This window comes from Scyliorhinus canicula, chromosome 8, assembly GCF_902713615.1.
Source record: "Scyliorhinus canicula chromosome 8, sScyCan1.1, whole genome shotgun sequence".
In the NCBI taxonomy this organism is placed as follows: domain Eukaryota; kingdom Metazoa; phylum Chordata; class Chondrichthyes; order Carcharhiniformes; family Scyliorhinidae; genus Scyliorhinus; species Scyliorhinus canicula.
In genome coordinates, this window is record NC_052153.1 from 184,724,266 (window position 1) to 184,796,354 (window position 72,089).

The window sequence follows — 72,089 nt, forward strand, 5'->3', positions numbered from 1 at the left end:
CTGTCTACACCTCCCACTGCCTTGGGAAAGCGGGCAGCATAATCAAAGACCCCTCCCACCCGGGTTATTCACTCTTCCAACTTCTTCCGTCGAGCGGGAGATACAAAAGTCTGAGAACACGCACGGACAGGCTCAAAAACAGCTTCTTCCCCGCTGTTACCAGACTCCTAAATGACCCACTTCAGCACTCTTTCCCCTTGGCTTCTGTGGCTATTAGCACCCCATTTCCCTGGGTTTCTGTGGCTATGACTCATCTTTCATGCTCACTGCGCAGTATAAATATTTCCCGCTTTCTCTGTCTTTTAGCTTTGACAAAGGGTCACCTGGACTCGAAACGTTAGCTCTTTTCTCTCCCTACATATGCTGCCGGACCTGCTGAGATTTTCCAGCGTTTTCTCTTAGCTTCCTGAATGACCCTCTTACGGACTGAACAGATCTCTCCACGCATCTTCTCTACTGAGTAGTACTATACTCCATATGCTTCACCCGATGTCTGTGTCTACGAATTAACATTGTGTATTTATGCATTCACTATGTTTTTCATGTACGGAATTTGTCAGGACTGTATGCAGAACAATACTTTTCACTGTCCTTCAGTACACACGGCAAATCTAAATCAATCAAAATCAAATAAGGTAACGACAGCAGCTTCCCTTCACTGAAGGGCATGAGCAACCCAGATGAGTTTTCAAACGGTAATCAAAGGTCATTCAGGGGTCTTGAAAAAACTTTATATTCCAGTTTTATTAACTCAATTCAAACTACACCAATTGTCACGGTGGGATTTGAACCCATGTCGCCGGACCATTAGCCTGGATCCCTGGATTACTAGCCCAGCAGCATTGCCACTGTACCATCATCTCCTGCTAGGGAGGATGCAATGTTAGGAATGTGGCAGCCAATTTGCATACTCCATTCCAGATACTTGTGCACAGAATCGTGGCAGCACGGTAGCATTGTGGATAGCACAATTGCTTCACAGCTCCAGGGTCCCCAGGTTCGATTCCGGCTTGGGTCACTGTCTGTGCAGAGTCTGCACATCCTCCCCGTGTGTGTGTGGGTTTCCTCCGGATGCTCCGGTTTCCTCCCACACTCCAAAGATGTGCAGGTTAGGTGGATTGGCCGTGATAAATTGTCCTTAGTGTCCAAAATTGCCCTTAGTGTTGGGTGGGGTTACTGGGTTATGGGGATAGGGTGGAGGTGTTGACCTCGGGTAGGGTGCTCTTTCCAAGAGCCAGTGCAGACTCGATGGGCCGAATGACCTCCTTCTGCACTGTAAATTCTATGATAATCCAGGTTGATACTTCAGCGCAGTGCTGTTGGAGGGGCAATCTTCCAGATGAGATATTAACCCAACCTTCTGTCTTCTGTCTCGGGAGGATGTAAACGATCCTACTGTGATATATTGGCAAGGCAAAGAGAGACTGGTGCTGCCCTTGGATTCAAGTGCACAACTGAAACTGGGTTATTCTGGTTTGGTTCTATACAGACACATACAAATGGCCACATGAGGGTGTTGTTGCACTTAATGAAAAAGTTACACAAAGTGCAAATTCCAGACAATTTCCACACATTTAGTTTCAAATCCAACTTAGCCACTGGTTTCCTATTTCCTAAGAGGATAACTCCTTTCTTGAACCAAACTTTCAGAAATTGGGGAAGGCCCTTGTCCCACCTTGGCCTGGCTCTGAGGATAGGGTTTTCTCCAACAAAGACTGACTTTGCCCTTAACCTTCAGTAGAATTTCCCACTTTGGTATAAATTGAGATGGAACAGTGGAGTTCCAGGGGCGACCATGAGTGAGTGGACGCAGGAAAGTTTGCTGTCGTCTGAGAACTTCGATTATGGCCTTTTAACCCCAACAAATGGACACCAAAAGTACCCATTATCTCCCAGACTAACCCACATTTGACCGCACTGCCGAGCAGGATGGGAAAGAATGAGCGCCCCGCCCAACGGCCAGTAACGACGAGGGGAGGGAAACCTCGGCCTCGGAGCGGGGAACCGCACGTTGTGGGCACAGAGCCGGTGAGGGCAGACCCCACAGAGCTCCCAGTGCAGACCCAGGCGCTGATGGACAAATTGATACATTCCATGAGCTCTGAGCTCCAAAGATAGAGTGGGGGGGGGGTGGATGAGAAACGACCCCCCAGCAGCCGTTGAGGCGGCAATGGAAGCCGCAACGGCCATGGACAATATGGAGCGGAGGCAAGAGGCTCAAGAGGTACCTGGAGGGCGGCACGGTGGCGCAGTGGTTCGCAGAGGACCCGGGTTTGATCCCGGCCCTGGGTCACCGTCTGTGTGAGGTTTACACGTTCTCCCCATGTCTGCTTGGGTCTCACCCCCACAACCCAATAATATGTGCAGGGTAGGTGGATTGGCCACGTTAAATCACCCCTTTATTGGAAAACTAAATCATTTTTTAAAAATGGAGGTACCTGAATGGTTTGGGTCTGGAGAAGGGTTCACCTTATGGGTGAAAACCCTGCACTGTGCTTCGATGGCGAGGGTACAGATGAACGCCACCAGCTCCGGATACGTTTAGCTGCACAGGGGAATGAGGCAAGGGTGCCCGTTATCTCCGATTCGCACTGGCAATCGAGGAGTATAAAGAAACTCAGTGCCCATTCCGAAGTTGATGTGGCAGCCCCTGATTGAACTTGATCAATCAGGGTGATCGAGCCCTGATCAATTGATTGGCAATGGCCCAGAGACCTCCCAAAAGGACACGAAATCCAAGCAGGATAAAAGGTGCTGCTCCATCTTAGAATCTCTCTCCACAGGAGCAACGAAACAACGGTGACCTTGACCGGCCAACATGAGGAGGACCATCACCCGACCAACAGAAGGAAGACCAGGAACAGACTGGACATTGAGGACCACAGGATTCAGCACACAGGTAAATATCTGTCTGGTACTTGCTCGTCACTCAGAAGTTAAGATCTCGTATGGACTTGTAGTACTCAGTCGAATAACTTATGTTGATGGTGTGATTGTTTAACGATAACATTGTATGAGTGCGAATAAATACTGTTTGATTTAAACAAGTCGACTTGCAGTCATTTGTCCACTGCATACGGGTTAAAGACATATTGTGGTAGCAACACTCTCAACTCTTGCCACACAAGTCCCTGAGACGACTATTGATGCCTGCACGCTTTAGCACAAGTTCCTGGGTTAGTGCGGGGGGTATAATGAAGCCTGCAATCACTGTCAGCAGCCAGCTTAATCTTGAATGCCTGTGAATCATATTCAATGCAGCAAAATGCATAAATGCAGTAAAATCGCCACCGTTGTGCCAGAACAATTTAATAGAATAAAACATTTGATTCCAACCTAATAAAGGCAATTCAACCGGTCCAGTCATATAGATAAACAGCACAGAATGTCAATGCACACACAGGAACACACTGGCGTGGCATTGTAAAGTCGAAAGCGACATTGTAAAATTGAAACGGGGCGTCAATTTACCAGCGTTGCAACACGATCATCGTACCTTGAACATCATGAAGTTGAGGACTGCCTGTATCTCCTGTAGCAATACAGATTGCGCATAACCTGGATTCCAATTAAAGTTGCCAGAATCCTATAAAACAATTATTGGCAAATTGCCTCATGATTTTGTTATTGAGAAATCGCAATATCCTAATTGTATATTCTTGGTCACATATCTGAGATTCAAGCATTTTATTATCTTTTCACAGGGAATGGTACACGAAAAATGTCAAGGTCCATTGTGGAGATGCCGGCGTTGGACTGGGGTGGGCACAGTAAGAAGTCTTCCAACGCCAGGTTAAAGTCCAACAGGTTTGTTTGGAATCACTAGCTTTTGGAGCACAGCTCCTTCCTCAGCAATCAATCCCGGTCGAATAGCCCCCAGCAGATCCAGGCCTGAGGTGAGCAAACCCCGAAGTGATGAATCTCTTTGCAAACCATAGGTCCAAAAATCACCCATTCCCCCCCAGAATCCTGCCCTCTCACCATCCATCGTGCCTCAGATTATTCACATATTGTATTCCCAAAATGATGTTGCCTGAAAGAAATCAATCTCGTTTCGATTTGAATGAATCAATACTAAGTCCTCCCATCACCTCCCTCGAGTGTGGTCATGAGAATGTCCACTCACTCGCTGATATATTGTTGCTGCAAATTAGTTTATCCACATTCACTAATGCTATCGACCATTTCATTGGTCCGGCTAATTTCTTCATGGTCCCTGACTGCTCCGTTCTATCAGAACTCATTTTCTGCAGTATCAATTCATATTTTTTCCCTCAAAGGAAAATTACCAGCGGTTTTCTCAATCATGATTAATGCTCTCTTTGAAATGGATCCCTGTAATTCTGTACGCATGGCCGGCACATTATTCTGAAGATCCTCGTCACAATATTGGCCTTCTCGCAAATGCATTGAGTCAAAATTGTTTGAACGTCAATAAAATGAGCACTGGTATTTGGTGTACTGTTACGTGTCCAGGGACGGCAGGGTAGCACAGTGGTTAGCATTGTCGCTTCACAGCTCCAGGGTCCCAGGTTCCATTCCCGGCTTGGATCATTGTCTGTGCGGAGTCTGCACGTCCTCCCCGTGTCTACGTGGGTTTCCTCCGGGAACTCCGGTTTCCTCCCACACGTCCAAAGACGTGCAGGTTAGGTGGATTCGCCATGCCAAATTGCCCTTAATGTCCAAAGGGGTTGGGTGGGGTTTCTGGATTCCGGGTATAGGGCGGAGTTGCGGATTTAAGTGGGGTGCTCTTTCCAAGGGCCGGTGCAGGCTTGATGGGCCAAATGGCCTCCTTCTGCACTGTAAATTCGATGTGTATGTGGTCGCTGGCATCACACCATCCCTTCACCACATGCCTGCCAGTGTGTATTCTTGGCACTTCTATGTTGGCCTACTGGCGTTTAGGTTTATCTGCTGTAATGTTACATTGAAATGATATTCCTGTTCTTGTGCTCTCGCATCCAGTTAAAATTGATGCACTATTAAGAGTAGCACCTATGTTCTTCATCGGGTTGATATACAGATTGTATCTGCACAGAGAACTGTTCTAGTGACATCACTTCCTCCACATTATTCCTCTGTGATTTACAACATCTCGCGGAGCGAAGAAACCTTTGGTTCACAATAACTTGCCACTCCCATGTTTACTCTCTCTACTTGTTGGTTTGTTCCACCTGCCTATCGGCCAATTCTTTCCGACTGAATTTATCTTCCCTCACACTTGTGGTACACACACTGAATAAAGTTTATTTGAATTTAACACACCGAATTTTAGAAATTAAATCTGTCTTTCCAGTCAGGCATTGGGTTGAATTTTTGCCTGACCCATGGAGATGGTTTTGGAGGAGGGCGGGGTGGGGAGGGCACATGGCTGGGAAAATGGGGGGGGGGGATTCCAGATGGGATGGCTACCACTCACATTCCGGCCGCTAGGGGGCCTACCCGGGAAGCCTGGAGAAGGGATGGTTGTCCACTCCTTGAAGGCAGGTCGTCAATTAGCATTTTTATAATTAAGGCGGATCTTGAGGACTTTGCCACCATAGCCGAGGCTTCACCCCACTGCATGTGGAGGCCACTGGCTTGATGGACGTGGTTTCATTTTGGTAGGGGGGTGGTCATCAGAGCTGGAGGCTCCATGAAATGAAATGAAAATGAAAATCGCTTATTGTCACGAGTAGGCTTCAATGAAGTTACTGTGAAAAGCCCCTAGTCGCCCTACTGCATGGACCTTTGGCAGAGAAGACTTCACCCACAGCCCAAACAATTGCACAGGCATGGTTTCCCCTCCTCTCTGTGGGGCCTCCGCCTTCAGAATCTTTTATCTCAATGTACACTTCTGAGGGAGCCTCCGTGAAATGAAATGAAAATCGTTTATTGTCACGAGTAGGCTTCAAATGAAGTTGCTGTGAAAAGCCCCTCGTCGCCACATTCCGGCGCCTGTTCGGGGAGGCTGGTACGGGAATTGAGCCCGTGCTTCTGGCCTGCCTTGGTCTGCTTTAAAAGCCAGCTATTTAGCCCTGTGCTAAACCAGCCCCATCTTGAGATGTTCTCAGAGTTCCTGATCTGCCTCGGCAGTGCCTCCCCCCCCCCCCTCCCCCACCCACCCCCTCCCAGTGGGGCTCCTAAAGCTCCAGAGCAACCAGCCCGCTGATCAGGTTGGAAGCACCAAGAGCCATCCGTCATCCTTTGTTTTAATAAATCTAGAGTACCCAATTCATTTTTTCCAATTAAGGGGCAATTTAGCTTGACCAATCCAGCTACCCTGCACATCTTTGGGTTGTGGGGGCGAAACCCACGCAAACACGGGGAGAATGTGCAAACTCCACACGGACAGTGACCCAGAGCCAGGATCGAACCTGGGCCCTCGGCGCCGTGAGGCAGCAGTGCTAACCACTGGGCCACCATGCTGCCTCCCGCCATCCGTCATCCGTCATCCTTAATAGGATAGTGAGGGAGGAGGCTGCTGTGGTGATATGCATCACTGTAAATACACAAGGGGTTAATGTAAGTACACACAGACTAGCTAGACACTAGAGGGAGCACCAGAGAGATGACACACAGACATTCAACCAATAGGTCAGTAAGATAGGACACGACCAATGGGCATTCACGATACACACAGAGGTGACACTACCACAGGAGGGCATTACACCAACCCATATATAAAGGACACAGCACACATGATCTTCCTCTTTCCAGTGGAGACACTCAGTGAGTACAGACACAGGGTTGATTCAACATCACACCCACCACATGGATTGTAGCAGACTGGTTCGTCAGTCTGAGTAGCTATAGAAGGATTAACAGTAGTGGCGAACCGGAGTAGGAGAATTGTTAATAGTTTAATAAACGTGTTGAAGTTATCTCCACGTCTGAACCTTCCTTTGTCAGAGTGAACATCAAGGAAGCAGCTTATGCTAAATCAAGAGCATAACAAGACATGGTACCAGTTAGCAAGCCTCCTCCAGGGAGATTGTGCTGCCAATCTCAGCGGGCACAGGCCTGGAGCTGCCATTTTGTCCTGACATGGGTGTCCTGAAGACCGTAGCATAATCATCCAGCCCATTAAACCATTAAACCTCTCACCGAGAAATAAAAGAGCCGGTGGGAGTATTTTGACCGTCAGCAGGGATTTCCCGGGCCCGATCGAAAGCTCTCGCCGCGTCCAACTCGGTGATGTCCATTAAATCTCGCGAGAGGCCTTTTGTGAGGTTTGCGATGCTCATAACGCCACGCAAGATCTAACAAGACCTCACCAGACGTTGCGATCTGAATCTCGCCCGCGCCTGGGAGACCTCGCCATAGGAACCGCTCAGCACTGGTCCACAGCAGCGTGGGCCAGGTGTGGCCTCGGGGGGTCGCCTAGGCCCTCGGAGGCCCTCGGGTGGCCAGGCTCTCTGTGCAGCGGTACCCTGGTACTCCCAGGCTGGCAGCACTAAGGTGACAGGATGCCAGGTTGTCAGTTCCAGGCATGAGGGGGGGGGGGGGGGGGGGGGGGGGGGGGGTTCGAGGACCCATTGAGAGGAATGTTGCGGAGAGTCCAGAGGCGAGGGAGGGGGGGGGTGTCGAGAGATCGGGGTGGCATTTTAAAATGGCTCAGCTCAGCTCATCGGTGCAGGAGACGAGGTAAGTGCGGCCTCGAAAGGGCATTCCTCTCCCAGGCCAAAACAAAAAGAGTCCCGTTTGGCAGCAGGGTTATCCTTGGTGCCACAGCATGAGTCTGTTATTTGGTGGTTAGATCACGCCCCTCATATTATCCAATCCAGTATCTATTACTAACCATCTCATTATCACTGCGCTATTTGTGGGAGCTTACTGTGCATAAATTGGCTGTAGTGCTTCCTACACGGTAATATTGACTATATTTCTAAAGTAGTTCATTGGTTGTAAAGTGCTTTTTCACACCACAAAGTTATGAAAGGCACCATGTAAATACAAGTTCCTCCTAACTTTAAATCTCTTTCTTCAGTACTGCTTGAATATTTCCATACATAAGACCATAATACATAGAAGCAGAATTAGGTCACTCGGCCCATCGAGCCTGCTCCGCCATTCAATCATGGCTGACATTTTTATCATCCCCATTCTCCACCCTTCTCCCCATAACCCCTGATCCCCTTATTAATCAGGAACCTATCTATCTCTGTCTTAAGGACACTCAGTGATTTGGCCTCCACAGCCTTCTGCAGCAAAGAGTTCCAGAGATTCACCACCCTCTGGCTGAAGAAATTCCTCCTCATCTCTGTTTTAAAAGATCGTCGCTTTACTCTGAGATTGTGTCCTCTGGTTCTAGTTTCTCCTACAAGTGGAAACATCCTCTCCACGTCCGCTCTATCCAGGCCAAGCAGTAACCTGTAAGTTTCAATAAGACCCCCCTCATCCTTCTAAACTCCCAACGAGTACAGACCCAGAGTCCTCAACCGTTCTTCATACGACAAGCTGTTCATTCTGGGGGCTCATTCTTGTGAACCTCCTCTGGACCCTTTCCAAGGCCAGCACATCCTTCCTAAGATACCGGGGCCCAAAACTGCGTTGTCCACCTCTTTTGTAAGCTGCTTGATGGTGTCTCACTCTTTTGCGCTCTTTTGCATTGTTGATTCTGGCACTCTCTCCTACCCTGGCCTCTCTGAAGTATGAGCAGCCACTGCCCATGACCTTGAAATCTTCCTTATCTGGTGGGCAGAAAGAGGGAAACAGAGAAAGGAAACTGATCCTGCCAGTTTCTGGGGGAAGGAACCCTGAACCTGAGGTTTGGAATCTAAAATCTCTGGGCAGACTGAAACTAGTTGAGGCCATATAAAGAAACACAGAACCATCCACACTCAGTGTTTACAGCTTGGATCAGGTGTCTGCGGGATACAGCTCACTGAGAGAAGATAGTCAAAGTCAATAACCATTAGATAGACCTGCACTGTAAGCAGAGCAAAAACGAACTCCACCTTTCATCATGCCGAATGCAAAAATAAGGCTTAATTTCAGGTTAAATTTTGCGTTGGAGAGAAGCGTGAAGATTGTCCCACTTTTAAATCAGTGGAAGGATCTACAGTGGTCCCCACAGAGTCTTGTGGTAAAGAAAACAACCAACAGATTAGCTTGGAAGTATTGGAAAAGTAACCAGAACAAGGCACCCATAGTGAAGAGTTGGAAAATGCAGGTTTTTACCTCTGAGAATCGCTGGAGCTGTGGGCAATTCTCCAGAGGACTGTGACGTACTCACGGGTAGTCCCAGCAGAAGTAAATAACTTTAAAATTGATGCGTCTTATAACAGAATTCCAGGGGGATGCAAAAAGCCAACATGATGCAAAACATAAGTAGTTATAAGCCGTATTGTTAAGTTAATAGAGATTGTATTGTTTAAGTTTTCGGGAAAGAATAAAGCTTGCGCTTTTGTTTAAAAACACAAAGGCTTGAGGTGATTAATTAAAACAAGGGGGTGAATTCTCCGTTTGGGAGACTTGTTGACCCGCCAGAGGTAAATTACAACCGATTTAGCATCCCCCTGGGAGCACAGGCCGCAAGCAATTCCTTATCCCACGTCCATGCAAATTTATGCATGCCGATGATACAAGGAATTCCCGAAGGAAACCCGCTAGCAGGCCGCCATTTTGAGTGGGCGGTCCGTCACGGCTGGCCGTACCCCTCCCCCCACACCGCAAACCAGCCCCGAACTGCCCCTGCACCACACAGCACCCCCCCCCCCCCCCACCCCAGGGACGCCTGGGCGCTCCCACTTTCCCCAAGTACGGGCGTGACCCCCCCCCCCCCTCAAATGGCAACAGCCTCTAACCGGGAATAACACATGACCATTATGCCAACCTACTCTAGGTGGTACCACAGATGCCTTTCAAAATGCCGCCATGTGACAAGGAAAAAATGATATTCACTGAAGGAATATTTATAATTGTCACAAGTAGGCTTACATTAACATTTCAATGAACTGACTGTGAAAATCCCCTGGTCGCCACATTCCGGCGCCTGTTCGGGTACACAGAGGGAGAATTCAGAATGTCCAATTCACCTAACAGCACGTCTTTCAGGACTTGTGGGAGGAAACCGGAGCACCCGGAGGAAACCCACGCAGACACGGGGAGAACGTGCAGACTCCACACAGACAGTGACCCAAACCGGGAATTGAACCTGGGACCCTGGAGCTGTGAAGCAACAGTGATAACCACTTTGCTACCTTGCCACCCACCAACATATGGTCATAAAATTGCATAAGTGTTGCAATGTTCTTGAGTTTTTTATTATTCACACATGGCATGTCGAAATCACCAGCATTTATCTACCAGCCCTTAGTCCATCTGCGCATTGAGTGACTTAATGGACTTCACAGTTGATGACTCCCATTGTCAACACTCATACATAAATAATCACCACTTGGGTAAGGAATCAGAGAGCGGCAGGTGACCACGGAACAGTATCTCATCTGGAAACCAACACCTTCAGGTCTGGGGTGGGGGGAGGTGGGGGGAAAGAAATTAGAAAGAGAAGCAGGAATATAAAGAGAACAAACAAAGAACATTGCCATTTTCACAACATGAGGATATCACAAAATACTTTACAAATAGAGGTTTGAAGTGTAATTATTGTTATAGTGCAGGAAAACACAGCATCCAATTTGTACCCAGCAAGTTCCCAGTGACCGGATAATATGTTTTCAATGATGTTGGTTGAGGGGTAAATATTGATTAGGATACCAGGACCAACCCGCCTCGAACTGATTTACAGGTGTAAGGGTCGTTCCCTCCCTATTCTCTTAATTCTCCTTTCTTTTATTTTGCCCCGTTACATTTTTTGATCCATGGATTATTTATGGACTGTTTAGTGTCTTTAAGGCAGCCCGTGTCTTTAATTCAAGCAGAAGGAAGCTGAGGCCTATGCCTTTAATTCAAGCAGAAGGAAACTGAGGCCTGTGCCTTTAATTCAAGCAGAGGACTTCAGCAGCAGGAGGGACCACTGTGTCAGTCTGTGCGGGTTCAAATCGGAGATGTGGACTGTGCGGCACCAATGACAGAGATGGGCCGGGACTCGGTTTGATTGGTTTGGCTGGTGGCCCAATGAATTGACCCAAAAGGCTGTGCTCTGCCCGGGCTGGCCAAGTGTTTAGGGTGCCAGAGTGCCGACTGCCAAAGCAAATCTTCATCGCCCAGCTCAAGGAAGGCTTCTGAACAAGAGGAGGACAAAGGAAGTGCTTCAAAGACACCCTGAAGGCTTACCTCAAGAACTGTAACATAGATATCAACGCCTGGGAGACTCTTTCTCAGAAGAGACCTACTGAGAGTAACATCCTGTTTAAAGGGACACAATTCTTTCAGAACACCTGATGGCAAGAGAAGGCCTGGAAAAAGGAGCCTGTGAAAGGAATACCAAGCGGTCTCAAGTCCAAGTAGTGATCCCACCTCCCGGAAACACCTGCCAAGTGTGTGGTCGAAAATGGGACTCGAGGGCCGGGCTCACCAGCCACGCAAGGACCCACGGAACCCGTGACCAGTGACACAGAGCATCGTCGGTGGAAAATCAAACTGGTTAGCGAGTGATCGCGAAGACTACATTATCACTATTACTACATTATAACTATTACTACATTATCACTATTACTACATCATCTCTATCATTACATTATCACTATTACTACATTATCACTATTACTACATCATCTCTATCATTACATTATCACTATTACTACATTATCACTATTACTACATCATCTCTATCATTACATCATCATTATTACTACATTATAACTATTACTACATCATCACTATTACTTCATCATCACTATTACTACATCATCATTATTTCTACATCATCACTATTACTGCATCATCATTACTACATCATCACTATTACTACATTATCACCATTACTACATCATCACTATTACTACTTTATCACTAATACTACATTATAACTACTACTACATTATCACTATTACATTATAACTATTACTACATTATCACTTTAATACATTATCACTATCACTACATTATAACTACTACTACATTATCACTATCACTACATTATCACTATCACTACATCATCACTACTACTACATTATCCACTAATACTACATTATAACTACTACTACATTATCATTATTACTACATTATAACTATTACTACATTATCACAATTACTACATTATCACTATTACTACATTATCCACTAATACTACATTATAACTATTACTACATTATCACTAATACTACATTTTCACTATTACTACATTATCATTATTACTACATTATAACTATTACTACGTTATCACTATTACTGCATTATTACTATTACTACATTATCACTAATGCTACATTTTCACTATAACTACATTGTAACTATGACTACATTATCACTATTACTACATTATCCACTAATACTACATTATAACTATTACTACATTATCACTAATACTACATTTTCACTATTACTACATTATCATTATTACTACATTATAACTATTACTACGTTATCACTATTACTACATTATTACTATTACTACATTATCACTAATGCTACATTTTCACTATAACTACATTGTAACTATGACTACATTATCACTATCACTACATTATCACTATTACTACATTATAACTATGACTACATTAATGAAATGAAAATCGCTTATTGTCACGAGTAGGCTTCAATGAAGTGACTGTGAAAAGCCCCTAGTCGCTACATTCTGCCGCCTGTCCGGGGAGGCTGGTAAGGGAATTGAACCGTGCTGCTGGCCTGCTTGGTCTGCTTTAAAAGCCAGCGATTTAGCCCAGTGAGCTAAACCAGCCCCTAATGTAACATTATCACTAATGCTACATTTTCACTATTACTACATTGTAACTATTATTACATTATCACTATTATTACCACTGCCTTTTGTTGTTGGCCATGGGCGACTGCTACCGGCTTCTAGCACCTCTTGTGGCCGTGGGATGCTGACGGATGTTGCACTGTTGACCTGTTGTGCTGTCATCAGGCCTGGAGATAGAGGCTTCTTGGGCCACTGATCACTCTCATCCACTCACAGTGTCATGGTTATCTTGTGGACGATAGGTTGGTCTGACCATCTGAGGGTTTTTTTGGGGGGGGGAACCTGCAATGAGAATGGACAAACCTGCTCTGGAAGGAGAGAAGAGTTCAGAAGTCCCAGTCACGAATTTCTTTAATTCTTGAGTACTCACGATCTTCCGGTTCTAATTGGTTAACAACAATGCTTGCCTTGACGTCATCTGCCATCTTGAGGGCACCTGAGGCATCCCTGCTCAGGAGAGGGAAAGGCTGGTTATGGAGATGTACATCCACTGCCAAACCTCAGGTGTACCAAGATCATCCCAATGACTGGACGTCAGATCCCTCCAAGCTGGTGTGCCCATTGGTCGAAGCCAGAGGTCTTTCAGCCACGGTTCCTGGTTGGCCAGACTGTCACCCAAATCTAAATTCAAATTTATTAGGTGGCCATTGACAAAAATATTTGTATTCCATAAAGGAAAACCAAGAGACCGCGCCCAGGAAGCATGCCGGCGTGTCTGCTGAGTTTGCAGTCGCAACCGCATGGATCCACTTGGGGTCTCCCAAGCATTTCAGAGTTCTTGCCTTGCAGTTTGCCACAGCGTTCAATCCCGTCTCGGTGGAAGCATCGGGCTACACTCACAGGACACTGATGGCTCCACAGCGTCGGAAAAGTTGCTCTGCTGGCCATTTCGGGGATTGCATTGTCCCTGTGTCTTGGTGGTTTGGTACGCTGGATTTAGAATTGGCCTCTTCACCATGTTTCACTCTCTCTCCTTAAGATTGCCCCAACAGGCTCTTCAGGTTCAGACTGTCTAACCATCTGGATTGCCTTTTCCAGGGTAACATCTGTGGTGATATGCATCACTGTAGATACACAAGGGGTTAATGTAAGTACACGTAGACTAGCTAGACACTAGAGGGAGCACCAGAGACATGACACACAGACACTCAACCAATAGGTCAGTAAGATAGGACACAACCAATGGGCATTCACGATACACACAGAGGTGACACTACCACAGGGGGGCATTACACCAACCCATATATAAAGGACACAGCACACATGATCTTCCTCTTTCCAGTGGAGACACTCAGTGAGTACAGACACAGGGTTGATTCAACATCATACCCACCACCTGGATTGTAGCAGACTGGTTCGTCAGTCTGAGTAGCTATAGAAGGATTAACAGTAGAGGCGAATCTGAGTAGGAGAATTGTGAATAGTTTAATAAACGTGTTGAAGTTATCTCCACGCCTGAACCTTCCTTTGTCAGAGTGAACATCAAGGAAGCAGCTTGTGCTACGCCAAGAGCATAACAAGGCATGGTCCCAGGAGTGGGGTGTTTGTGTGTCATGTCTCTGGTGCTCCCTCTAGTGTCTAGCTAGTCTACATGTACTTACATTAACCCCTTGTGTATCTACAGTGATGCATATCACCACAACATCTTCCTTTGCTTTTAGGAGGTCAGAGAGGACATCATCTGTTACGTCCGCCAGTACTTGGTTTCTGGTGAGTTCAACCTTTAAATCTCTGAATTCATAACCGTCTGCCATCCCGTACAAATCATTGATGAATGAATCAATGGATACCCTGGCTTATATCTTATCAAATGTAGCTATTTCTAGTGTTTTTTTGCTCCTGAAGTTGAAATAAATGTTGAAAATCTTATTATTTCCTCAAATTTGGTGGATTATTCATTAATTCCCTGTTTTGCAATGATGTAATCTGCAATCGGACCTACCGAATGAAGCAGAGTTCCCAACTGCTCTTCATCTGACTAGGGAGCAATTTAGCATGGCCAATCCACTTAACCTGCACATCTTTGGACTGTAGGAGGAAACCGGAGCACCCGGAGGAAACCCATGCTGACACGGGGAGAACGTGCAGACTCCGCACAGACAGTGACCCAAGGCTCGAATCGAACCCGGGTCCCTGGTGCTGTGAGGCAGCAGCGCTAACCACTGTGCCACCCACCATGCTAACCACTGTGCCATTGTGCCTCCCCCTGCGCCCCCCCCCCCCCCCCCCCAATGCTATGTCCATGCTTAGGTCTTAACACGACTCTGCTCAATGCAACACTGGCCCCTTGGTCTAGGTTATGTGCCCTCTTACGTTACTGTGAGGGTGGTACTGTATACAGTGCAACAATAACCCTGTAAGTGTCAGACCCTTCCATGACAGATAGTAGCAAAGAGGGGAGAGAGAGATATCAGAGCCTTCAGTGAGGACGGTGATTCCTCTGTGAGATAACTGGAAAACGCAAGAAAATAACTGGCCAAAGGCAACTAGTCTGAGCAGGGTCCTGTTTGCAGAAGAAAATCGATACTTGATGAGTGGAAGAAATGTCTCGGCCCTGTCATCGAGGGAACCATTGAGAGTAATTGTGACTTTGGGTGACACTATAAAATTGACAATATCAGCTTAGTGGAGATTTATTGAGGTCGATGGAAATTAAACATCACGAGAGATGGATAAGGGGCGGCTGAACTCACATCATTCCAAGTCAGCAATAACCCTGAGCGGCACATCAATTATTTATCATGCACAGGGACAAGCTTCTCCGGTTTCTTCTCTTTGGGAAAATCTTCACATCACCTCCCGAAGCTCGAAAACAAGGGCAACTGGTCGGGTGTAAGTGCCAGGTCCAGCAGGAAGATAGGTGACCACCGCTCCATCATTGATGGAGAGGACCTTCAACTTCTCTCCCCTTTGAGAGGTGGCGGTTTAACCTGAGGGTCACCACACCACAGGCCACCACCTGGAATTTAAATTCAATTCATCAAATCTGGAATTGAAAGCTAGTCTCAGCAATGGTGCTCGTGAAACTACCATCGTTTGTTGTAAAAACCCATCTGGTTCACTAGTGTCCTTGAGAGAAGGAAATCTGCCATCCTTACTTGGTCTGGCCTACATGTGACTCCAGACCCACAGCAATGTGGTTGGCTCTTAACTCTACAATGGCCTTGGGTCAGTTCAAGGGTAATGAAAAATGAAATGAAATGAAAATCGCTTATTGTCACGAGTAGGCTTGAAATGAAGTTACTGTGAAAAGCCCCTAGCCGCCACATTCCAGCGCCTGTTCGGGGAGGCTGTTACGGGAATCGAACCGTGCTGCTGGCCTGCTTTCAAAGCCAGCGATTTAGCTCTGTGCTAAACAGCGACACCCACATCCCATGTAAAATAAAGAAAGAGAAATCGTTTTTAACCAATTTACTGGAATTCTTTGAAGAAGTTACAGGTTCTGTGGATAAAGGGGAACTGGTGGATGTGCTCTACTTAGATTTCCAGAAAGCATTTGATAACATGCCATGCCTGGTTTAGCACAGTGGGCTAAATAGCTGGCTTGTAATGCAGAACAATGCTAGCAGGGCGGGGTCAATTCCTCCCCGAACAGGCGCCGGAATCTGGCGACTCGGGCCTTTTCACAGTAACTTCATTGAAGCCTACTTGTGACAATAAGCGATTATTATTATGTCAAAGGTTGTTGTGAAAAATAAAAGCTTAAGGTGCAGGGGGTAGCATATTGACATGGATAGAAGATTGGCTAGCTAACAGGAAACAGAGAGTTGGTATCAATGGGTCCTTTTCTTGGTTGGCAGGATGTGACAAGTGGTGTGCCATAGGGATCAGTGCTGGGGCCTCAACTTTTGACAATGTATTTAAAAGATTTGAATGAAGATCTGTGTCTTTGTTTGTACGGAGTTGGTGGTTGAGTTGGGACTGCGGTTTGGGAGCTGCGTTGGTGGGGTGGGGCAGTGTGAAAGCGCGGGCTTTTCTCTGGTTTCCCGCGCTGCGGGACGAGGGGGTGGAGCTGGTGGCGAGGGGGCGTGGTTATTAGACCGGGTTTCCCGCGCTGAAGCGGTGCCAAGCAGCTGATGCAGGGGAGGAAGGGGGACCTCATATCGGTGGGGTCGGAGTTAGAGCGGGAGCTGCCGGGGTCAGCAGACGTCAACTGGCTCACGGGAGTACAGTGGAGGGAGAGTCGCGGCTCGGAGGGGTCCTAGCCTGGGGGGGGGGATACCGGGTTGCTGCTGGATTGGCCAGGGAGGAGTTGGTGCGGGTCGGGGGGGTCAGGGTGAGGTTCTATTGCCGTGGGAAACGGGCCGAATGGGTGCTGGCCAGGGGCGAGCAGTCGATGGGCTATGGCTAGTCGACGGGGGAGGGGGGCGGGGTGCCTCCTGATCCGGCTGATTACGTGGAACGTGAGGGGGTTGAATGGGCCGGTTAAGCGGGCCCGGGTGATTCCGCATCTGAAGGGGCTGAAGGCGGACGTGGCCATGCTCCAGGAGACCCACCTGAAGGACCAGGTCCGTCTGAGGAAGGGGTGGGTGGGGCAGGTTTTCCACTCAGGGCTCGACTCAAAGAACCGGGGGGTGGCGATCCTGGTGGGGAAGAGGGTGGCGTTTGAGGCTTCTGAGGTTGTGGCTGATAGTGGCGGCAGATATGTGATGGTGAGCGGTAAGCTGCAGGGGGAGAGGGTAGTGTTGGTTAATGTGTACGCCCCAAATTGTGATGATGCTGGTTTCATGAGGCGTATGTTGGGCCGCATTCCTGGCCTGGAGGTGGGGGGCTTGATCATGGGGGGGGGGACTTCAATACGGTGCTGGAACCCCTACTGGATCGTTCTAGTTCAAGGACAGGCAGGAGGCCGGTGGCGGCCAAGGTGTTGAGGGGGTTTATGAACCAGGTGGGAGGAGTAGATCCCTGGAGGTTCGGGAGGCCGAGGGCTCGGGAGTACTCTTTTTTTCTCCCATGTGCACAGGGTTTATTCCCGCATTGATTTCTTTGTTTTGAGTAGGGGACTGGTCCCGAGGGTGGAGGAGGCCGAGTATTCGGCTATTGCGATTTCGGACCATGCTCCGCATTGGGTGGATCTGGAGATGGGGGAGGTGCGGGACCAGCGTCCGCTTTGGCGTCTGGACGTGGGGTTGTTGGCTGATGAGGAGGTGTGTAGGAGGGTTCGGGGATGTATCGAGAGGTACCTCGAGGTCAATGATACTGGGGAGGTCCAGGTGGGGATGGTGTGGGAGGCTCTGAAGGCAGTGATTAGGGGGGAGCTGATCTCCATCCGAGCCCATGGGGAGAGGGGGAAGAGGAGGGAGAGGGAGAGACTGGTGGAGGAGCTGTTGAGTGTGGATAGGAGGTACGCGGAGGCCCCGGAGGAGGGATTGCTGGGGGAGCGGCGTAGCTTGCAGGCCAAGTTTGATTTATTGACCACCAGAAAGGCGGAGACACAATGGAGGAAGGTGCAGGGAGCGGTCTATGAGTATGGAGAGAAGGCGAGCAGGATGCTGGCGCACCAGCTTCGTAAGCGGGACGCGGCTAGGGAGATTGGTGGAGTGAAGGATAGAGATGGAAATGTGGTGCAGCAGGGGGCAGAGGTCAATGAGGTCTTTAGGGGCTTCTGTAGGGAACTGTACCGGTCGGAGCCGCTATCGGTGGGAGGGAGAATGGAGAGTTTTTTGGACAGGCTCCGATTTCCAAGGGTGCAGGAGGAGCAGGTGGAGGGACTGGGGGCGCTGATCGAGTTGGAGGAGCTGGTCAGTGGGATTGGCCACATGCAGTCGGGGAAGGCGCCGGGACCTGATGGGTTCCTGGTTGAATTTTATAAGAAATATGCGGACCTGCTGGACCCCCTGTTGGTTAGGACCTTCAACGAGGCATGGGAGGGGGGTGTTCTACCCACGACGATGTCTCGGGCGCTAATCTCCCTGATCCTGAAGCGTGATAAGGACCCCTATACAGGCTGATTTCACTGCTGAATGTAGATGCCAAGTTGCTGGCGAAGATCTTGGCCACTAGAATAGAGGACTGGGTGCCGTGGGTGGTACATGAAGATCAGACGGGTTTTGTGAAGGGGAGGCAGCTGAACACTAACGTGCGAAGGCTGCTAAACGTGATAATGATGCCGGCAGCAGAAGGAGAGGCGGAGATTGTGGTGGCATTGGATGCGGAGAAGGCCTTTGGCAGGGTTGAGTGGGGGTACTTGTGGGAGGTGTTGGAGAGGTTCGGGTTTGGGGTGGGGTTTATTAAATGGGTGAGGTTGCTGTACGAGGCCCCGATGGCGAGTGTAGCGACAAATGGGAGGAGGTCCGAGTACTTCAGGCTCCACCGTGGGACGAGGCAGGGGTGCCCCCCGTCCCCCTTGCTTTTTGCGCTGGCAATTGAGCCTCTTGTCATGGCTCTCAGGGAGTCGAGGAGGTGGAGGGGTTTGGTGCGAGGGGGGGAGGAGCACCGAGTGTCGCTGTATGCAGACGACTTGCTGTTGTATGTAGCAGACCCGGTGGGGGGAATGCCGGAGGTGATGGTGATTCTTGCTGAGTTCGGGAGTTTCTCGGGATATAAGTTGAACCTGGGCAAGAGCGAGCTGTTTGTCGTACACCCGGGAGATCAGGAGGAGGGGATTAGTAGGCTCCCACTAAAGAGGGCAGTGAGGAGTTTTAGGTACCTGGGGGTTCAGGTGGCTAGGAGCTGGGGGACTCTGCACAAGCTCAATTTTACTAGGTTGGTGGAGCAGATGGAGGAGGAATTTAAAAGGTGGGACATGCTGCCATTGTCGTTGGCGGGTAGAGTACAGTCCGTTAAAATGACGGTGCTCCCGAGGTCTTTTTTTTTGTTTCAGTGCCTCCCCATTTTCGTTCCGAGGGCCTTTTTTAGGAGGGTGAACAGCAGCATTCTGGGATTTGTTTGGGCGCACGGGACTCCGAGGGTAAGGAGGGTCTTTTTGGAACGGGGCAGGGATAGAGGGGGGCTGGCGCTGCCCAACCTCTCTGGGTACTATTGGGCGGCTAACGTCTCGATGGTACGTAAGTGGGTAATGGATGGGGAGGGAGCAGCATGGAAACGGATGGAGATGGCGTCCTGTGGAGGCACAAGCCTGAAGGCACTGGTAACGGCGCCGCTGCCGCTCCCTCCAATGAGGTACACCACAAGCCCGGTGGTGGCGGCTACCCTCAAGATTTGGGGGCAGTGGAGGCGACACAGGGGGGATGTGGGGGGCTCGGTGGAGGCCCCGCTGCGGGGGAACCACCGGTTTGTCCCAGGGAACATGGATGGCGGGTTCCTGGGGTGGCACAGGGCGGGCATTAAGAAGTTGGGAGACCTGTTTATCGACGGGAGATTTGCGAGCCTGGGTGACCTGGAGGAGAAGTTTGAGCTCCCCCCGGGGAATATGTTCAGGTACCTTCAGGTCAAGGCGTTTGCTAGGCGACAGGTGGAAGGGTTCCCTTTGCTGCCCCCGCGGGGGGTAAGGGATAGGGTGCTTTCGGGGGTGTGGGTTGGGGATGGGAAGGTGTCTGACATCTACCAGGTAATGCAGGAGGTGGGGGAGGCGTCGGTAGAGGAGCTGAAGGCTAAGTGGGAGGTGGAACTGAGGGAGCAGATTGAGGAGGGGACATGGGCGGACGCCCTGGAGAGGGTGAACTCCTCCTCTTCATGTGCGAGGCTTAGTCTCATCCAGTTCAAGGTGCTGCACCGGGCCCACATGTCCAGATCTAGGATGAGTAGGTTCTTTGGGGGCGAAGACAGGTTCGTCAGGTGTTCGGAGAGTCCAGCGAACCATGCCCATATGTTCTGGGCATGCCCGGCACTGGAGGAGCTCTGGAGGGGGGTGGCGAGGACGGTGTCGAGGGTGGTGGGATCCAGGGTCAAGCCAGGCTGGGGACTCGCGATATTTGGGGTTGGGGTGGAGCCGGGAGTGCAGGAGGCGAAAGAGGCCGATGTCTTGACCTTTGCGTCTCTAGTAGCCCGGCGGAGGATCTTGCTGCAGTGGAAAGATGCGAGACCTCTGAGCGTGGAGACCTGGATTAATGACATGGCGGGATTCATTCAGCTGGAGAGGGTCAAATTCACCCTGAGGGGGTCGGTACAAGGGTTCTTTAGGAGGTGGCAGCCTAACCTCGACTTTCTGGCTCAATGATAAGGTACTAGGTCAGCAGCAGCAGCAACCCGGGGGGGGAGGGGAGGAAACGGGGGGTGGTTTAGGGGGATAGTGTTTAAGTTAATTTGCTTATTGTTAATTTATTTTGTTGTTTATTGGGGTTGAGGGGGGTGGGGGGGTTTGTTATAGGCGTTGTTACGGGTGCCGGGGGGTGTTTATTACTATTATTGTTATTGTTATTATTGTTTCGTTGATATATATTTTTCAAAAAATTCCAATAAAAATTATTTTTTTTAAAAATGATTTGAATGAAGAGACCGAAGGTATGGCTGCTAAATTTGCTGACGGCACAAAGACAGATAGGAAAGTAAGATATGAAGAAGACGGAAGGAAGTTACAAAGTGATGTAGATAGGTTTAGTGAGTCAGCGAAGATCTGGCAAATGGAGTACCATTTGGGAAAATGTGCAATTGTCCATTTCGGCAGGAAGAATAAAAAAGAATATTATCTGATTGGTGAGAGATTGCTGAGCTCTGAGATCCTGAGGGATCTGGGTGTGTCAGAGCATGAATTGCAAAAGGTTAGTATGCAGGTACAGCAATGTATTAGAAAAGCTAATAGAATGTTATCATTAAATATGAGGGGAATTGATTACAATAATAGGGAGGTTATGCTTCAGTTGTACAGGGCACTGATGAAATGAAATGAAAATCGCTTATTGTCACGAGTAGGCTTCAATGAAGTTACTGTGAAAAGCTGTGAAAAGTTACTGTGATGAGACCACATCTGGAGTATTGTGCACAGTATTGGTGTCCTTATTTAAGGAAAGATGTTAATGTGTTAGTAGTTGAGAGGGACTTCCGGTGGCGGCTATGAAGGAGTAAGCCACACATTTGGTGGCTCCCACTCGGGTCGGACTTTTGGACCTTTTCCCCCGATTTTCTACCGGACTTAAATTGTGAAACTGATGACAGAGGAAATTGTGTACTGAATTCCCACATCGGTGCATAGAGAGAAGGACTAGAAGTGCTCGTAAAGGCAGAAACAGAAAGACAGAGAAGGCTTGGGCTGAAGCTGCAGCAGGAGACAGCATGGCGGAGGACTGGGCCTCTGGTTTGTCGACCCAGTGGTCAATGGAGCAGCTGATGCTAGTTATTCAGGAAGGCTTTGCTAAGCAGAAACGGGACTGCTTGGACCCGATAAAAGAGTCAATTGAGCAGCTGGAGCTTAGATTGGACGCCCAAGATCGGGCGATCCAGAAGGTAGAGAAGGCGCTGGCTGAGCAGGAGGACCATCAAACTGCGGTGGAGTTGGAGATGGGGATGCTGAGAGACCAGCAGAAGAAGCTCCTGGAGAAGGTGGAGGACCGAGAGAATAGGTCCTGCCGTCAGAACGTGAGTATCGTTGGGCTCCCGGAGGGGTCCGAAGGAGCGGACGCTGGGGCACACATCGCGGACATGTTTGAGAAGCTGCTGGGGGATAGGGCATTCTCCCGACCCTTGGAGTTGGACAGGGCTCACAGAGCACTCACGAGGAAGCCGCGAACGGGAGACCCCCTGAGGGCAATGGTGGTGAGATTCCACAGGTACTTGGATAAGGAGCGCATTCTACAGTGGGCCAAGCAGACACGGAGCTGTAACTGGGTCAACAGTATCCTGCGGGTTTATCAAGACCCGAATGTGCAGGTGGCCAGGAGAAGAGCAGGCTTCAACCAGATTAGGTCGATCCTTTTTAAGAAAAAGGTGAAGTTCGGACTGTTGTATCCGGCCCGTTTCTGGGTCACGCACGAGGAACAGCACTTTTATTTCGAGTCGCCTGAGGACGCGCTGGACTTCGCAAAAAGGAAAGGACTGGTGGTGGACTGAGAACATTTGAACTTTGCTGCAACCTTCTTGTTTTGTTTTGTTTATCTGTTCTTTCAAAAAAAAAAGTTTCTCGTTTTTAGTTTTGTGGAAGCTGTTTGTAACGCCTTTCGCATTGATTTAGGACCAGTGGCAGAGCTGAGTGAGTTAAGGTTTTCATTTGCACTGTTGGGGGATGGAGGTGTGCTTGTTTAGGTCTTGGCGTTTTTCTTTCAGGCAATTGTGTGGGGATTGTTTGATGTTGGAGTATGTTTGTATAAGTGGGGGTGTGGGTGGGGAGGGAACAATAGATGGGAGGCTATCAGGCACCAGGGATGGGGCCACTAAGCTAGCTGGGCAGGCTAGCTCACAGAAACGCAGTGAGGCGTGTGCATATGTTCGGTTTATTAAAGGGGTTGGGTTGCAGAGTGTTGTTACTAGAGGGGGAGGGGGTAAATGATCTGCTGACAAGAGAGGGACTTGGGCTAAGGGACAGAGAGGAGGTTGGGGGCGGAGGCTGCCTGGAGGCAGATCGGTGGAGGCGCGGAGCATGGGCTGGAGGCGGGCTCAAAAAGGGGGATGGCTGATCGGCGAAGGGGGGGGAGCAATGAGCCCCTAACTAGGCTGATCACCTGGAATGTTTGAGGGCTAAAACAGCCGGTCAAGAGGACACGCGCATCTTAGGGGGCTGAAGGTGGACGTGGTAATGTTGCAGGAGACGCACCTTAGAGTAACTGACCAGATTAGATTGAGGAAAGGCTGGGTCAGTCAGGTCTTTCACTCGGGACTGGACTCAAAGACTAGAGGGGTCGCGATCCTGATCAATAAGCGGGTGGTGTTTGAGGCGGGTAGAATAGTCTCGGATGTGGGAGGTCGGTACATTATGGTCAGTGGGAAACTGGAGGGGGTGCAGGTGGTAATAGTAAATGTAAATTAGTAAAAGCTTAGTAAACACAGTAACCAGCGCCCGCACTGGAGGTTAGATGTGGGACTTCTGGCTGATGAAGGGGTGTGCGAGCGGCTGAGGAAATGTATTCAGAACTACCTGCAGGTCAACGACACAGGGGAAATTTCAGCAGCGGTGGTCTGGGAAGCACTGAAGGCGGTGGTCAGAGGGGAGCTGATCTCGATGCGAGCTCATAGGGAGGAGTTGGACAGGGCAGTGACGGATCGACTGGTAAAGGAGATACTACAAATCGATAGGAGGTATGCAGAGACCCCAGAGGCAGGGCTTTTAAGGGAACGACAGAGGCTACAGACGGAGTTTGGCTTGTTAACCACAGGGAGGGCGGTAAAGCAGCTGAGAAAGGAGAGGGGGGGTGATCTATGAGCATGGAGAGAAGGCCAACGAATGTTTGCACAGCAGCTTAGAAAGAGGGAGGCAGCCAGGGAGATAGGGAAAGTAAATGACGGAGATGGGAACCTGGTTGGAGATTCATTAGGGGTGAATAAGGCGTTTAGGGATTTCTGCAGTAGGCTGTACAGATCGGAACCCCCTACGGGGCCGGAAGGGATGAGGCACTTCTTGGAGGGGCTGAATTTCCCAAAGGTGGACAGGGAGCAGGTAGAAGGGCTGGGGGCCCCAATCGGGTTGGAAGAGATAGTGGAGGGTCTGAAGGCCATGCAGGCGGGTAAGGCCCCGGGTCCGGACCGGTAACCAGTGGAGTTTTATAAAAAGTTCTCTGGGATATTGGGGCCGGTGTTGATGAGGATGTTCAATGAGGCAAGGGAGAGAGGGGTGCTGCCCCCGACAATATCACAAGCTACGATTTTGCTGATTCTGAAGCGGGACAGACCACAGAGTCTCGCTCTATGCAGACTACCTGCTTCTGTATGCAATAGAGGGGATGGAAGGAATCATGAGGATCATGAGAATTCTCAGGGAATTTGGCCAGTTTTCAGGGTATAAGCTAAATATGGGGAAAAGTGAGGTGTTTGCGGTCTAGGCGAGGGGACAGGAGAGGGGATTGGGGGAGCTGCTGTTTAGATTAGTAGGGGGAAGCTTTAGGTACCTAGGCATTCAAGTGGCGCCGGAATGGGACCGACTGCATAAATTAAATCTGGCCCGACTAGTAGACCAAATGAAGGACGATTTTCGGAGATGGGACGCGCTTCCGTTGTCACTGGCTGGGAGGGTACAGACAGTGAAGATGACGGTCCTCCCGAGATTCCTGTTTGTATCTCAGTGTTTCCCCATCTTTATTCCACGGTCCTTTATTAAACGGGACAACAAAGCGATCTCTGGCTTCGTTTGGGCGGGCAAGACCCCGCGGGTAAGGAAGGTAATGCTGGAGTGGAGTCGGGGAGAGGGCGGGCTGGCGCTGCCAAATTTTAACAACTGTTACTGGGCGGTGAATATAGACATCATCAGGAAGTGGGTGGTGGGGGAGGGGTCGGCATGGGAGCGTATGGAGGCGGCTTCATGCAAGGGCACCAGTCTGGGGGTGTTGGTAACTGCACCGCTGCCGTTCCCGCCGGCACGGTACTCCACCAGCCCCATGGTGGTGGCGGCCCTGAGGAGACATGTGGGAGCAGAGGGAGCATTGGTCTGGTCCCCAATCTGTAATAATCACCGGTTTGCCCCGGGAAGTATGGATGGGGGGTTCCGGATATGGCGGAGAGCAGGGATTGAGAGGATGGGGGATATGTTTATAGAGGGGAGCTTTCCGAGTATGAGGGCGCTGGAGGAGAAGTTTGGGTTGGCGAGGGGAAACAAATTCAGGTATCTGCAGGTGCAGGACTTCCTACGTAAACAGTTGTCAACCTTCCCACTCCTACCGCTAAGGGGGATTCAGGACAGGGTAGTTTCCAGAGGGTGGGTGGGAGAGGGGAGCGTCTCTAACATTTACAAGGAACTTATGGGGTCAGAGGAGACGCAGACCGAGGAACTGAAGCGCAAGTGGGAGGAGGAGCTGGGAGGTGAGGTAGAGGATGGTCTCTGGGCAGACACATTTAGAGTCAACGCATCCGCAACATGTGCCAGGCTCAGCCTGATACAATTTAAGATCGTTCACCGAGCTCACATAACAGTGGCCCGGATGAGCAGATTCTTTGGGGTGGAAGACAGGTGTGCAAAATGTGAGGGAGGACCAGCGAACCATGTCCACATGTTCTGGGCATGACCGAAGCTTTGGGGATTTTGGGGGTTTGCAGATGTCATGTCCACGGTGTTAAAAATAAGGGCGGCACCGAGTCCAGAGGTGGCGATTTTCGGGGTGTTGGAAGACCCAGGAATCCAGGAGGAGAAAGAGACAGACGTTCTGGCCTTTGCTTCCCTGGTAGCCCGGAGACAGATACTATTAGCTTGGAGGGACTCAAAGCCCCCGAAGTCGGAGACCTGGCTATCGGACATGGCTAGCTTTCTCTGTTTGGAGAAAATCAAGTTCACCTTGAGAGGGTCACTGTTAGGGTTCGCCCGGAGGTGGCAGCCGTTCGTCGACTTCTTCGCGGAAAATTAATCGTCAGCAGAAGGGGGGGGGGGGGGGGTATATTAGCTTAGAGTAAGGGGTTAATAAAGGTGGGACCTGTAAGGAAGGGAGATGACTTTTGCACTATGTTTACAGTTCCATGTACATTGTTTATTAAACCTCAATAAAATGTTTATTAAAAAGAAGTAGTTCAGAGAAGGTTTGCAAGACTAATACCTGGAATGGGTGGGTTGTCTTATGAGGAAAGACTGGAGAGGCTAGACTTGTATCCACCGGAGTTTAGAAGAGTAAGAGGCGACTTGATAGAAACCTTTAAGATCCTGAGGGGTGTTGAGAGGGGATGTGGATGTGGACAGGATGGAGAGAAGTGGGCAAATATGGAACTGGGGGTGTTTGTTTAAAAATAAGAGGTCTCTGTTCAAGACAGAGATGAAGATAATTTTTTTCTCTCAGAGTGTAGTGAGTCTCTGGAACTCTTTCTTCCTGTAAAGACGGTGGGAGCAGAGTCTTTGAATATTTTTAAGGCAGAGGTGGATAGATTCTTGATGAGCATGGGGGAGTGAAAGGTTACCGCGGGGTATGTGCGAATGTGGGGTTGCTGTTACAATCAGATCAGCCAAGACCGTATTAAGGGGCGGAGCAGGTTCATATGCAACACGCCCTCTATCATAGAACATAGAACAGTACAGCACAGAACAGGCCCTTCGGCCCTCGATGTTGTGCCGAGCCATGATCACCCTACTCAAACCCACGTAACCACCCTATACCCGTAACCCAGTAACCCCCCCTTAACCTTACTTTTTAGGACACTACGGGCAATTTATCATGGCCAATCCACCTAACCCGCACATCTTTGGACTGTGGGAGGAAACCGGAGCACCCGGAGGAAACCCACGCACACACGGGGAGGACGTGCAGACTCCGCACAGACAGTGACCCAGCCGGGAATCGAACCTGGGACCCTGGAGCTGTGAAGCATTTATGCTAACCACCATGCTACCGTGCTGCCCTCATCTGGAAGGACAAGGGCGGAAGGCACATAGGAACGCCACCACCTGCAATCTCCCCGAAGCTACACGTCGTCCTGACTTGGAAATATATTGCCATTGCTTCACTGTCGCTCGGTTACAGTCTCATACTCTCTATGATGATTCTGTGAAGTGCCTTGGGATGTTATATTTATCTTATAGGTTCTGTATAGGAAAGCAGGTTTTAGTTGTGGCAACGCTAGTTATGTCCTGTAGCATAAGCCTTGGGCATTGACTCTGATATTTTAATTCAAAAAAACAAACTCCTCCAAACTGCAGACCTGTTCACTGCCATCTGGCGTCTTTACTACAATTTTGCCCTATTGAGTTCGCGTCAGACCCACTCCAGCTTAGCTCACACTGAAGCTCATTGTCTGAGGATAGAAATGTTTGAGAGTTTGGCCAAGTTTGCTGGCGCGCACTTCATGTAACAGCTCACAATGTACTCTCTGTTCCAGAGCCGCTTCTGTCTTCCAAAATGGTTTGTCTCAACAAAGGCTGCCCCTGTCATATTGCTCCTTTCACAGTTAACACAAAATGCAGCACATCTAGGGAATTGTGATGTGTGAGAAAAACGAGAGAGCCTCGTCCGACAAAGATACGTCAATCCAATCCTTCATCGAAGGTTTGCGCTGCAGAGGCTTAAGCTGCCTGGAGAGCGGACGAAAGGAGTGACGAAGCAGTGAAACCTGCAAACCAGGCCACTAGCTGGCCAGTTGCAGGCCCATCATTTGAAAATGGGCACCATATGTACTTTGAGCAAAATTCCACGGGCGGGCTCCCCCGTTGGCCGAAGCCGAAATCGGGAAACGCTATTGGGCGGAGAATCGGGTCCGACGGCGAAATCGCGGCGACTGCTGATTTCACGCCAAATCGCATTTCTCCGTTGCCTCGACAGCGGCGTCAATGCGTTCTAGAACACCCATACAGTAAACACTGTTTGCATATTGTTAGCGGGCCTGACCCGGTATTCTCCAGGGCCTCCGCGATTCTCCCACCCGATGGGCCGAAGTCCCGACGGCGAGGTTCACATGTGCTTTCAATAATCATGACACCGAGGGCAGCACGGTGGCCTAGTGGTTAGCATTGCTGCCTCACCTCGCAAAGGTCCCAGGTTCGATCCCGGCTCTGGGTGACTGTCCGTCTGGAGTTTGCACATTGTCTGCGTGGGTTTCGCCCCCACAACCCAAAGATGTGCAGGGTAGGTGGATTGGCCATGCTAAATTGCCCCTTAATTGGAAAAAATGAATTGGGTACTATAAATTTGTTTTAAAGTTGTGAAGCCGGCGTTGTGGCTGATGAGGGAGAAAGAGGAGGTAGGACACGGAGAGGTGCGACCATGAGCCTCTGCGTGTCCTACCTCCTGAGGTGTTTTTCACGTGTCGGTGCAGACTCAATGGGCTGAAGGGCCTCTTCTGCTATGTGTGGTTCTGTGAAGTGCTCTGGGGAAGGTGCTGGGAGTGCATCTAACCCTTGGAAAAAACTGGCACAGAACCAATGGGCTGAATGGCCCCCTTCTAGCTCAGAGACAGAGACGCTACCTCCTGCGCCACAAGACCTTCATTCAGGAAGTAGAGGACCTTTGGGCCATTGGCTGTGACCTTGTAAACTGGTGCCTGTATTTCTATATGTCACTACAGGAAGACATTTCTCATTCAGGGCGCAGGGGCGAAATTCTCCCCTACCCGGCGGGGCGGAGGGTCCCAGCATACGGAGTGGCGCCAACCATTCCGGCGTCGGGCCTCCCCAAATGTGTGGAATTCTCCGCACCTTTAGGGGCTAGGCCTACGCCGGAGTGGCTCCCGCTCCGCCGACTGGCGCCAACGCCCTTTGGCGCTACGCCGGCCGGCATCGGGGCTGGCCGAAAGGCCTTTGCCGGCCGGCGTGAGTCCGCGCATGCGCCAGAGCATCAGCGGCCGCTCACGTCACCACCGGCGCATGCACGGTAGGGGAGGTCTCTTCCGCCTCCGCCATGGTGGAGGCCGTGGCGGCGGCGGAAGAAAAAGAGTGCCCCCACGGCACTGGCCCGCCTGCCGATCGGTGGGCCCCGATCGCGGGCCAGGCCACCGTGGGGGCACCACCCCGGGGTCCAATCGTCCCGCGCCCCACCCCCCCCCCCCCAGGACCCCGGGGGCCCGCTCGCGCCGCCAATCCTGCCGGCACAGAGGTGGTTTAAACCACGTCGGCGGGATTGGCCTGTCAGCGGCGGGACTTCGGCCCATCGCGGGCCAGAGAATCGCCACGGGGGCACGCCGACCGGCGGGCCGTGATTCCCGCTCCCGCCGATTCCTGGGTGGCTGATAATTCTGGCCACGGTGGGGGCGAGCTTTACGCCGGCCCCGGGCGATTCCCCGATCCTGCGGGGGGTCGGAGAATTCCGCCCCAGGTCTGTTTCTTAACTCAGTTCTTTATCAAGTTGGGCTGAAGAACAGGGAAAGGAGAAGGAAGCCTCATTGCTTTCTGTTAATGTGCTGATTGCTGAATTTCCTGAGCAGTTTGAAAGGGTGGTCAGACTGCAGCACTAATTCCAATGGGTCGCTTAGTTTTATTATTTCACTCACCACCCCGGTGCTCGCAGGCCTACGATTGGCCCCTGAACTGTTATAAAACTTGAACATTTTATTTTTCAAGATCCCGCCACGGCCTCCCTTCTCCTGATCTCTGTCAGCATCTACAACCGATCGCTTAAGCATCCCTAAATTTAATTGCCCCACCACTGACAGCCTAAGGAAATATTTCTCAGTTGCATTTGCTGACACGGCAGAGGGCACATTGACAAGGTTTGCCGGACAGAATTCTGCGGCCCGGTCGCGGCGGAGGCATGGTCGGAAAAAACGGGAGGGTCAGTAAAAATCCCCTCGCAATCTCAGTGCCTGACATATCACTGGTAGTTGCCTGCATTGAAGTATAGGACCATCCATAGTATTGAGCATTGTCAAGGTCAATGCAAAGTGCATCTTCAACAAAATCTGTTTTTTTTCACTCTGGTTAAGGTTTGCAGATTTCTGCAGAATATTGAACCCCAGGGCAGCAAGCAAAGCGGGGGCGAGGGTGGAGAGCAAAGAGGCCAAGGGTTAGGAGTGGGGCAGGAGCGAAGAGGCCAAGGGTTAGGAGTGGGGCAGGAGCGAAGAGGCCAAGGGTTAGGAGTGGGACAGGAGCGAAGAGGCCAAGGGTTAGGAGTGCGACAGGAGCGAAGAGGCCAAGGGTTAGGAGTGGGACAGGAGCGAAGAGGCCAAGGGTTAGGAGTGGGACAGGAGCGAAGAGGCCAAGGGTTAGGAGTGGGGCAGGAGCGAAGAGGCCAAGGGTTAGGAGTGGGGCAGGAGCGAAGAGGCCAAGGGTTAGGAGTGGGGCAGGAGCGAAGAGGCCAAGGGTTAGGAGTGGGGCAGGAGCGAAGAGGCCAAGGGTTAGGAGTGGGGCAGGAGCGAAGAGGCCAAGGGTTAGGAGTGGGGCAGGAGCGAAGAGACCAAGGATTGGGAGTTTTATTTTATTTCTTCAGTGGATGTGGGCGACACTGGCTGGGCCAGTATTTATTGCCCATCCCTAATTGCGCCTTGGATTGAGTGGTTTGCTCGGCCATTTCAGTGGGCATTTAAGGGTCAACCGCATTGCTGTTGGCCTGGAGTCACACATCGACCAGACCGGGCAAGGATGGCAGATTTCCTTCCCTGAAGGACATTATGAACCAGATGGGTCTTTACGACAATCAAAGAACAAAGAACAATGCAGCACAGGAACTGGCCCTTCGGCCCTCCAAACCTGTACCAGTCATGCCAGGTAATTTGTGACCTTTCTATTTCATCTCTGCAGAAATTAGTTTGCAATTATTTGCTCATTCTGAAAGTTTATTAACAGCTTCATGTAACTAAATAATCCACTCTCCCCTTCCCCATCCCTCACACCCCTCCCCATCCCCCACACCCCTCCCCATCCCCATCCCTCACCCCATCCCCCATCCCCCATCCCTCACCCCATCCACTTGCCCCTCGCCCCCCTACACCTTCCCTCCCCAATCCCCCTGCCCCTCTCCCCCATACCCATGTCCCTCACCCCCATCATCCCCTTGCCCCTCACCCCCTTACACCTTCGCTCACCATCCCCAACCCTGCCCCATCCCCTGCCCCTCACCCCACATACCCATGTCCCTCACACCCATCCTCCCACCCCTCACCCTTTCTGCCTGCCTCACCTATCACCCCCAATCCCACCCTATCCAATTGCCCCTTGCCCCCCCCCCCCCCCCCATACCCCTTCCCCTTCTCCTCACTCCCTGATAACCTGCCACTCCCCCTTCCACCACAAACAGTGATAATGTCGCTGGACTGGAACATAGAACGTAGAACATACAGTGTCAAAAAAGGCCATTCGGCCCATCGCATCTACACCGACCCACTTAAGCCCTCACTTCCACCCTATCCCCCTAACCCAATAACCCCTCCTAACCTTTTTGGTCACTAAGGGCAATTTAGCATGGCCAATCCCACCTAACCTGCACATCTTTGGACTGTGGGAGGAAACCGGAGCACCCGGACGGAACCCCCGCAGACACGGGAAGAACGTGCAGACTCCGCACTGACAGTGACCCAGCGGGGAATCAAACCTGGGACCCTGGCGCTGTGAAGCCACAGTGCTGACCACAATGCTACCGTGCTGCCCTCAGAGGCCGAGGGTAATATTCTGGGGACAGGCGTTTCAAATCCCACCACGGCAGCTGGTGGAATTTAAATTAATTTAATAAAACCTGGAATTGAAAGTTAATTAGTAACAGTGACCGTGGCAGCTCTCATCAATTGTTGTAAAAAAAACATCTGATTCACTCATGTCCTTGAGGGAAGGAAATCTGCAATCCTTACCTGGTCTGGCCTACACGTGACTCCAAACCCACAGCAATGTGGTTGACTCTGTACTGCCCCCTGAAGAAGTCGAGCAAGATACACAGTTCAAGAGCAATTAGGGATGGTCGGCAAATGCTGACCCAGCCCAGTGACGGCCACATCCCATGAACGAATATTTTTTTTAAATTGGGGTGGCCGCAAAGAAATGGAATTAAAAAGTGAAAAAAGAACTCAGCTCCAAAGCACATGATTGGAAGATATTTTCCCATCAGATGAGACTGCACATGTTCTACGTCACAATCTAATTCGGGTAATGCTACGTTAACAAGCACTTTTAAAAATAGCTCAAATCTACGTGGTGAAGCCGAAGGTTACACGTCGACATAAATGATTAAACGTTTTGCAAGATTCAGTGACTTATGCTGCTGAACAAAAATGATGAATCATCTTTAGAATGACGCTGGTCAGAGTGGAATACTGCAGGCTGTGGGATTGCCTCACATTCTGTTCAAATGGTTGATTCGGTGATTTAACTTGATGGCCAGTGAGGCATTTCAGGGGCGAATAGCTGAGTCCGAAGCTCGAGGGACTGAGGGGCTGCAATCAACTGGTCCGGAGAGAAGTGCTGCACCTTCGACGACGTCTTCCTTTGGGAGAGGTGTTGAACCGAGGTCTCATTTTCTCGCTCGGGTGAACCTGAACTATGACCCGTGGCTCCGGGCACAATTCTCCCGTTTGAAGCCTAGGTGCACCGGCCAGCGGGCAAACCGGAGTGTTTCGCGCTGGGGCTCGGAGCTCTGGTCAGCTGCCATTCACTGGCACTTTATTCCCAGGATCGGGCTTTACATTAGCCCTGAGGGTGGCGGGGCTTTAGCCTGCCGCTGCTCCCGCTTCTAGAGATTGGGCATCTTTTTAAAGGGCACCCCCATCTCAGAATACTTTTGCAGCTCCCCCCCCCCCCCCACCCCGAACCACTAGCAAGGCCCCCCCTCCCCCCCAATCGCTGACAAGGGCCGGTCCCCACCCTCAGCCCCCTCCCAGTCCCCCCTTCAGGCCCTGCCCCTTGGCAGTGCCAAACAGATGCCCAGCAATGCGAGGGAGAGCAAGGGGTTGAGTACCCTCCCAACACACCTCAGGAGTTCCGAGGGAGGTCTTTCAAGGGTGGTGTAGGGGGGAGGGGGGGGGGGGCTGGACTGGAGAGGCTCAGGTGAGGACTCTTTCCTGGGACGGGGGTGGCGGGGGTTCGTCTGGCAGGCCTTCCCACCTGTAACCTTAAACTCTTTAAACTGCCGGGCAGCAAATTAAAATGAAAAGTGCGCGAGAATTAAGTGAAAGTGTTCCCATTTGTGGCCTTGAACCTTTAGACTGTCTCCCAGTATGTAAAGGTGAAAGACCTGTGGGATGAAGGTAAATGTCTTCCCTTTAATGTGGCGGCAAGCTTTGAAATGGGGCAGCAGTCACACAGAGCAGCTGGTCCTTCCGGGAAGTTCTTCTGTCCAAAGGGACACCCGTTTTTTAAAAACTGCAGTGAGAAAGTGCACCTGCTTAAAAGAGGAGGCACTTCAGAGTGAGTGGACCCCTGTAGAGCTGCACGTCTTTGGGTTCTCGGGGTGAGACCCACACAAACACGGACTAGTGGCCCGGGGCCCCAATCGAACACAGGCCCTCAGCGCCCTGAGGCAGCAGTGCTAACCACTGCACCACCGTGCGACCCGACACCTCATTTTAACTCCTGGCAGGACCTCCGACACTCTTCATTGACTTCTGAAAAGGAAAACTGTGCAGGGTTAAGGGGAGAAGGCAAGGGGAATGACACAAGATGCATTGCTCAATCGGAAAGTCAATACAGACATGATGGGCTCAATGGCTTCCTTCCCTGTTGTAACAAACCTGTGATCCGACAAATATACTAGCGTATCAAATAGATTTGTAGAATCATAGAATTCACAGTGCAGAAGGAGGCCATTCGGCCCATCGAGTCTGAATTAGCCCTTGGAAAGAGCACCCTGCTTAAGCCTATGCCTCCACCCTATCCCCATAACCCAGTAACCCTACCTAACCTTTTGGACAATGGGAAATTTAGCATGGTCAATCCACCTAACCTGCAGATCTAGGAGCATAAGTAGGCCATTCGTCCCCTCTAGCCTGACCTGCCGTTTGATCAGATTCGGCGATCCAATCTGCTGTGGATCGTGGAACAAATCCTCAAACGGGGATCGTTAAGTTTTTCTTGAATAGCAAAGTTAAGGAGCGAGATTCTCTGTCTGCCTACGCCGGAACGGGGAACGCGACTGGGCGGAGAATCTGGCTCAACGCCGAAATCGCAGCGGGCGTCGATTTCACACCAAATCGGAATTCTCCATCACCTCGACAGCGGCGTCAATGCATTCCAATACGCACATACAGTAAACGCCATTGGCATATCATTAGCGGGCTTGGCACCATGGCTGCTGCGGGAGAGAGGGGGGGGGGCACGGAAAGTATCCAACACCACCATAATTTGCTGACACTTGTGCCACTGGCCGGAGGGGGAGGGGTTATCGGGGGTTGTCCAGGAGGTGGGCTGTGTGGTCGGAGTGGACAGGCACGGAACACCTTGCCGCAGCCGGCAAGGCAGCCATGCAGCTGCGCACGCTGTGAACTTAGGGACACAGGTCATATAGGTGTCCCCCCCCCCCCCCAGGTGCCCTCTTGATAAGCAAAGAGTTACCTGTTGTTACGTAAGGAGCTGTTTGTGTTGATTAAATTGAGCATCAAGGCAGTTCAGAGGCGATTCGCCAGATTGATTCTGGGGATGAAAGGGCTGCCGTATAAGGAGAAATTAAACAGTTTGGGCTCATCCTCGCTGGAGTTTAGAAGGATGAGAGGGGATCTGGTTGAGGCGTATAAAATACTGAAAGGGATTGATAAAATAAACGTAGACCAAATGTTCCCCTGTGTGGGGCAATCTAGAATGAGAGGTCAGTGATATAGGTTGAGAGGTGGTAGACTTAGAACTGAGTTGAGGAGGAACTACTTCTCGCAGAGCGGAGTGAATTTGTGGAACTCGCTGCCCCATAGTGCAGTGGAGTATGAATCATTAAATGGTTTCAAGGAGATAGATATATTTTTGATTAAAAAACGGGTTAAAGGGATCTGGGGAACAGGTAGGGAGGTGGATTTGAGACCAGGAAGAGATCATAGATTCATAGAATTTACAGTGCCGAAGGAGGCCATTCGGCCCATCGAGTCTGCACCGGCTCTTGGAAAGAGCACCCTACCCAAGGTCAACACCTCCACCCTATTCCCATAACCCAGTAACCCCACCCAACACTAAGGGCAATTTTGGACACTAAGGACAATTTATCATGGCCAATCCACCTAACCTGCACATCTTTGGAGTGTGGGAGGAAACCGGAGCACCCGGAGGAAACCCACATAGACACGGGGAGAACGTGCAGACTCCACACAGACAGTGACTCAAGCCAGGAATCGAGCCCGGGGCCCTGGAGCTATGAAGCAACTGTGCTAACCACTGTGCTACCGTTGACCTGTGAAAACCAGAATTCCAGCCAAATCAGATACATACTGATGTGTTAGGCAGGTTGGTTCGATGTGGACTGCACTTGATGCAGGGAAGTTAGAAACAGACGTCTAACACTGGAGAAGATCCAACACTGTTTTATTCAACTATAGAACTGCTATACATATTCAGCTGTGGGTCGACACTATACTGATCTGACTGGTGACCTTGTAGTAGCCTGACCAGACTTACTAGCTACCGCATGGTGTTTGCACTGGCTAGCTGGTGGACTCTGACTATCTCAGTGGCTGGGTCCCGAGAGAGCGGGAAACCTAGTGCCCTCTGGCTTTATAGTGGTAGTGTCCTGTCTGGTGATTGGCTGTACTGTGTTGTATGCTTACTGGTCATCCTATGTGTCAATCACTGCTTGTCTGCATCTCATTATACACGAGTGGATATTATGACACATACTTCAGATTCTGGTCAGCCTACCTCTTCGGAATAAGGAGCACGGGTTGCAGTCGTTGTGACAAGATTAACGTAAGTGTTCTGACACAGACACAGGGCTATGGAGAGGTGGTTGCAGCTGGCAGTGCCATTATTCCAAGGGAATTATTTCGACGTGCTGTTTTTGAAACCTAAACCTACGCTGTTATTGGCCGCAGCTTATCTGTTTCCCCTTTCATGTCTCTTGCCTCTCCAAGACTTTGCATTCCCAATCTAGCACATGAATGCAGGTGCTGTAAACGTAAAGCATTACAACACCCACAGGAAATACGGCAAGAAATACTTCTAAGGTCAGCAGGTGAAGGGAAGGAGGGTGTTTTAAATGTCTCTTCATTGAATGGACGTCACTGGCTGGGGCAGCATTTCTCGCCTATCCCTATAATTGCCCCTTGAGAAGGTGGTAGCGAGCTGCCTTCTTGAAATGCTGCAGTCCACATGGCGTAGGTACACCCACAGTGCAATTAGGGAGTAAACTCCAGAATTTTGACCCTGGGAAAGATCGGGCAATATGTTTCCACATCCGGGTGGCGTGTGACCTGGGGACGAACTTGCAGATGGTGGGGTTGATATGCGTCGACTGCCCTTCTCTGGACAGTAGAGGTCACAGTCTTTTTGTTCCTTCGGTATGTTCCTGGGAGTTGGGCATTGACGCTTAGTTACCCATCCCTGATTGCCCATGGCCTGAGCGGTTTGTTCGTCCATGGGGAGGTCAACCACGTTGATGGGGCTCTGGGGTGGCACGTAGGCAAGACCAGGCAAGGATGGCAGATTTCACCCTCGACAGGGCATGAACCAGATGGGATTTTACAACAATCGATGACAGCTTCATGGTCACCATTACCGAGGCTCGCTTCTTATACCAGACTTTGTTTAATTGAATTTGAATTCCACTAGCTGCCGTGGTGAGATTGAAACCCATAACCCAGAACACTAGGTTAGACGTGCTGATTACCAGCCCAGTGACATTACCACCACACCAATACCTGCCCACATTGTGCTGTTGAAGAAGCCTTGAGTTGCTGAAATCCATCTTGCAGATGGTACACACAGCAGTCACTGTGATCAGGGGAATGAATGTTTGAGGTCGATGTTAAGGTGAATGTTTAATCAGAATTCAATTAATATTTCAGATGGCAGCATTTGTAAAGAATAGGAGCAATGGAGCAGGAAAAATTCACAGACGCACTAAACACACAGGCAAGCAATCAGAGATATAGATGCACCAATACAGATTTGAGCATACAGAAACACGCAGGCAAACACAGGCAGATGGATACAGACTGTGATGCAGACCCTAGCTGATCAAACACAGACAGATTCTCACACACAGACACAGACAAATACAAAGTCACTTAGACCCATTCATACACTCTCAGATACACGCTGAGACATACACATATGGATACTCACACACACATAGACATGTACACATACAGATAGACACACACAGACACAGACACATGCTCATACAGATACACACACACACAGACACATAGACACGTGCTCATACAGATACTCTCTCACACACACACACACACACACATAGACACGTGCTCATACAGATACACATGCACAGACACATAGATACGTGCTCATACAGATACTCACAAACACATACACACACATAGACACATAGACACGTGCTCATACAGATACTCACACACGCACATGTTTTGTTATGTTCGTGACGTAAACTGCTTCCTTGACAAAGAAAGGTTCAGACTTGGAGATAGCTTTAACACATTTATTAAACTGTTAACGATTCTCCTACTTGGATTCGACTCTCCTGTTAATCCTGCCACAGCTACTCAGACTGATGGACCAGTCTGCTACAATCCACGTGGCGGGTGTGATGTGTTTCAAATCAACCCTGTGTAGTCACTGAGTGTCTCCACTGGAAAGAGGAAGATCATGTGTGCTGTGTCCTTTTATATGGGTTGGTGTAATGCCCTCCTGTGGTAGTGTCACCTCTGTGTGTGTCGTGAATGCCCATTGGCCGTGTCCTATCTTACTGGCCTATTGGTTGAATGTCTGTGTATCATGCCTCTGGTGCTCCCTCTAGTGTATATCTAGTCTATGTATACTTACATTAACCCCTTGTGTATTTACAGTGATGCATATCACCGCATCCCCCCTTTTTTCATGTTGCATATTTTCTGCACAGTGTAAAAGAAAATTGAACAAAAACAGGTCGATAAGTGATGCTATATACAAGTTATGATAACAGTGATCATTAAACAATAATTCCAAATCATATGCATGAGTCCAAAATTCATTAATTATTATGTTCGAGTGTCTTTCTTGATTGGTTGGTGAGGTGGTGATGTTGATGGTGGCATTGCTTTGTAAATGCCATCAGTGTCCCTGTGCGTAAGGAACCAAGAAGTGGTCACATCACTTTGTTGTCTGATTTGGAGTCTTTTTTTCTTCCGATGCTTGTGGTCGCGATGTATGCAATCTGTCATTGTACTGAGCTGAGCAGTAACAGTGTCCCTCATTTATAGAGTTGTACCATGCCGCACCAGTCCATTGTTCCATTGGTGTTGTTTTTGTCGTGCTTGTTGTCGACGTTGTTGCTTTTGGTACGCTTTTTGGTATTGTCTTTGATGTGGTTTTCATAGGTTGTGTTGTGTTGGATGGTTCTGTTGTGTTTGCTGCCCTCAAGGACCAGACTCTGTGGATAATATGAGTCCTTCACACAGTTACTCGTGTCAGCGTGCTTTGTGGCATCTGCTGTTTCCTTCAGCGTGCCGCCACTGAGTTCGCGGCGCTCCCCGTCTGGAGTCAAGTCCGGCTTACATGAATCCGCTTTGGCTTCTCGATTCTCCCCGTCTGGAGTCTGGTCTGTTTCACCTGAGTCAGTTTTGGCTTGTCGATGTTCCCCGTCCAGAATCATTACAGGTTCACTTGCATCTTCTGAGGTTTCTTGACGCTCCACGTCCAGAGTCAAAACATTCAGGAATGCATTTGCTTGTACAGAGGCTCGAGCGAATGAGGTTTGGAGTAATGTGGTGTCACCGGAGTAACCAGTAGTCTCACTGTGATATTCTGTACCTCCAGCCTTAATCTAGTTTTTTATCCCGGTAGCCTTATCAACTCAAACTGTTGCCACTAAAGTACTCTGAATCTGTAGGCCCGAACTTTCCTGCTCATTCACAAAATCAAGCCTACTTTCGTTCAGAGTACAATCACCTGACTGACACCAAATTTTACCTGCCAGTTGTAAGCCTTTGCCCCTTCTTCCAGGTTCGATTCCCGGCTGGGTCACTGTCTGTGTGGAGTCTGCACGTCCTCCCCGTGTGTGCGTGGGTTTCCTCCGGGTGCTCCGGTTTCCTCCCACAGTCCAAAGATGTGCGGGTTAGGTGGATTGGCCATGCTAAATTGCCCGTAGTGTAAGGTTAATGGGGGGATTGTTGGGTTACGGGTATACGGGTTACGTGGGTTTGAGTAGGGTGATCATTGCTTGGCACAACATCGAGGGCCGAAGGGCCTGTTCTGTGCTGTACTGTTCTATGTACTTGAGCTGGGTAGACTGCCAGAGTCTTCTTGCTGTGCACTTGAGCATTGCAGACTCTCATAGTCTTTCTGTTGTTCACTTGAGCGTGGCAGACTTGCATTGTCTGCTGCTGGTTGCTCAGAGGAGGTTGCTGGACCCTCATGGTCTTGTTCATGCAAGGACTGCGCTCTGGAGTCTTGCGTTCCTTCAATCGTGGGGTCTGTCCACGAGCTCGCTGTGGAGGCTTGCGTCACTCCCTCTGTGGAGTCTTGCAGCTTTCCCTGTGTGGAATCGTGCATTGGTCTCGCTGTGGAGTCTCATCGCTTTCTGTGTGGAGGCTGGGACCCTGCGCGGTGCGTGGAACCCACTCTCTGTGTGGCAGCAGGCCGCTCTCTGTGGGCTTGTACCGCTCTCTGTCTCTTGGTGTCAGGCCGCAGCATAATCCTGCACTCACGGGTCGGGATGTCATATATGCTGGGCTGAGGATTCCCCAATCCGAAGAACTCGTTGTCGGGATCTTCAATGTACAATCTTCAGATTTGGTACCGGGGTAGCCACCTCCCAAGATGAAATCATCGTCTGAGTCGTTGTCTTCCAAGACCATATCATCTAGGGTGGTGCTGACTGCTTGTTGCAGGGTTCTGCAGAGGTTACTTCCAGCTACTGGTCGAATTGCAGGCATTGTGCTGTCATTCCAGGTGAAAGAATCTGGTTTTGAGGCTTTACATTTTTTTTTCCATGTTTTGGGACATTTCCCCTTTAAGTGGGCGTGGTCCAGGGCCTCTGACGTCATGATGCGTGTGACGTAGGTCTCGCGCATGCGCAAACGGACCTTCCCGTTCTGTGCGCTCTTCGCGCAACTGCGCATCTGCAGCTCCTTTTTCAAGACGGCTGCAAATCAAAACTGCAGTTTGTTTCTGCAAGCCTACCTCATGGTGAGTGTTGGCGCCTCTTTTACCTTTTCTTCGTGTATGTTCCTCGCAGAATTCTTGGAATTTGTCCAGGACTGCCTGGAAGTCGATCTTGTTTTGCCCCTTTCTGTCTTTGAAGGTCTGGAAGATTTCAGTTGTTTCTGGACCCATGATGGGAAGTAGAAGCTTTATTTTCTCTGCATCCGCCATGCCATCTAGGTCGGACGCTACCAGGTAGATCTCGAATCTCTGCCTGAACGCACGCCAGTTTTCACTGAGATTGCCTTGGTACCTGAGCTGCTGTGGAACCGGAATCTTGAACATCATCTTTCCTGGGTGCCGTTGCTGGTTGTCACTGTCTGCTGAGTTGTAAGTATATGGATTTAAACAGTTCACTCCTTGGTACCATGTTTTGTTATGCTCTTGACGTAGCATAACCTGCTTCCTTGATGTGCACTCTGACAAAGGAAGGTTCAGACTTGGGGATAGCTTTAACACATTTATTAAACTGTTAACGATTCTCGTACTTGGATTCAACTCTCCTGTTAATCCTGATATAGCTACTCAGACTGACGAACCAGGCTGCTACGATCCATGTGGTGGGTGTGATGTGTTTCAAATCAACCCTGTGTACTCACTAAGTGTCTCCACTGGAAAGAGGAAGATCATGGGCGGAATTCTCCGACCACCCGCAGGGTCGGAGAATCGCCTGGGGCCGGCATAAATCCCGCCACTGCCTTAGCCGGAATTCTCCGCCACCTGGGAATCGGCGGGAGCGGGAATCGCCCCCCGCGGCGATTCTCCGGCCCGCGGTGGGCCGAAGTCCCGCCGCTGACAGGCCTCTCCCGCCGATGTGGTTTAAACCACCTCTGGTGGCGGCGGGTTTGGTGGTGGAAGCGGGCCCCGGGGTCCTGGGGGGAGCGCGGGGCGATCGGACCCCGGGGGGTGCCCCCACGGTGGCCTGGCCTGCGATCGGGGCCCACCGATCGGCGGGTGGGCAGGTGCCGTGGGGGCACTCTTTTCCTTCCGCCGCTGCCACGGCCTCCACCATGGCGTAGGTGGAAGAGACCCCCCCCCCTACCGCTTGCGCGAACCGGCGAAGGCCTTTCGGCCAGTCCCGACGCCAGCCGGTGAGCATCAAAGGCCGTTGGCGCCGGTTTTGGCGCCAGTCAGCGTGACGCCAACCACTCCGGCGCGGGCCTAGCCTCTAAAGGTGCGGAGAATTACGCACCTTTGGGGAGGCCCGACGCCGGAGTGGTTGTCGCCACTCCGCTACGCCGGGATCCCCCGCCCCGCCGGGTAGGGGAGAATCCCGGCCCATGTGTGCTGTGTCCTTATATATGGGTTGGTGTAATGCCCCCCTGTGGTAGTGTCACCTCTGTGTGTGTCGTGAATGCCCATTGATCGTCTCCTATCTTACTGGCCTATTGGTTGAATGTCTGTGTGTCATGTCTCTGGTGCTCCCTCTAGTGTCTAGCTAATCTGCGTGTATTAACATTAACCCCTTGTGTATTTACAGTGATGCATATCACCACAACACACACACATACATGGACACATAGACACGTGCTCATACAGATACTCACACACACAGACACATACTCACATGCTCATACAGATGCTCACACACACACACATATACACATATGGATACTCACACATGTACACATACAGATACTTATACATAGACACATACATAGCATACAGATACTCACAGACACACACATAGACTCGTACTCATACAGATGCTCACACACACGTAGACACGTACACATACAGATACTCAGACAGACGTAGACACGTACACATCTGGGCCGGGATTCTCCCCTACCCGGCGGGGCGGGGGCTCCCGGTGTGTTGGAGTGGCGTCGGAAGTCTCCGCACCTTTAGGGGCCAAGCCCTCACATTGAGGGGCTAGGCCCGCGCCGGAGTGGTTGGCGCTCCACCGGCTGGCGTGGACGGCCTTTGGTGCCACGCCAGCCGGGGCCAAAAGGACTTCGCCGGCCGGCGTAAATCCGCGCATGCGCCGGAGCATCAGAGGCTACTGACGTCATCCCGGCGCATGCGCAGGGGAGGGGGGTCTCTTCCACCTCATGGTGAAGACCATGGCGAAGGCGGAAGGAAAAGAGTGCCCCCACGGCACAGGCCGGCTCGCCGATCGGTGGGCCCCGATCGCAGGCCAGGCCACCGTGGGGGCACCCCCCGAGGCCAGATCGCCCCGTGCCCCCCCAGGACCCAGGAGCCCGCCCGCGCCGCCAATCCCGCCAGTCCCGCCCATCGCGGGCCGGAGAATCGCCGGGGGAGACCCGCCGACCAACGCGGCATGATTCCCGCCCCCGCCGAATCTCTGGTGGCGCAGAATTCAGGACACGGCGGGGGCGGGAATGACGCCGGCCCCCGGCGTTTGTCCGACCTGGCGGAGGGTCGGAGAATCCCGCCCCTGCATACTCGCACACACAGAGGCACGTACACATATTCATAGACAAGTGCACATACAGAAATTCACACACACACATAGACACACAGACACATAGAAACATGCTCATACAGATACTCACACACACACATAGACTCGTGCTCATACTAATGCTCACACACACGTAGACACGTACACATATGGATACTCACACACACGTAGACACGTGTACGTATCGATACTCACACATACATAGACATGTACACATACGGATACTTATTCATAGACACGTGTTCATACAGATACTCACACGCACACACACACACAGACACGTGCTCGTATAGATACAGATATACACACACACGCACATAGACACGTGCTGGTACAGATACTCACACACACACACACACACACACACACAGACACGTGTTCATACAGATACACACACACAGATACGTGTTCATACAGATACTCACACACACACACACACAGACACGTGCTCGTACAGATACTCACACACACACATAGACACGTGTTCATACAGATACTCACACACACACTCACAGACACATAGACACGTGCTCGTACAGATACTCACACACACACACAGACACACACACACAGACACGTGTTCATACAGATACTCACACACACACACACAGACACGTGCTCGTACAGATACTCACACACACACACACAGACACGTGCTCGTACAGATACTCACACACACACATAGACACGTGCTCGTACAGATACTCACACACACACACAGACACACACACACAGACACGTGTTCATACAGATACTCACACACACACACACACAGACACGTGCTCGTACAGATACTCACTCGCACACACACATACACACACACAGACACACAGACACGTGCTTGTACAGATACTCACACACACACACTCACACACACAGACACGTGTTCATACAGATACTCACACACACACACTCACACACATAGACATGTGTTCATACAGATACTCACACACACACACACTCACACACACATAGACACGTGCTCGTACAGATACTCACACACACACATAGACACGTGTTCATACAGGTACTCACACACACACACAGACAGATAGACACGTGCTCATACAGATACTCACAAACACGCACAGACACACAGACACATAGACACGTGTTCATACAGATACCCAGACACACACATACATAGACATGTGTTCATACAGATACTCACACACACCCACACACACAGACACATAGACACATGCTCATACAGATACTCACACACACCCACACACACAGACACATAGACACATGCTCATACAGATACTCACACACACAGACACATAGACACGGGCACATACAGATACTCATACACACACCCACACATACATAGACACATAGACACGTGCACATACAGACACTCACAAACACACACACACATAGACAAATAGACACGTGCTCATACAGATACACACACACACATAGACACATAGACACGTGCTCATACAAATACTCACACACATACACACACACACACAAACATAGACACGTGCTCATACAGATACTCACACACACGTAGATACGTACACATATGGATACTCACATATACATAGACATGTACACATACGGATACTTATTCAGACACGTGCACATACAGATACTCACACACAAATATAGACACACAGACACGTGCACATACAGATACTCACACACACATATACACATAGACACGTGCTCATACAAATACTCACACACATACACACACACACACAAAGATAGACACGTGCTCATACAGATACACACACATACGCACACACACAGACACATAGACACGTGTTCATACAGATACTCATACAGACACATAGACACATGCTCATACAGATACTCACACACACAGACATATAGACACGGGCACATACAGATACTCACACAAACACACACACACACACATAGACACATAGCCACATGCTCATACAGATACATACACACACACACATAGACACATAGACACGTGCTCATACAAGCATTCACACATAAACACACACACAAACATAGACACATGCACATACAGATACTCACAAACACACACACACACAAACATAGACATGTGCTCATACAGATACACACACATAGACACATAGACACGTGCACATACAGACACTCACAAACACACACACACATAGACAAATAGACACGTGCTCATACAGATACACACACACACATAGACACATAGACACGTGCTCATACAAATACTCACACACATACACACACACACACAAACATAGACACGTGCTCATACAGATACTCACACACACGTAGATACGTACACATATGGATACTCACATATACATAGACATGTACACATACGGATACTTATTCAGACACGTGCACATACAGATACTCACACACAAATATAGACACACAGACACGTGCACATACAGATACTCACACACACATATACACATAGACACGTGCTCATACAAATACTCACACACATACACACACACACACAAAGATAGACACGTGCTCATACAGATACACACACATACGCACACACACAGACACATAGACACGTGTTCATACAGATACTCATACAGACACATAGACACATGCTCATACAGATACTCACACACACAGACATATAGACACGGGCACATACAGATACTCACACAAACACACACACACACACATAGACACATAGACACATGCTCATACAGATACATACACACACACACATAGACACATAGACACGTGCTCATACAAGCATTCACACATACACACACACACAAACATAGACACATGCACATACAGATACTCACAAACACACACACACACAAACATAGACATGTGCTCATACAGATACACACACATAGACACATAGACACGTGCACATACAGATACTCACACACACACACTCACACACACAGACACATAGACACATAGACACGTGCACATACAGATACTCACACACACACACACAGACACGTGCACATATAGATACTCAGACACACACACACACATAGACACGTGCACATACAGGTACTCACAAACACACACACACACACAAACATAGACATGTGCTCATACAGATACACACGCACACACACACAGACCCACGTGCTCCTACAGATACACACAGACACATAGACACGTGTTTATACAGATACTCACACACACACAGACAGACACACGTGCTCGTACAGATTCACACACACACCTGCTCGTACAGATACACACACACATAGACACGTGTTCCTAGATACCCACACACACGCACATAGACACATGCACATACAGATACTCACACATACACACACACACACAAACATAGACACGTGCTCATACAGATACTCACACACACGTAGATACGTACACATATGGATACTCACACATACATAGACATGTACACATACGGATACTTATTCAGACACGTGCACATACAGATACTCACACACAAATATAGACACACAGACACGTGCACATACAGATACTCACACACACACACAGACACATGCACATACAGATACTCACACACACAGACACATAGACACGTGCACATACAGATACTCACACACACACACGTAGACACACACACACACACACATAGACACATGCACATACAGACACATAGACACATGCACATACAGATACACACACGCACACACACAGACACACATGCTCATACAGATACACACACAGACACATAGACACGTGTTCATACAGATACATACACACAGACAGACACACATGCTCGTACAGATACACACACACACACGTGCTCGTACAGATACACACACACACATAGACACGTGTTCATATATACACACACATAGACACATGCACATACAGATACTCACACACACATACACAGACACACAGACACGTGCACATACAGATACTCACTCACACACATAGATATGTGCTCGTACAGACACACACACACACAGACACATAGACACGTGCACATACAGATACTCACGCACACATACACAGACACACAGACACACAGACACGTGGACAGATACTCACTCACACACATAGACATGTGCTCGTACAGATACTCACACGCACACACACACACAGACACATAGACACGTGCACAGACAGATACTCACACACAGACACATAGACACGTGCACGTAGATACTCACACACACACTCACACACACACACACAGACACACGTGCTCATACAGATACACACACACAGACACACGTGCTCGTACAGATGCACACGCAGACACATAAACACGTGCTCATACAGATACTGACAGACACACACACACAGACACATGTTCATACAGATACTCACACGCACACGCACACACACACACACATAGACACCTGTTCATACAGATACACACACACACACATAGACACGTGTTCGTACAGATACTCACACACACGCACAGACACATAGACACGTGTTCATACAGATACTCACAGACACACACACACATAAACACATGTTCATACAGATACTCGCACGCAGGAACAGACACATAGACACGTGTTCATACAGATACTCACACACATACACAGACAGACATAGACACGTGTTCATACAGATACTCACACACACACACACAGACATAGACACATGCTCATACAGATACTCACACACGCACACAGACACATAGACACGTGTTCATACAGATACCCAGACACACACACACACACACATAGACACGTGTTCATACAGATACACACACACACACAGACATAGACACGTGCTCATACAGATACACACACACATACACACATACACAGACACATAGACACGTGTTCATACAGATACTCACACACGCACACAGACACATAGACACGTGTTCATACAGATACTCACACACACACAGACACATGCTCATACAGATACACACACACACACAGACACATAGACACGTGCACATACAGATACTCACACACATATATAGACACACAGACACATGCACATACAGATACTCACACACACATAGACACGTGCTCATACAGATACTCACACACACACACAGACACATAGACATATGCACATACAGATACTCACAACCACACACACACAGACACATGGACAAGTGCTTATAGATTCACACACACACGTAGACTCACACACACACACAGACACATAGACACATGCACATACAGACACATAGACACATGCACATACATATACACACACACACGCACACACACACACAGACACACGTACGCATACAGATACACACACACGCACACACACACACACACACACACACACATAGACACGTGTTCATACAGATACTCACACACACACTGTGGTGATCCAACCACTGTATATATGTGTGTACCTGTATTACAGGTTTCTCCCTAGCTCCGCTCACAGGGAGCTGTATAAATATTCGGAAGCTTCACTGAGAAGCCATTCTACAGCTGCCACCGGAGGAATAGCATCTCACTGTAATAAAGCCTCTCTTGTACATCACTCGAGTCTTTGTGTACAATTGTTAGCGCCACAATTTATTACAGTGAGATTTTCCTTACACCATGGATATCAGGATTAAACCTGACTGCCTGCAGCTGGATCCGCAGTCGCCACACGCCAGGAAAAACTTTGTTCACTGGCTTGCAGTTCTCGAAGCCTACGTCTCTTCAGCGGACCCTCCACCTTCGGAGGCTCAAAAACGACAGCTTCTTTACTCAAGACTCAGCTCCAGCGTGTTTCCGCTAATTCGAGAGGCGCCTGACTACGCCCGGGCCATGGAACTGCTCAAGGGAAACTACGCACAGTCGACAAACACCTTGTTTGCGAGACATCTACTCTCTACTCGCGTCCAACAGCCGGGTGAGTCGATTGAGGACTTTTGGAGGGCCCTTATACCTCTGGTACGAGACTGCGACTGCCGGGCCCTCACGGCCACAGAACATTCCGACTTACTCATGCGGGATGCCTTTGTTACGGGTATTGCATCGGACCCCATCCGGCAACGACTGCTGGAAGGGGCCGCTCTCGAACTCGCGGCTACAAAGACTCTGGCGCAATCAATGATGGCCACCTCCCGTAATGCGCGATCCTATCCCGCTGACCACTCGGCCCACCCTTCCTACCCCTCGTGGACCCCGCCACCGGCCCCCCCCAGCAGCCGCCCCCGCGCACTACGCCTGCACTGCTCGCCGCACCGCACACCCTGGCGGTCCCCGCTGCTACTTCTGCGGTCAGCAGAAGCATCCCCGCCAGCGCTGCCCAGCCCGCACCGCGACCTGCAAAGCTTGTGGCAAGAAAGGCCACTTTGCAGCGGTGTGCCAGTCCCGAACGGTTGCCGTTATCACGCCCGTCACCCCCCCCCGCCTCAGCCGATCGCGATCGCACAATGAGCCCTGCCGTCCGCTGCCCCCAACCCCACATGCGATCAGTGGGCGCCGCCATCTTTCGCCACCCCCGCCATGTGCGCATCATGGGCGCCGCCATCTTCACCTTCCGCCTCCATGTGCATTTCATGGGCGCCGCCATCTTGTCCCGCACCCACAACGTGCGCTCCATGGGCGCCGCCATCTTGTTCCGACCCCACAACGTGCGCTCCATGGGCGCCGCCATCTTGTCCGCCGCCATCTTCTTCCTCACAGGTACTCCAGAAGCCGCCATTTTGTCCTCCCCTCGGGACGGAACCACGGGACCCGGGCCGCTGCCGCTACTCGTCGGACTCGTCAGACTCGTCGGCCGATCGCCTGATACTCGCCTCCGTGACGCTCGACCAGTCCCGTCCTCGCAACCTGGCACCCTCTTCCACGACGGTGCTCGTCAACGGCCACGTGACCTCCTGCCTCATCGACTCCAGGAGCACCGAGAGCTTCATTCACCCGGACACGGTAAGGCGCTACTCCCTTGAGGTCCATCCCGCCAACCGGCAGATCTCTCTTGCCTCCGGTTCCCACTCTGTCCAGATCCGGGGTTTCTGCCTGGTTAAACTCACTGTACAGGGCGCGGAATTCGACCGTTTCCGCCTGTATATTCTCCACAACCTCTGCGCGTCACTCTTACTAGGCCTGGATTTTCATTGCAACCTCCAGAGCCTCACCCTCAAATTCGGCGGACCCCTACCTCCCCTCACCGTTTGCGGCCTCACGACCCTCAAGGTTGACCCTCCCTCCCTCTTTGCCAATCTGACCGCAGATTGCAAGCCCGTCGTCACCAGGAGCAGACGGTACAGCACCCAGGACAAGACCTTCATCAGGTCCGAAGTCCAGCGGCTGCTTCGGGAGGGTATTATCGAGGCCAGCAACAGCCCCTGGTGAGCCCAGGTGGTAGTGGTTAAAACTGGGGAGAAACACAGGATGGTCATGGACTACAGCCAGACCATCAACCGGTACACGCAGCTCGACGCATACCCCCTCCCTCGCATTTCTGATATGGTCAATCAGATTGCACAATACCAGGTCTTCTCTGCAATTGACCTGAAATCCGCTTACCACCAGCTCCCCATCCGTAAATCAGACCGTCCCTACACTGCCTTCAAGGCAGACGGTTGCCTGTATCAATTCCTTAGGGTTCGCTTCAGCGTCACTAACGGGGTATCGGTATTTCAACGAGAAATGGACCGAATGGTTGACTGGTACGAACTGCGGGCCATGTTTCCGTACTTAGACAATGTCACCATCTGCGGCCATGACCAGCAGGACCATGATGCCAACCTTGCTAAATTTCTCCACACCGCATCTCTCAATCTCACGTACAACAAGGAGAAGTGCGTGTTCCGCACAGGCCGTTTGGCTATCCTCGGCTACGTTGTCCAAAACGGACTACTGGGGCCCAATCCCGACCGCATGTGCCCCCTCATGGAGCTTCCCCTCCCCCACTGCCCCAAGGCTCTCAAACGATGCCTGGGGTTCTTTTCTTACTAGTCCCAGTGGGTCCCACAATACGCGGAGAAGGCCCGCTCACTAATCCAGTCCACACATTTTCCCCTCACGGCCGAGGCACAACAGGCTTTCGCTCGTATTCGCTCTGACATAGCTAAGGCCGGGATGCACGCAGTAGACGAGACACTGTCCTTCCATGTAGAGAGCGACGCTTCAGATGTTGCCCTGGCCGCCACGCTGAATCAGGCCGGCAGACCCGTGGAATTCTTTTCCCGCACCCTCCATGCCTCCGAAATTCGACATTTCTCTGTTGAAAAGGAGGCTCAGGCAATCGTTGAAACTGTGCAGCACTGGAGGCATTACCTGGCCGGCAGGAGATTCACTCTCCTCACTAGCCTTCATGTTCAACAACACGCAGCGGGGCAAGATCAAGAATGATAAAATCTTGCGGTGGAGGATCGAGCTCTCCACCTTTAATTATGAGATCTTGTATCGGCCCGGCAAGCTCAACGAGCCCCCAGACGCCCTCTCCCGAGGTACACGTGCCAGCGCACAAGGGAACCAGCTCCGTGCCTTGCACGAGAGCCTTTGCCATCCGGGGGTCACTCGTTTGTACCACCTAATCAAAGCCCGCAATCTGCCCAACTCTGTCGAGGAAGTACGGACAGTCACCAGAGACTGCCAGGTCTGTGCCGAGTGCAAGCCGCACTTCTTCCGGCCAGATCGCGTGCGCCTGGTGAAAGCGTCCCGCCCCTTTGAACGCCTCAGCGTAGATTTCAAAGGGCCCCTCCCCTCCACAACACCTACATCCTTAGTGTGGTCGATGAATTCTCTAGGTTCCCCTTCGCCATCCCATGCCCGGATATGACGTCTGCCACCGTCATCAAGGCCCTTGATTCCATTTTCGCCCGGTTCGGTTTCCCCGACTACATCCACAGTGACAGGGGAACCTCATTCATGAGCGATGAGCTGTGTCAGTTCCTGCTCAGCAGGGGTATCGCCTCCAGCAGGACGACCAGCTACAACCCCCGGGGAAACGGGCAGGTAGAGAGGGAGAATGGGACGGTATGGAGGGCCGTCCAGCTGGCCCTACGGTCCAGGAACCTCCCAGCCGCTCGCTGGCAGCAGGTCCTCCCTGACGCGCTCCATTCCAATCGGTCACTGCTGTGCACCGCAACTAACAGTACACCCCATGAACGTGTTTTTGCCTTCCCTAGGAAGTCCACATCCGGGGTGTCGCTCCCGACTTGGCTCACGACTCCGGGCCCAGTCCTTCTTTGTAGGCATGTCAGGCACCACAAGATGGAACCCCTGGTGGACAAGGTACGCCTGCTCCACACGAACCCCCAGTATGCCTACATGGAGTTCCCCGATGGCCGCCAGGACACAGTCTCGCTCCGGGACCTGGTTCCCTCGGGTGTCGATCACATGCCCACGCCCCTCCCCCCCCCTGCACCACCCTCCTTTTCCCCGCGCCCCCGTATTTGTCCCCACCAGGCCCATCCCTCGTTCCCCTGCCCACGCTGGAGGACATGGAAGATTTTGGCTCGCCCCCGGAGTCATCCCGCCACTGGCCAACACCAACACCACCAGCACCCGCACCGTTGTCACCAACGCCGCCTGTGCCGACGTCGCTACCACAGTTACGTCGCTCGCAACGGAACGTTCGATCGCCGATCCGACTCAACCTGTGACCGGATTGCCTGATGGACTCTTGGTTTTCTTTTGTTTTGCCCTTGTAAATAGATCACTTTATGTATTATAGTTTCACGTCACCCCCGCCGGACTCATTTTTTACAGGGGTGAATGTGGTGATCCAACCACTGTATATATGTGTGTACCTGTATTACAGGTTTCTCCCTAGCTCATACAGATACTCATACACACACATAGACACATACACATGCACACACAGATACTCACACACACACATAGACATGTGCTCGTACAGATACTCACACACACAGACACATAGACACGTGCTCATACAGATACACACACACATAGACACATACACATGCACACACAGATACTCACACACACATACACATAGACACGTGCACATACAGATACTCACACACATACACATAGACACGTGCACATACAGATACTCACACACACACACATAGACACGTGCACATATATACTCACACACACATACAGACACATAGACACGTGCACATACAGATACTCACACACACATAGACACGTGCACATACAGATACTCACACACACACACATAGACACGTGCACATAGATACTCACACACACTCATAGACACGTGCACACACAGATACTCACACACACATAGACTCGTGCACATAGATACTCACACACACACACACAGACACGTGCACATACAGATACTCACACACACACATAGACACGTGCACATAGATACTCACACACACTCATAGACACGTGCACATACAGATACTCACACACACATAGATACTCACACACACTCACACACACACACAGACACTTGCTCATACAGATACTCACACACAGACACATAGACACGTGCACATACAGATACGCAGACACACACACAGACACATAGACACGTGCACATACAGATACGCAGACACACACACAGACACATAGGCACGTGCTCATACAGATACTCACACACACATAAATACACACACACATAGACAAGTGCACATACAGATTGTGTAGTCACCACTGTTGTACATAGTGCACGTATGAGATGTAATACGGCAAGGCCCTTGTACTACAGGTACGGGGGTAGATCCCTGCCTGCTGGCTCCGCCCAGTAGGCAGAGTATAAATGTGTGTGCTCACCGAGCTGCAGCCATTTCGGCAGCAGCTGTAGGAGGCCTCGCATCTCTGAATAATAAAGCCTCGATTACTCTCCACACTCGTCTCGTCGTAACTGATTGTGCATCAATTTATTACGCAGAGATTTTATAGCGATGGGCCTTCACATCAAGCCAGATCGCCTGCAGGTGCACCCTCAAGCAGACAACGCCACGTCGGCCTTAAACCACTGACTAGCTTACTTTGAAGCCCACATTGGATCAGCCACAGAACCACCCTCAGAAGCACAGAAACTACAGAACCTGTACACACGGTTGAGCTCCGATATTTTTCCTCTTATCCGGGACGCGCCCAACTACACTGAGGCCATGGCGTTTCTGAAAGAGAACTACACACGGCCGATCAGCACACTCTACGCCAGGCACCTCCTGGCCATCATGGAAGTCAGGGCGGTCACCAAAGGCTGCCAGGTCTGCGCGGAATGCAAACCGCACTTCTACTGGCCAGACCGAGCGCACCTGGTGAAGGCCTCCCGCCCCTTTGAACGCCTCAGCATGGACTTCAAAGGGCCCCTCCCCTCGTCCGACCAAAACACGTACTTCCTTAACGTGGTCGATGAATACTCCAGATTTCCCTTCGCCTTCCCATGCCCCGATATGACATCTGCCACAGTCATCAAAGCTCTCAATAGCATCTTCACCCTGTTTGGTTTCCCTGCTTACGCCCACAGCGACCTTTTATGAGTGATGAGCTGCGTCAATTCCTGCTCAGCAAGGGCATTGCCTCGAGGAGGACGACCAGCTACAAACCCCGGGGAAACGGGCAGGTGGTGAGGGAGAACGGGACGGTCTGGAAGGCCGCCCTGCTGGCCCTACGGTCTAAAGATCTCCCGGTCCCCCGCAGGTAGGAGGTTCTCCCCGATGCCCTCCACTCCATCCGATCGCTACTTTGCACTGCCACTAATGCAACCCCCCCCCCCCCCATGAACGTCTCCTTGCCTTCCCCAGGAAGTCCACCTCCGGGGTTTCGCTCCCAACGTGGCTGGCAGCTCCAGGACCCATTCTCCTGCACAGACACATGTGGATCCATAAGGCAGACCCGTTAGTCGAGAGGGTACAGCTACTCAATGCAGGCCCGCAGTACGCCTACGTGGCGTATCCCGACGGCCGCCAAGACACAGTCTCCCTCAGGGACCTGGCACCAGCTGGGACCCCACCCCCACCCCCCACCCCCCGCAACTTCCCCGGCACCACCCATCCTCCCCCAGCGCACCTCACCACAGCCCCTGCTCCAGGACGATCCGTCCTCCCATTGGTTCCACAGTCACTGCCGACCACGCTGGCGCCTGCATCGCCACCGAGATTGTGGCGCTCGCAATGGAGGATCAAGGCACCCAACCGCCTGAATTTGTGAACTTTTCCAGAACTGTACACTTAAAAAATGCTCAATTACATGTAAATAGTTTTCCACCAGCCCTGCCGGATTCTTTTTTTTAACAGGGGGTGAATGTGGTAGTCACCACTGTTGTATATCGTGCACATATGAGATGTAATACGTTAAAGCTCCTGTACTACATGTACGGGGGTAGATGCCTGCCTGCTGGCTCCGCCCAGTAGGCGGGGTATAAATGTGTGTGCTCTCCGAGCTGCAGCCATTTCGGCAGCAACTATAGGAGGCTACACATCTCAGTGTAATAAAGCCTCGATTACTTTCTACTCTCGTCTCATAATTGATAGTGCAGCACAGATACTTACACATACACAGACACGTGCACATACAGATACTCACACACAGGCAGACACATCGACACGCACACATAGATCCTCACACACACACAGTGACATACACATATGGATACTCACACAGACACGTGCACATACAGATACACACACATACACACGTGCTCATATAGATACTCACACACAGAGACACGTACACATATGGATGCTCACACACATATACACATGTACACATACGGATACATACACACACACAGACACATACACATATGGATATTCACACTTACATAAACATGTACACATGGATACTCACACATACATAGACATGTACACATACGGATACTCACACACATACACATGTACACATACAGATAGTTACACACACACATAAACACATACACATATGGATACTCACACACACAGAGACATGTAGATATACAGATACACATACACATAGAAACGTACAGACATGGATACTCACACACAAATAGACACGTATACATACGGATACTCACACTCACACACAGACACATACACATATGGATACTCTCGCACACACATGGAGACACATACACATACGGATACCCACACACACACACAGACATGTACGCATATGGATACTCACACACACAGACACGTACACATACGGATACCCACACACACACAGACATGTACGCATATGGATACTCACACACACAGACACGTACACATACGGATACCCACACACACACAGACATGTACGCATATGGAGACTCACACACAGACACGTACACATACGGATACCCACACACACACAGACATGTACGCATATGGATACTCTCGCACACACATAGACACGTACACATATGGATATCCACACACACATAGATTTGTACACATACGGATACCCACACACACACAGACATGTACGCATACGGATACTCACACACACAGACATGTACGCATATGGATACTCTCGCACACAAACAGAGACACATACACATACGGATACCCACACACAGACACAGACATGTACGCATACAGATACTCACACACACAGACACGTACACATACGGATACCCACACACACACACAGACATGTACGCATACGGATACTCACACACACAGACACGTACACATACGGATACCCACACACACACACAGACACATACGCATATGGATACCCACACACACACACAGACATGTACGCATACGGATACTCACACACACAGACACGTACACATACGGATACCCACACACACACACAGACATGTACGCATATGGAGACTCACACACAGACACGTACACATACGGATACCCACACACGCCACAGACACGTACGCATATGGATACTCACACACACACACAGACATGTACGCATATGGAGACTCACACACAGACACGTACGCATATGGATACCCACACACACACAGACATGTACGCATATGGAGACTCACACACAGACACGTACACATACGGATACTCACACACACAGACACGTACACATACGGATACCCACACACACAGACAGACATGTACGCATACGGAGACTCACACACACAGACACGTACACATATGGATACCCACACACATGTAGGCACGTACACATACGGATACCCACACACACACACACACACAGACATGTACACATACGGATACTCACACACACAGACATGTACGCATACGGAGACTCACACACACAGACACGTACACATATGGATACCCACACACATGTAGGCACGTACACATACGGATACTCACACTCACAAATGCTCCTGCATATACCAGACACACTTCATTAACAAAAGTCACAGAGTTATGCCCCAGTGAAGAGCGTCAAATAAAAAAATTACATGAACTGGATCTTGGAGACTTGGTGCAACCTCAAGTGTGAATGATTGTTGCTCTTCGCAATGAAGCTTCCAATCCATATCTACTCCGCGTCCTGCAGCAAATGAAACACCCGAGCATTCTGTCACCCCGTGCGGGGCAGAGGGAGGTGTCCATTTACTGAACACTGCCGGGCATGCAGCCTCGCCCCAGGGACATTCCGCATTCCCAAGTCACAAAACATCAGGGAGGCGCAGTCTGTGATGGGACTTGTTTACCTTCTCACTTGCAACAGGAATGTGTTTCCCAACCGGGGCTTTGTCACTGTTATTTGTACCCTGCGGAGGAGGAGGGGTGGAGAGGGGTGGAGAGGGGAGGGGGGAGGCCTGGGGAGGAGTAACTGAAAAGAAATGCTGAGAGTGACTGCTTTGGATCTGCTGAAAACATTGGGCTGGAGCTCAGGTATTGGCTGGCGCAGGGTAAGAGGAACCCTCTAAAACAAACAGAAATGAAATCGAACCAAAGAAGCTTACAAATCACCCGCAGACGATTTGGCACCTCATGCGTGTGGCACCACTTTGAAAGAGTCATCCGACTCCCTCTGCTCCTCCCCCTCGCCCATGTGCCAATTTCCCTGCAGCGAAGATTGTGGCATAGTGGACATGTCAAGAAGTTAGCAATCCAGAGGCCCAGGCGAATTCCCAATGTCAGTATCTGTATCTGTACGTTTCTTGGCGTGGGACACAGGTTCAAATCCCACCACAGCTGCTGGCTTTTGAATCCAGTGGGATTTAAACTCGATTAATAAATCTGGGATTTATTTTTTTCTTTCGGTGCCACCAGACCTCCTAAATATCATCGATTGGGGTTAAAAGCTCATCTGCTCCACTGCAGGGAAGGAAATCTGCCAGCCTTACCGAGTCTGGCCGACATGTGACTCCAGTCACCATGATGAGAGCCGCTCCAACAAAGCTCATGATGCTCGACACCATCCAGGACAAAGCAGCCGTTAGATTGGCATCCCAGCCCCAAATATTCACTCCCTCCACCGTCAATGCGCAGTGGTTGCCGTGGGCACCATCTTTATCAGAGCATCTATAGAACCCCGAGAGTGCAGGAGGAGACTATTCGGCCCATCGAGTCTGCACCGATCCTCCAAAAGAGCACCCTACCTAGGCCTGGTCACCCACCCTATCCCCGTAACACCACCTAACCTGCACATCTTTGGGTACTAAGGGCAATTTAGCATGGTCAGTCCACCTAACCTGCACATCTTTGGGTACTAAGGGCAATTTAGCATGGTCAGTCCACCTAACCTGCACATCTTTGGACTGTGGGAGGAAACCGGAGCACCCGGAGGAAACCGTCACAGACACGGGGCGACACAGTTACCCAAGGCCAGAATTGCACCCGGGCCCTTGGGGCTGTGAGGCAGCAGTGTTAACGACTGTGCCACCATGCCAGCCCAAGATGCACTGCAGGAACTCACCAAGGATCCTTCAACAACACCTTCCAAACCCATTGATATCTTGAAGGCCAATGGCAGCAGATACATGGGAACACCACTACCTGGAAGTGCCCCTGTGGCATGCGGGCACAGTGGTTAGCACTGCTGCCTCACAGCTCCAGGGGTCCAGGTTCAATTCTGTGTGGAATTTTCACTATCTCCCCGTGACTGCGTAGGTTTCCTCCGGGTGCTCCGGTTTCCTCCCACAGTCCAAAGATATGCAGGTTCGGTGGACTGGCCATGCTAAATTGCCCCTTAGTATCCAAAACGGTAGGTGGGGTTGCTGGGTTACGGGATAGGGTGGAGGTGTGGGCTTAAAGTGGGGTGCTCTTTCCAAGGGCCGGTGCAAAATCGATGGGCCAAATGGCCTTCTTCTGTACTGTAAATTCTATCATTCTGTGATTCTATGAAGTCACTTACCATCTTGACTTGGACCTACACCACATGGGCTGCAGTGGTTCAAGAAGGCAGCTCACCACCACCTTCTCAAGGACAATTAGGGATGGGAAATAAATGCTGGCCTAGCCAGCGAAGCCCACGCTCACTGAATGAATGAAAGAATTCCCACAGTAATGTGGCGAAACAGAACAGGTTGCAAAGAAGAATCCCATTGGAATTGAAAGTTTACCTCTGCTTCTCTCTCCACCGATGTTGTCACACCTGCTGAGCATTGTAATATAGCAGCATGCCATCTCTAGAAGGGAATGCTTGTGCAAGTTATATTTTCACTCTGGGCTGTAAGCAGAACACAGCAGGCACAGCTCTGCTGCTGATGGTTTAAGTTTTCACCTTTTCAATGTTCTCATGCCTCTGGTCTTAATAAAGGAACCCATAATGTGTTTAGCCAATCCCCTGGGAGTGATTATCGCCTTTATTTCATGACAAAAACGCAACACTGAGTTTTTCCAGCAGGTTTTTGGTTTTATTGCGATGCCTGTTCCTTTCGCCTTCACAGGTCAGGTGCCCCCGCAGGAATATACAAAGCTTTTGGAAGCATCAATGAGCATCCCGCCTTTGAAATTTGCCATTTCTGTGTCTGTTCTGATGAGTGCAGGATGAAAAACTTCAGCAACATGTTTCTCCTTTCAACAATACGCAAGCTCTGTATTACCAAGCTGCATTGAATGAGCCATGATGAGGAGATGCCGGCGCTGGACTGGGGTGGGCACGGTAAGAAGTCTGACAACACCAGGTTAAAGTCCAACAGGTTTATTTGGAAACACCAGCTTGTGGAGCGCAGTTCCTTCATCAGGCGACTCATCTGATGAAGGAGCTGCGCTCCGAAAGCTCGTGATTCCAAATAAACCTGTTGGACTTTAACCCGGTGTTGTCAGACTCCTTACTGAATAAATAATGTCCAATTTGTTGCCATAGATTTGCCTGATGTCCGTGCAGGTAATACCAACGCGAGTCATATTGGATTCGAACCATTAACTCTATTTTCTCCCTCCCCAGATGCTGCCAGACTTGCTGCGTTTTTCCAGCACGGTGTTTTTATTTCAGATCTCCAATATTTTATTTTTACAGAACTACAGGGACGCCCCAGACTGCTGACATGATCAGGTGACAACCTCCCAAGTCTCTGATGCCCATGCATCTGTGAATGTGTGGGTGGGCTTTTATCCCCAGTTGTTTCCCCAGGGTCGGCAGGTGATAAACCGTTTGCTTCTTACTTTTACCTCAGGTTTTAGGGAAGGCTGAGGAAGGAGGTAAAGGATTTCCAACGCTGGAGGCTCTGTGGCATCAACCACATCCGCACCCTCACAACTGGTGGCCTGATGCACAAGAGGTTCGCTCCGTAAATATCATAGAATTTACAGTGCAGAAGGAGGCCATTCGGCCCATCGAGTCTGCACCGACTCTTGGAAAGAGCACCCTACCCAAGGTCAACACCTCCACCCTATAACCCAGTAACCCCACCCAACACTAAGGGCAATTTTGGACTCTAAGGGCAATTTATCATGGCCAATCCACCTAACCTGCACATCTTTGTGACTGTGGGAGGAAACCGGAGCACCCGGAGGAAACCCACGCACTCACGGGGAGGATGTGCAGACTCCGCACAGACAGTGACCCAAGCCGGAATCAAACCTGGGACCCTGGAGCTGTGAAGCGATTGTGCTATCCACAATGCTACCGTGCATTGTACAGGCCGATACGTCCACTCGGGTCAGAGTACATTGGACAGAGAGAGAGATCCAAGCTTAAGGGGAGTGGATGCCCCACAATCTTACGGCCAATAAGAAAGCAAAACCAGGCCCTCACTTGCTCAGTGGGGAGAAGATGGTGTGGCGATCATGTCAGTGGCTTACTAGCCCAGCAGTCCAGGCTAATGCTCTGGGGAGGCGGGTTCAAATCCCACCACAGCAGCTAGTAGAACTTGAATTCAATTAATAAAATCTGAAATTGAAAGTTAGCCTGAGTAATAATAACCACGAATCTATCGTAATTGGTGTAAAAACCCATTTGGTTCATGAATGAAAATGAAATGAAAATCGCTTCAATGAAGTTACTGTGAAAAGCCCCTAGTCGCCACATTCCGGCGCCTGTTTGGGGAGGCTGGTACGGGAATTGAACCATGCTGCTGGCCTGCCTTGGTCTGCTTTAAAAGCCAGTGATTTAGCCCAGTGAGCTAAACCAGCCGCTGGAATGCTGGTCAGAGAAGGCAGTCTGCCATTCTTACCCAGTCTGGCCTACATGTGACTCCAGATCCACACCAATGACTGAATCCTTACTGCCTTCTCAAATGCCGTAGCAACCGTTCAGTTCCAGCGTAGTCGGGGACGGACTACAAGCACTGCTTTGCCAGTGATGCACACGTTCCATGTAAACAATTTTAAAAATTCTCTTTTCCCCAGGCCTGCTATTTTTATAACGAATGAACAAATGCGCTCAATGTAGTTATAATTTTAGACAGCTGGGCTATTCATATCCCTAATCTCCCAAGTGTTGCTTGCCGCACTGTCCTGGGGAACGGTCTGAAGTTTCTGGAGACTTGTAGATCTGAAGAGTCGGAAACATGTATTTCTCCCAGAGCATCATTTCATCCCTCTGAAACACACAATGATTAAAATGGAGAGCCAGCCGAACAGGCAACTTGAGTTAAACAGTAAATGCTCCTGAGGTCTGTATCCGCTCTGTTTGGAGGTGATGCACAAAAGGATAACAAAAAACATGTTCACCCCAATCTGGCCAGCTTTGTACAGCAGAGCACGGTTGCACGTTCTAGCTTAGGAACAAAGGAACAGGGGGGAGGCTATACAGCCTCTCAAATCTGTTCGACCATTCAATTAGATCATGGCTGATTTCTACCTCAATTTTCCTCGTCGTTTTTTCAAAATCATTCACAGGATGTGGGCATCACTGGCTGGGCCAATATTTATTGTCCATCCCTGATTGCCCTTGAGAAGGTGGTGGTCTTGAAAGCTTCAATGGAACTGCAACATCCACAGCCTTTTGGAGTCGAGAATTCCCAATCTCGGTTCCCCGGCCTGTGAAAGAAGTCTTTCCGACTTCCCTCCTGAATGCCCAAGCACAGATTTTAAGCATGCGCCCCATTTGTTTTTGATTGCGCCGCCTGAAAAAATAGCATCCGCCCTCTCAAAAGTGTTTTTGAACCTTTTAAACACCTCAATTGTCAAGTCTCAAGGAAGCATGAGCGGAATCTGTGCAAACGTCCCTCATGTTTGAACCATAATCCTGGTGAATCTGCCCTGCAATCCCCTTCAGGGCCAATACATTGAAAAGCGCAGAGGTGAGCCGGTTCTTCGGAGGGGAAGACAGGTGCGGGAGGTGTTCGGGAGGCCCGGCGAACCACACCCATATGTTCTGGGCTTGTCCGGCCTTGGAGAGGTTTTGGAAGGGGGTGGCGGGGACTTTGTCGGAAGTGGTCGGGTCTAGGGTCAAGCCGGGCTGGGGGCTCGCGATCTTTGGGGTAGCTTCGGAGCCGGGAGTGCAGGAGGCGAGAGAGGCCGGCATTCTGGCCTTTGCGTCTCTAGTAGCCCGGCGCAGGATTCTGTTACAGTGGAGGGATACACGGCCCCCGAGTTCGGAGGCCTGGATCAACGACATGGCTGGGTTCATCAAGTTAGAGAGGATGAAGTTTGCCCTGAGGGGGTCGGTACAGGGGTTCTTTCGGCGGTGGCAGCCCTTTCTCGACTTCCTGGCGAAGGGGTAGAGAGTGGTCGGTCTCAGCAGCAACTTTGGGGGGGTGGGGGTTTGGGGATGGTTAGGGGGTTTGTCTTTGCGGCGGTGGGTTTGCTATGTCGTTATTTTCTTCTTGTATTCCTGTTGGTTTTTTGTTATTATTTATTTTGGGGGGGTGAGTTCTTTTCTTGTGTTGGTGTGGAAAAACGCCTTGTTTGTTTTAAATTGTGGGGAGAAAATTTGTTATTGAAAAACTCGAATAAAAATTTTTTGTTTTTAAAAGCGAAGAGGAAAGCCTTAGATTGCCGGACAATATAGACCGGCTGGTCAGATGGACAGTACAGTAGTGAATAGACTTTAACCCTGAAAAGTGCGAGCTGATGAATTTTGGAAGGACTAACAAGGCAAGGGAACACACAATGAAAAGGAAATACAAAAGACCAGATGGACCTTGGGGTGTATATCCATTTGACCATAAGACATCGGAGCAAAATTTGACCACTCGGCTCATCGAGCCTGCTCCACCATTCAATCATATCCATAGGGTCCCTGAAGGCAGCAGGACGGGTAAATAAGGTAGTTAAGAAGGGATACTTGCCTTTATTAACAAAGGCATAAAATATAACAGCGGGGAGGTTATGACGGAGCTGTATACAATGCTCATTAGGCCACAGCTAGAGTACTGTGTACAATTCTGGTCACCACAATATAGGACGGATGTGATTGCATTAGAGATGGTGCAGAGGAGATTCACCAGGATGTTGCCTGGAGCGATTCAGCTATGAAGAGAGGCTGGTTAGGCTGGGGTTGTTTTCTTTAGAACAGAGAAGGCTGAGGGGGAGGGACATGATTGAGGTGTACAGAATTATAAGGGACATAGATAGGGTAGGTAGGGAAGAAACCTTTCCCCTGAGAAGAGGGGTCAATAACCAGGGAGCATAGATTTAAGCTAATGGGCAGGAGATTTAGAGGGGATTTGAGGAAAAACCTTTTCACACAGAGAGTGGTGCGAATTTGGAACTCTCTGCCTGAAAGTGTATTAGAGGCTGAACCCTCACAACATTTTAAGAAGCATTTAGATGAGAACTTGAAATATAGTGATAGAGTCCAGTTTTATTCATATAGAGGCTAGTTGAATGCATATACTTAATAGGCAAAATATTAAAAGTGTCTTGACTGTCGGAACCCAATCATTTTCTCATATAATGAATTAACCATTCTATTCCATTGTATTCAGTACTGAGATTGTTCTCTGTGGAATCAACTAATCAAATCTAGCTAGGTCTCCATCAAGCTGTGAAACATGGCAAGGTGTGAGAAAACCTATCCAGTAATTTTCCTAAGACAGCGCATGCAGATGCTAAGCTAGTTTTGATAGGCACCAGTCAATCTCAAGTAATAGAACATAGAACGTTACAGCGCAGTACGGGCCCTTCTGCCCTCGATGATGCACCGACCTGTGAAACCATCTGAAGCCTATCTGACCTACACTATTCCATTTTCATCCATATGTCTATCCAGTGACCACTTAAATGCCCTTAAAGTTGGCGAGTCTACTACTGTTGCAGGCAGGGCGTTCCACACCCCTACTACTCTCTGAGTAAAGAAACTGCCTCTGACATCTGTCCTACATCTACCACCCCTCAATTTAAAGCTATGTCCCCTCGTGTTGGTCATCACCATCCGAGGAAAAAGACTCTCACTGTCCACCCTATCTAACCCTCTATCTTATATGTCTCTATTAAGTCACCTCTCAGCCTTCTCCTCTCTAACGAAAACAACCTCAAGTCCCTGAGCCTTTCCTCGTAAGACCTTCCCTCCATACCAGGCAACATCCTAGTAAATCTCCTCTGAACCCTTTCCAAAGCTTCCACATCCTTCCTATAATGTGGTGACCAGAACTGCACGCAGTACTCCAGGAGCGGCCACACCAGAGTTATGTACAAGCATGACCTTGTGGCTCCGAAACTCAATCCCCCTACTGATAAAGGCTAGCACACCATATGCCTTCTTAACAGCCCTATTAACCTGGGTGGCAACTTTCAGGGATTTATGTACCTGGATGCCGAGATCTCTCTGTTCATCTACACTACCAAGAATCTTGCCATTAGCCCAGTACTCTGCATTCCTGTTACTCCTTCCAAAGTGAACCACCTCACACTTTTCCGGATTAAACTCCATCTGCCACCTCTCAGCCCAGCTCTGCAGCTTATCTATGTCCCTCTGTATCCTATAACATCCTTCAGCACTATCCACAACTCCACCGACCTTCGTGTCATCTGCAAATTTACTAACCCATCCTTCTACACCCTCTTCCAGGTCATTTATAAAAATGACAAACAGCAGTGGCCCCAAAACAGATCCTTGCGGTACACCACTAGTAACTGAACTCCAGGATGAACATTTGCCATCAACCATCACCCTCTGTCTTCTTTCAGCTAGCCAATTACTGATCCAAACCGCTAAATCACCTTCAATCCCATACTTCCTTATTTTCTGCAATAGCCTACCGTGGGGAACCTTATCAAATGCCTTACTGAAATCCATATACACCACATCAACCGCTTTACCCTCATCCACCTGTTTGGTCACCTTCTCAAAAAACTCAATAAGGTTTGTGAGGCATGACCTACCTTTCACAAAACCATGTTGACTATCGCTAATCAACTTGTTCTTTTCAAGATGATTATAAACCCTATCTCTTATAACCTTTTCCAACATTTTATCCACAACCGAAGTAAGGCTCACAGGTCTATGATTACTCGGGTTGTCTCTACTCCCCTTCTTGAACAAGGGGACAACATTTGCTATCCTCCAGTCTTCCGGCACTATTCCTGTCGACAAAGACGACATAAAGATCAAGGACAAAGGCTCTGCAATCTCCTCCCTGGCTTCCCAGAGAATCCTAGGATAAATCCCATCTGGCCCAGGGGACTTATCTATTTTGACATTTTCCAAAATTGATAACACCTCCTCCTTTTGAACCTCAATTCCATCTAGCCTGGTCGACTGAACCTGAGTATTCTCCTCGACAACATTGTCTTTCTCCAGTGTAAACACTGATGAAAAATATCCATTTAACGCTTCTCCTATCTCCTCTGATTCCACATACAACTTTCCACTACTATCCTTGATTGGCCCTAATCTTACTCTAGTCATTCTTTTGTTCCTGATATATCTATAGAAAGCCTTAGGGTTTTCCTTGATCCTATCCGCCAACGACTTTTCATGTCCTCTCCTCGCTCTTCTTAACTCTCCCTTTAGGTCCTTCCTGGCTAACTTGTAACTCTCAAGTGCCCTAACTGAGCCTTCATGTCTCATCCTAACATAAGCCTTCTTCTTCCTCTTGACAAGTGCTTTAACTTCCTTAGTAAACCATGGTTCCCTTGCTCGACAACTTCCTCCCTGCCTGACAGGTACATACTTATCAAGGACACGCAGTAGCTGTTCCTTGAAAAAGCTCCACATTTCGATTGTACCCATCCCCTGCAGTTTCCTTCCCCATCCTATACATCCTAAATCTTGCCGAATAGCATCATAATTGCCTTTCCCCCAGCTATAATTCTTGCCTTGCGATATATACCTATCCCTGCCCATTGCTAAAGTAAACATAACCGAGTTGTGATCACTATCACCAAAGTGCTCACCTACATCTAAATCTAACACCTGGCCGGGTTCATTACCCAGTACCAAATCCAATGTGGCCTCGCCCCTTGTTGGCCTGTCTACATACTGTGTCAGAAAACCCTCCTGCACACACTGCACAAAACTGACCTATCTATAGTACTCGAACTATAGTATTTCCAGTCAATATTTGGAAAGTTAAAGTCCCCCATAACAACTACCCTGTTACTCTCGCTCCTGTCGAGAATCATCTTTGCAATCCTTTCCTCTACATCTCTGGAACTATTCGGAGGTCTATAGACAACTCCCAACAGGGTGACCTCTCCTCTCCTGTTCCTAACCTCGGCCCATACTACCTCAGTAGACGAGTCCTCAAACGTCCTTTCTTTTTTTTTTAAATACTTTTTATTGAAGAAATTTTTCAGAGTACAAACATTTTAACCCCCCCTACATTTGAATTATATCAAAACAATGTCAAACCCCCCTACTTAACAAGAATCCCCCCCACCCCCTACCCGCGCGCCCCCCCCCCGCCTCCCCCCCCCCCCCCCCCCCGCCTACGGACCGGCCGCCAGACCACCTTGTCGTTTCTGGCAGTGTCCTCGGGCAGGCCTTGCCCGTGACACCACCGATACCGTGTTTCCTTCGTTGTTATCCCCCATCCCCCCCCCTTCCCCTCCCCCACACCCTCCCCCCCCCTCCCTCCCGCCCTCCCCTCCCCTCCCGGGTTGCTGCTGTCACAACCTCAGTTTCTATCTCTGATCTAAGAGGTCCAGGAAGGGTTGCCATCGCCTGAAAAACCCCTGCACCGACCCTCTCAGGACGAATTTGATTCTTTCCAATTGGATGAAGTTTGCCATGTCGTTTAACCAGGTGTTAACACTTGGAGGCCTTGCGTCCCTCCACTGAATCAAGATCCTCCTCCGAGCCACCAAGGACGCAAAGGCTAATATTCCAGCCTCCCTCGCCTCCTGTACCCCCGGCTCCACCCCAACCCCGAAGATCGCAAGTCCCCATCCTGGCTTGACCCTGGACCCCACCACTCTCGACACCGTCCCTGCCACCCCCTTCCAGAACTCCTCCAGTGCCGGACATGCCCAAAACATGTGTGCATGATTCGCAGGGCTTCCCGAACATCTGACACACCTGTCTTCACCCCCGAAAAACCGACTCATCCTTGTCCCCGTCATGTGGGCTCTATGCAGTACCTTAAATTGAATGAGACTCAGTCTCGCACATGACGACGACGAGTTGACCCTCTCCAGGGCGTCTGCCCATGTCCCATCCTCTATCTGTTCCCCCAGCTCTACCTCCCACTTGTCTTTCAACTCCTCTACTGGTACCTCCTCCACCTCCTGCATAATCTTATAAATGTCCGAGATCTTCCCCTCCCCGACCCAGACCCCTGATAGCACCCTATCACTCGCCCCCCTGTCGGGAAGCACGGGAAACCCCTCTACCTGTCGTCTGGCAAATGCCTTCACTTGGAGGTACCTGAACGTGTTCCCCGGGGGGAGCCCGAATTTCTCCTCCAGCTCTCCCAAGCTCGCAAACCTCCCCTCTATAAACAAGTCCTTCAGTTGCCTAATGCCCACCCTCTGCCAGCTCAGAAATCCCCCTCCTGTATTTCCCGGTGCAAATCTGTGGTTCCCTCTTAGTGGTGCCCTTATCAAACCCCCCACTTCCCCCCTGTGTCGCCTCCACTGCCCCCAGATCTTGAGGGTGGCCGCCACCACCGGGCTCGTGGTATACCTCGTGGGAGGGAGCGGCCATGGTGCTGTTACCAGTGCCCCTAAGCTTATGTTGCCACAGGACGCCCTCTCCATACGCTTCCAAGCTGCCCCCTCCCCTTCCATCATCCACTTTCGTACCATCGACGCATTTGCCGCCCAGTAATATCCTGAAAGATTGGGTAACGCCAGCCCTCCACTATCCCTACTCCGCTCCAAAAAGACCCTTCTAACTCTAGGGGTGCCATGTGCCCACACGTACCCCATGATACTACTCGTTACCTTCTTGAAAAAGGCCCTAGGGAGGAAGATGGGCAGACACTGGAACAAAAACAAGAACCTCGGGAGGACCGTCATTTTAACTGACTGCACCCTCCCTGCCAGCGACAGCGGCACCATGTCCCACCTCTTAAACTCCTCCTCCATCTGTTCCACCAGCCTAGAAAAGTTCAGCTTGTGGAGGGTCCCCCAGTTCTTTGCCACCTGCACCCCCAAGTACCTGAAACTTTTTACTGCTCTTTTGAAGGGGAGCCTCCCAATTCCCTACCCATGGTCTCCCGAGTGTATTACAAAGACCTCACTTTTCCCCAGATTTAATTTATATCCCGAAAAGTCCCCGAACTCCGCTAGTATTTCCATAACCTCCGGCATTCCCCCCTCCGGGTCTGCCACATACAGCAACAGGTCATCCGCATAGAGCGAGACCCGATGCTCCTCCCCTCCCCTTGTCAGTCCCCTCCACCCCCCTGAACCCCTCAGTGCCATCGCTAACGGTTCAATCGCTAATGCAAAGAGTAAGGGGGATAGGGGACATCCCTGCCTAGTACCTCGATGGAGCCCAAAATATTCTGACCTCCTCCCGTTTGTTACCACACTCGCCACTCAAACGTCCTTTCGACCGCCGTAATACTTTCCTTGATTAACAATGCCACACCCCCCCCTCTTTTACCAACTTCTCTGTTCTTACAGAAACATCTAAATCCTGGAACCTGCAACAACCATTCCTGTCCCTGCTCTACCCATGTCTCCGAAATCGCCACAACATCGAGATCCCGGGTACTAACCCATGCTGAAAGCTCACCCACCTTATTCCGGATGCTCCTGGCGTTGAACTAGACACACTTCAAACCAGCGTCTTGCTTGCCGGTGCCCTCTTTCGAACTTTTAACCCGGCCCCTGACCTCACTACTCTCAACATCCTGTACACTGGGACTACAATTTAGGTTCCCATCCCCCTGCTGAATTAGTTTAAACCCCCCCGAAGAGCACTAGCAAATCTCCCCCCCAGGATATTGGTACCCCTCTGGTTCAGGTGAAGACCATCCTGTTTGTAGAGGTCCCACCTACCCCAGAATGAGCCCCAATTATCCAGGAAACCAAAACCCTCCCTCCTGCACCATCCCTGTAGCCACGTGTTCAACTCCTCTCTCTCCTTATTTCTCACTTCGCTAGCACGTGGCACGGGTAACAACCCAGAGATAACAACTCTGTTTGTTCTAGCTCTCAGCTTCCACCCTAGCTCCCTGAAATCCCCATCTCTCTTCCTACCTATGTCGTTGGTACCTATGTGGACCACGACTTGGGGCTGCTCACCCTCCCCCTTAAGGATCCCAAAAACACGATCAGAGACATCACGAACCCTGGCACCTGGAAGGCAACACACCAACCGTGAGTCTCTTTCGTTCCACAGAACCTCCTGTCTGTTCCTCTAACTATGGAGTCCCCAATGACAAGTGCTCTGTTCCTCTTCTCCCTTCCCTTCTGAGCAACAGGGACAGACTCTGTGCCAGAGACCTGTGCCCCATTGCTTACCCATGGTAAGTCATCCCCCGCAACAGTATCCAAAACGGTATACTTGTTATAGAGGGGAACGACCACAGGGGATCCCTGCACTGCCTGCCGGTTCCCTCTCCCTCCCCTGAAGGTAACCCATCTACCTTCTTCTTTTACCTGAGGTGTGACTACCTCCCTATAACTCCTCTCAATAACCCCCTCCTCCTCCCGAATGATCCGAAGTTCATCCAGCTCCAGCTCCAGGTCCCTAACGTGGTTCTCGAGGAGCTGGAGTTGGGTGCACTTCCCGCAGATGTAGTCAGCAGGGACACTAGAGGTGACCCTTTCCTCCCACATTCTGCAGGAGGAACATTCAACTGCCCTAGCCTCCATTCCCACTGAACTAACTTCCCAACTACTGAAAACGAAAAAAAAAACTTGTTAGTTTAGCAATCCGACAGACAGAACTTTTTGTTTTGTCCAATGTTTGATTAACAAGTTATCCTCTAAGTAACAGACATTCATTTGAACAAACCAGGAGGTCTCAGCTGAGAGTTAGAAGCCAATGAACATAAATGAGGGGGTTGAACCAGAGATAAGAATTCCCTGGAAAGTAGGACCTTGTTTTGTTCCTGAATTTTTGAATCATCTATCTGTTTGTGTTTCAGTGATTTCTTTTGTACTTATGCTTTTTGCCATGTGTTTGACTTTATTATGTGTTGTTTGATCATTTGTTTCTCAGTTTTATTCTGTTCTTATTCAAGTGTCATATCTTTGACACCTCCCACCAACCGGACTACCGATTCTTATTAGAAGTGAAAAACAGAGTCCCTACATATACATCGCATACAAGGCAATGGACCAAGTGCTGGAAAATGGGATTAGAATGGATAGGTGCTTGATGGCTGGCACAGACATGAGGTGCCAAAGGGTCTCTTACCTCTTTCTGTGCTTAGAGAAACTTAAAGAAATACAGCACAGAACAGGCCCTTCGGCCCACGATGTTGCGTATAACTTTTGTCCTAGGTTAATCATAGAATTTTGGACTCTAAGGGCAATTTGCCATGGCCAATCCACCCAACCTGCACATCTTTGGACTGTGGGAGGAAACCCACGCACACACGGGGAGGATGTGCAGACTCCACACAGACAGTGACCCAAGTCGAAATCGAACTTGGGACCCTGGAGCTGTGAAGCAATTGTGCTATCCACAATGCTACCGTGCTGCCCTTAAGAAGAAATTAATCTACACTCCATTATTCTACCCTAATCCATGTACCTATCCAATAGCCGCTTGAAGGTCCCTAACGTTTCCGACTCAACTACTTCCACAGGCAGTGCATTCCATGCCCCCACTACTCTCTGGATAAAGAACCTACCTCTGACATCCCCCCTATATCTTCCATCATTTACCTTAAATTTATGTCCCCTTGTAATAGATACATAGAATTTACAGTGCTGAAGGAGGCCATTCGGCCCATCGAGTCTGCACCGGCTTTTGGAAAGAGCACCCTACCCAAGGTCAACACCTCCACCCTATCCCCATAACCCAGTAACCCCGCCCAACACTAAGGGCAATTTTGGACACTAAGGGCAATTTATCATGGCCAATCCACCTAACCCGCACATCTTTGGAATGTGGGAGGAAACCGGAGCATCCGGAGGAAACCCACGCACACACGGGGAGGATGTGCAGACCCCGCACAGACAGTGACCCAAGGCGGAATCGAACCTGGGACCCTGGAGCTGTGAAGCGATTGTGCTATCCACAATGCTACCGTGCTGCCCTGTTCCACCCAGGGAAAAAGTCTCTGACTGTCTACTCTATCTATTCCCCTGATCATCTTATAAACCTCTATCAAGTCGCCTCTCATCCTTCTCCGTTCTAATGAGAAAAGGCCTAGCACCCTCAACCTTTCCTCGTAAGACCTACTCTCCATTCCAGGCAACATCCTGGTAAATCTCCTTTGCACCTTTTCCAAAGCTTCCACATCCTTCCTAAAATGAGGTGACCAGAACTGTACACAGTACTCCAAATGTGGCCTGACCAAGGTTTTGTACAGCTGCATCATCACCTCACGGCGCTTAAATTCAATGAACCTATGTTCTTGTAGTTGGGAATAATAAGGCTCCAGACGCCTTCCTCCCATAGGTACTCCAGTCCCATTCAGGCAAAGATCAACTTTCATGGTGCTTTGTAAATTTAAAATGTTTGTGGAACCTACAATTTCTGAAATGTCAGAGAGCAGAAAAGAGAGGCAGCAGTTCATTAATGCAATCAGCAGTCATGCTGATAGAGCACCAAAGA

At 50.1% G+C, this 72,089-nt stretch overlaps 1 long non-coding RNA gene across 1 annotated transcript; it reads left to right on the forward strand.

Annotated features, from left to right (window-relative positions):
* Positions 1 to 2,312: 2,312 nt before the first annotated feature.
* Positions 2,313 to 14,644, forward strand: LOC119970725. The gene is made up of 3 exons (XR_005461667.1): positions 2,313 to 2,899; positions 3,705 to 3,807; positions 14,470 to 14,644. It is a non-coding gene; the product is annotated as an uncharacterized LOC119970725 (long non-coding RNA).
* The last annotated feature ends 57,445 nt before the right edge of the window (positions 14,645 to 72,089 follow it).